The 71,934-nt window shown below is 44.2% G+C and overlaps 3 protein-coding genes across 10 annotated transcripts; 1 reads left to right on the top strand and 2 right to left on the bottom strand.

The window, feature by feature from the left end:
* The first annotated feature begins 18,848 nt into the window (after positions 1–18,848).
* LOC133901260 (GDSL esterase/lipase At2g04570-like) lies at positions 18,849–21,096 on the top strand. The gene is made up of 3 exons (XM_062342560.1): positions 18,849–19,397; positions 19,479–19,968; positions 20,693–21,096. The coding sequence occupies exons 1-3, from the start codon at positions 19,017–19,019 to the stop codon at positions 20,884–20,886; spliced, it is 1,065 nt and encodes a 354-aa protein (XP_062198544.1). The 5' UTR covers positions 18,849–19,016; the 3' UTR covers positions 20,887–21,096.
* A 23,460-nt stretch (positions 21,097–44,556) lies between these two features.
* LOC133901917 (uncharacterized) lies at positions 44,557–53,508 on the bottom strand. Of its 8 annotated transcripts, none has more exons than XR_009906798.1 (5): positions 52,283–53,225; positions 52,053–52,176; positions 51,787–51,920; positions 45,136–50,719; positions 44,557–44,993 (listed from the first exon to the last, which is right to left on the bottom strand). XR_009906798.1 is itself a non-coding variant. In XM_062343453.1 (4 exons), the coding sequence occupies exons 1-3, from the start codon at positions 53,388–53,390 to the stop codon at positions 51,216–51,218; spliced, it is 354 nt and encodes a 117-aa protein (XP_062199437.1). In that variant the 5' UTR covers positions 53,391–53,508; the 3' UTR covers positions 50,556–50,719; positions 51,207–51,215. The 8 variants fall into 8 exon arrangements, 3 of the variants coding, with proteins under 3 accessions (XP_062199437.1, XP_062199436.1, XP_062199438.1); XR_009906795.1 differs by adding an exon at positions 53,235–53,374 and having other exon boundaries at positions 44,632–44,993; positions 51,787–52,176; positions 52,283–52,872; XR_009906794.1 differs by having other exon boundaries at positions 44,632–44,993; positions 51,787–52,176; positions 52,283–52,872; positions 53,221–53,358.
* Positions 53,509–57,977: 4,469 nt separating this feature from the next.
* Positions 57,978–66,227, bottom strand: LOC133901518 (uncharacterized). The gene is made up of 5 exons (XM_062342868.1): positions 66,095–66,227; positions 65,901–66,021; positions 65,510–65,797; positions 62,491–62,575; positions 57,978–58,039 (listed from the first exon to the last, which is right to left on the bottom strand). The coding sequence occupies exons 1-5, from the start codon at positions 66,139–66,141 to the stop codon at positions 57,978–57,980; spliced, it is 603 nt and encodes a 200-aa protein (XP_062198852.1). The 5' UTR covers positions 66,142–66,227.
* Positions 66,228–71,934: the final 5,707 nt, after the last annotated feature.

Here is a 71,934-nt window from a genome sequence, read left to right as displayed (position 1 = left end):
TCACGTGACCGTAGTTCAGAGGAGCGATAAAACTTTTGGAAGCTCCTCAACCCATAGGCCTCTAGCCAGGCTTATGAGGCAGTGATTCAAGCCAGAGAGAATGTTGCCATTGGTGCGCTCGATGGCCCCGTTGGACTAAGGATGATGGATATTGCCGAAGGACAATTTGATGTCCAGTTTGGCACAGAATTCTTTAAAAGGTTCGGAGTCAAATTGCGATCCATTGTAGACTGTGAGCTATCACAGAACACCAAAGTGGCAGACTATGTTTTTCTAAAAGAAACTCTGGATATTCTACGATGTGATTGCTGTGGGGGGCTCGGCCTCGACCCATTTTGAGAAGTACACTAATGCTACTACTGCGTACCAAAGGTTGCCCTTAGCGCGAGGGAACGGTACGATGAGATCCATTCCCTAGTGTGCAAGAGGCCAAACGGAGGCGATTGGCTATAGGGAAGCTTGGGGTCGGTGGCTCCTATGTCCCATCCATTGGCATCCTTGGTAGTTTGGATGAGTTCCTCTACATCAGACATAACCATGGGCCAGTAGAGCCCCTAGCATAATGCTTTGCTAGCCAGGGAGCAGGGCGCTAGATGATTGCCGTAGAGTCCTTCATGAATTTCTCGAAGGAGGTCGGCCCCTTCTTGCTTGGTGACACAGCGGAGGAGGGGAGCATAGACCCCCGCTTTACAAGGGGTGTTGTCTACTAGGAGATAGCCCCTAGTGCGGTGTTCAATGTGACGGAGTGCGACAAGGTCGTCTGGCTCCTCTGCTCCATTTAAGAAGGAAAGGAGGGGGATCCTCGAGTTCGGGGCTCCGGTAGGAAGAACGGCGGCTATCGTCTCATCTAGGGTGTCAGCTGCTGGCCGGTGGAGGACCTCAAATTTGATCTTTACGACAATATCGTCAATGTAAGCCTCAACGTTGCAGCCTAATTGTTGCTCAAGAATCTTGTGTATCAAGCAGTAGAAGGTGGCTCCAGCTTTCTGGAGGCCAAAGGGCATCCGAATGTAATAGTATACCCTGAAAGGGGTGATGAAGCTATTCTTGCTCTCACCCTCCATAGCTATCCACACTTGGTGGTATCCGGAGTATGCGTCCAAGAAGCTCAACAACTCACCGCTGGTGATAGAATCTACCAGTTGGTCGATGCGAGGAAGAGGGTATGTATCTTGAGGGCATGCTTTGTTAAGTGGGGTAAAGTCGACGCACATGCACCATCTACCACTGTGTTTCTTGGCTAGGATGGGGTTCGAGAGCCACTTTGAGTGTATGACCTCTCAGACAACGCTATGAAGGTGATATGGCCTAAAGGCAATCATAGAGATGATTGTTTCACAGGTCTATGTTCATGTACTTCTGAATAATGTGTTATTCCAAGAATGACTATTGTTTACTTTGATTGGCAAGTATGTGACTTGTTCATGAAACTCTTTGTTTATATCATGATGTTATTCTTAGTCGATCCCTGGTCTCATATCATTGTGATGATACATAAGACCAGCACATGTATTGATTGATTATCTTGTTTCATGGATCATAAGTATAGAGATACCAGATCGATAATGTGGACGTTTATGTTGGAGAACATAATGTTTGATAGACCCACCTTGAGATATTACTAGGATTGTTATTATGATGTGCCATCAGTTGTTATCTCAAATAGTGTACCTGCTGGATCCTTAGACCTGAGATTGTCATTGATTCCCAGAATGTGTAGTGACATACTTTGAGGCTGCAAAACACTGTTCCATAACTGGGTAGTCATAAATGCAGTTTTTAGATTTATCATTAAACATGTCATGGGGTGTGACTGATCATGATGGAATTTGCCCCTCTTTGATAACAGGAGAGATATCTCTGGCCCCTCGAGGTAGTTGGAATGAGAAAGTGCAAGGCCATACCAATATGATTAAAGAGTTAATCATGATGAAACTACTTGATTGAGTGAATGGTCAAACTATCACAAGGGTGGCATGTATCTCACCTTGAGCTTGACTCGTATTGTGAGGCAAAGGGATCGGTGCATGTGTATATCAAAGTTCAGTCGATATGATCTTTTGTATATACTTGGGAGTTAACATGTTCTACTAGGGACCACTATTAATTTCGGTTTGGAAAGGGTTTCTGAGTCATAGCCATTTTTACATGAACCTAACGGGTCACACACTTAATGGGTTAGAACAAAACATGCGAATTGGATTCATATATGGGTTTGATTGGATTGTGATCCATGAGGTGTTAGAGTCCTAGAGGGCTTCCAACGTAGGAGCCTATTAGCAAGCTCTATATAAGGAGAGGCGTGGGGTGCGGCATGGTGAGGTTGAGCCACTCGAAAACCTTAGTCGTAGCTTTCCACATGATCTCTCAAAACCCTAGCCATGCGCGAGGTGCTAGCACATCAGCACTCGGTGTTTCTGCCTGGTACATGTGGATACCTTAGAGGCGCTGCTGCTACTATGGTGCTGATCTTCTCGGAGAGTTGATCGTGACATGTTCGGGACTTTTCACCTGCCATGACGCACTGGTCGACAGACCTGTTCGTCTGGTCGCAGAGCACAACAGGACCACTCGGATCTAGTCAGATAGCACGACACGACCACTCAGAACTAGTTGAGGCCATGATAGACCTGATCGAGAGCTGGTTGAGGAACTGGTCGAGGAGCACGACCACCTGCTCAGAGTTGGTCGGGCGTGACAACCTGCGCGGGGCTGGTCGCGGATCTGATCGAGAAGCTGTTCAAGGAGTTTGACTTGCCCGACGTTAGATCAGTCTACTCCAACTCTTCTTAAACTGCACTGCATGTTGAGTGGTAACGATCTATGATCTCCTACTAGCATGGTTTCTTGGGTGATTACGGTAGAAATTTTTTGTTTTTGGCTAGCGTAGCCTACCCGTTCCCCAACACGCTGGCCTTTAGCAGCTTCTAGACTTCCACCTTTGTAGCCTTCGCCTGCTCGAGGGAGAGTTTGCGGAGCCCCTGGTGCACCGGCTTGGCCTTCGGGTCAACTCGGAGGGCATGCTCTGATGCAGCGGCCAACCCTAGGGTGGTCTTGTAAGGACCAAGCAAAAATATCTAGGTTACCTAGTAGGGTGGTCAGGAGCTGGGCTTCCTACTCCGGGCTGAGGTCTGCCCAGATTTGGAAGATTCAGTTAGGCTGATCCAAACTTGTTGGAACAAATTTCACTTCCCCCTCTGGTTGTGGCTTTAGAGGGCTACGATGCCCTGGGTATGCCAAAGGGGGGTCTTCGGAGCTCTTTGTGGCCATGTTATGGATGTGGCGTCCATTGAGAGGGGCAGTGTGCTCATACTCAATGCACCTTGTAAAGTCTCGGTCATCGTGGACAGAGATTAGCCCTATGGTCCGGAAACCTTTAGGCAGAGGTAGTTGTGATGGGGAATAATTCCAAATTTGTTCAGAGTCTCCTAGCCCAGGATGGTGTTGTAAGCATAGGGTATGTCCACAATGTCAAAGATGATAACTTGGGTCTGCGCAGCAGGGCCCTCGCCGAATGTTACACCCTGAATTTTAGATTTCTCAAATTTCTAAAAAATTTCAAGATTACACTATAGATTAAATAATTAGAATAGGAAAAGTCCTATTTTCTAAATTCAAACTCAAATTTGAATTAGGATTATTATTTGTTTGAATGCATTCATGCTGACAATAGGCATTTAGGTTTTATTGTTTTTCTCTGGATCTTATTTGATTTTATGTGAGCTCATTTGGATTTTATTTGAATTCTTCTGAGTTATATTCTATTTCCAAAATATCAAAATGTTTTTATAACTTAAAAATATTTTATTAGCTTTTAAATGTTTTCAAAGGCTTGTTGGAGTTCCTTTTTCAGAAATTCCCAAAACAAATAAAAACCCTAAACCTAATCTCAGCCCACCTATCCTCTAATGCCCACCCTGGCCTGCCCTCCTTTCTGTAGCCCAACCGGCCCTCTCTCCACCTCTTCTCTTCCTCCCGTCTGGGCCCGACCACCCCGGCACGTCTCCACTCCTACCTGCTCCCTGGTTCATGCTCCCACGCACGTGCCTCAGCCTAGATGCCACCAGTCATAAGTCAGCCGAAAGCGCCTCGCCTCTTCCCGCCTTCATCACGCGCGGCTGCCATGTGGGTCTGGCGCCATCGTCTCCCTCCCAGACTTCTGCCACTGTATCCTTGTCCGCTGTTTCCCTCCTTCTTGACGTGTGTGCCCCGAACTCCTAGCGTGGCCGCATATATATAGCACTGATGCACCCCGGTCCTATCCCACAATAAACATGCCACCCTTATGCCCTAATCCGCCAAGTAGCTGAAACCTCAGGAGCCACCACCACCGCCATTGTTGAATCTCGGTGGAGCTCATCGTTCCACCATCCTGATCTACAATTGCCTCAACCAAGCCACATGGAAGCTTTCCCATCGATCGTTGAGTTCTCTGGTGCCTTCATCTTTGCTCCCCAGCCACCATAGCATCGCTGCCGCTGTGTTCCGTAACACCGCTACTACTAGAGGTCATCGCCAGGCCGTCTCTCTTCCTCCCCAAGCCATCTTGTGCCTTAGGTGAGTTCTCTGTTGCCTCCTCTTGCTCCTTTTCTGCTCGTTGTCACAATTCAAGGACCGAAGCTCCGTTCCTGCCAACTCCAGTAAGCCTCCACCGCATACCGAGCTCGATGCTGCCGTTGTTCCCCTACTGCTGATCGCCATCCTCCACAGTAGTCGGATCTTCTCTTAGCGGCCGAAATTAGATCGACAACTTACCTCTTCATCTCCCAATCAAAGACTGACACGTGTTCACTTTAATCCCAGTCAGCATGTCGGTCATGTCAGCTTCGCCACATCATCATCCATATCAACAAAGTAGCTAATGTGTCATCCTTATCACCTTGCCACATTAGCAGAGTCAGCCCAGTCAGCCTTAGAGTTTCATATAGGTCCCTGGATAGTTTAAATCTTAATTTTAGGTCCTTAATTTTATAATAAACACCCTAGACTTGTTAATAATTAAGCTAGGCCTTGAGTTTTTATAGAAAGCCCCTTAGACTTTCTAAATATTAGTTTAGGTCTTAAATTTTTATAGAACGACCTGGACTTTAAAAAATTAGATTTTACCCTAACTTTTTGCAGAAAAGCCCCTAAAACTTTAATCTCTCATATCTTTTTGGTTTTAGCACTGGTTTGAGTGATTCTTGTGCTCAATTTTCCTAAATTCATGATCTATCAAACCATGCAAGTTTTAGATATCAATTATCACATCTTTATTGTAGTTTCCCCTTAGTAACATCTAGATCCCTACAGCCTTATCCTTCCCCATAAAAACTTCAGTCAAATTTTGTTCTTCTTATCCAGCCCAATCGAAGATCCCAGTCTATCGTTCTTTTCCTTTTTGTGTTTGCAATTTGGAGTTTATTTGGCATTTATTCGATGTTGCTTTTGTTTTTTTGATAGAATCCACGATTAGTCAATAATGCTTCAAAATCTATTCGAGGGACTTCAAGACCAAGATTTAGACAACACTGAGCAGCATTGGGTAAAAGGCACATGTACTTCTTGGTCATCTTGAACCTATCTTTTTAAATGTTTTGTTTTACAAATTTGCATGCAATGTCAATTTGATGGGTAGTCACCTATGTTAGGTGCCCTAGTTCTTCCTTCACATCCCTTGAAACCTAGGTGGTAGTTAATCTGATGCTTTTTGGGTAGATTTGCTTAGCCATGCTGTCAGGATGTTGGGAAGTGTCATATACTTGACTAATGAACATATAACAATTATGGTTAATATGATGATGAATATTATATAGCAACATGGAACCTTAGGCCTTGAGCAAATAGGTGGTTGTGATGGTGATCATAGATATTTCTTTGGTTTAGTCTTTGATCAAGTGACCTAAATAAGGACCGGTTCGTGAAGCGACAACCCAAGAAGATCCGTACAAACATGAGACCGATATGGTTAGGCTTAGCCAATTAATTAGAGTTCTCCTAGTGTTGTGTGGGCCAGATTGGAGGCGTGGATGAGAGAAGTAATTTCTAGATCCCACAAGGCACAAGAGGGGGCTTCTAGGTAGGAGTTAGACTCGCGTAAACCCTGGCGGTGAAACCTAGAGTGATGGTGACACATTCTGGGAGGATTATTTGTAAAAGATTCGTAGTGAGCTCCTAGCCGCACACCCTATGTAGTGTGTAATGTGCCTGATAAGTATAGGCAACATGGAGACTTTTAGTCGCCTGCTTGAAAGTGATGTAATCACAACTCGTGGGAAAGTTGTACACCTCTACTGAGTGTAAAATCTGATATATCAATCATGCTCATAGTCATGAGAGACTTGGATCCTCACATGATTAGTTGGTGGCGGAATGGTTTTTGTTATGGTACTGGTGGTACTAGATGGTTATGGTTCACAAGGTGGTTAACTTAGTTGTTCGGCTATATGGACTACATTCACTAAATAATTGCTTAATGTTTAGTTTTTGAGTCATAGGAGGTTTTATTCCCTGTTCTTCGAAAACGTTAGAGCGATGTTGGTAGTGCGTGTTTGTGTTGTGTGCCCTGTTTGATTTGGTTGTTCTGTTTGAGTGCTAGAATGCATTGTGGGATGCTTTAGCATCTATTAACAGCGACATCCCTTATATATAGTTAATAGTATAGCTGGATTTTCTCCTTCTAGTCCGTTCTCTTCTTACCCCAACCTTCCGCCTCAATCCTGATCAGATGGTGAACACAAAGAAAGATCAGCTTGGTAAAGGTACCAACAACAACAACAATAACATCCAGTAGATGCCGCCTCAATTCAACAAGGAACAATTTTTGGAGACGTAGACTCAGATCCTTCACGGTATGGCTCAGAATATGGAAAGTCTGCTACAGATCTTTGAAGCTCTGGGTGCAGAAGATGAGCGTAGAAAGCAAGGCAACAACAAGAAGACGAAGAAAGCCTTTGAAGACCATCAAGCAAACAACAGTTCTTGGCCACATTCCACTCCTGAACAAGCACTTTGTTCTATCAACCAAGAAGTTTCACAGGTTGAGAGAAATTTTCCAGAGTACCCCCCACAAGGAAGGTGTGTTTTTGTTGTGAAGAAGAAAGATACTATGCCAATCGATGTCCCCTGAGGATCCTTGTACCTGATGATAAGAAGGTGTCTCCACTGTGGAGAACCTATGCACTGAGTCAAAAGATGTCCCATGAAGTACCCCGCACGGAACTGGATCAACCCCAAACCCCATATGAAGATCTCAGTTCAACATTTAGACCATCACAACTTTCAAGTTGTAACTCAAGATAGCCAAGATCGATGAGATCCCATCAAGCCCACAGAAGCTCAGTAGGCACCAAAAAAAAGAGTGATATATTCCATATCAAAGGCTACAAGTTTGTCAACTTCTCATGAACTGAAAATGCATGTCAAAGAACTCTACTCTTTTAAGGGGGGTTGACCCTCTAAATAATCTATTGGTTCTGGAATCTAAAGATTCAAAAATTGTTCTTAGAAGAGGCTAGTCAGCAAGAATGGAGTAGTAAGGTGTGCCAAAGGAGGGACAACACATAGAAATTGCACTCAAATTATAGAAGTAGCTGCCAAGAACAAGTACCCTTTACTCGGAATTAAGATAGGCCATATTAAATCTTCAAGGATAAGAAGGTCTGCTAGGCTAGTCAACAAGAATGGAGTAGTAAGGTGTGCAAAAGGAAGGATAGCACACAGAAACTGCACTCAGATCACAGAAGTAGCTGCCAAGAACAAGTACCCTTCCCTCGGAATTAAGATAGGCCTTATTAAATCTTCAAGGATAAGAAGGTCCGCCATGGTCAAATTAACAGATGAGAAGATCATTAAAACTGAAGGAGTTATCAGGAGTGCTAAAGTTACAGAATCTTAAGAGATAGTTCAAGAAGCACAAAGATGTATCAAGATCTTAAGGATCACTAATGGTGTTATGGAAAGAAGATAGATGTAGTAAAGTATGTGGCCCTATGTGATATATGTCAGGGAGTTAAAGCAATAGATCAGAGATGACTGCCACCATTGAAGATACCAATAATGGAATATTCGGAAAAATGTCACATACTCATGATAATCGATTAAGATTTCATGAAGACAGTTGAGAAAGTTGTCAAAGGCAAACTAAAAAGGTTTAGTCAGTACAATGAGGTTACTGCCAAGAAGAAAAAGCAATTTGGAAAGCAAGAAGAAAAATTGAAGACCACGTCCCCTTATCTCTTCTGCGATCCGCTCGAATCTCGAAGGTGAGATTCCATTAAGGGGTAGATTTGTCACACCCTAATTTTTAGATTTCTCAAATTTCTAAAATTTTCCAAGATTAGACTATCGATTAAAAAATTAGAATAGGAAAAATCCTATTTTCTAAATTCAAATTCAAATTTGAATTAGGATTATTATTTGTTTGAATGCATTCATACTGAAAATAGGCATTCAGTTTTATTGTTTTTCTTTGGATCTTATTGGATTTTATTTAAGCTCATTTGGATTTTATTTGAATTCTTCTGAATTATATTTTATTTCAAAAATATCAAAATATTTTCATAAGTTCAAAATATTTTGTTGGCTTATAAATGTTTTCAAAGGCTTGTTGGAGTTTTCTAGAATTTTTAGGCTTTATTTTGTATTTTATTTGAATTATATTTGCTTTGTTCCTTTTTCTAAAATTCGCAAAACAAATAAAAACCTTAAACCTAATCTCAGCCCACCTATCCTCTAAAGCCCACCCTGGCCTGCCATCCTTTCCCTCTCCCAGTCGGCCCTCTCTATCCACCTCTTCTCCTCCTCCCGCCTAGGCCCAGCCACCCCAGCCCATCTCCATGCCTGCCTACTCTCTGGGAGATGCTCCCGCGCACGTGCCTCAGCCCAGATGCCGCCAGTCGCAAGCCAGCCGAAGATGCCTCGTCTCTTCCCCCCTTCGCCACGCGTTGCCGCCGTGTGGGTCATGTGCTGTTGTCTCCCTCCCAGATTTCTGCTTCCATATCTGAGTCCATCGCTACCCTCCTTCTCGACGTGCGTGCCCTAGACTCCAAGCGCAGCCGCCTATATATAGCACTAATGCACCCCGGTCCTATCCCACCACAAACATGCTGCAAGTCGTCGAAACCTCAAGAGCCACCATCGCCATCATTATTGAATCTCGATGGAGCTTGTTGATCTACCACCCTGAGCTGCAATTGCCTACACCGAGCCACCTGGAAGCTTTCCCATCGACCGTTGAGTGCTCTGGTGCTTTCATCTTTGCTCCCCGGCCACCATAGCACCACCACCACCATGTTCCGTAATACCACAGTTGATAGAGCTCGTCGCTTGGCCGTCTCGTCTCCTCCCCAAGCAACCTTGTGCCTTAGGTGAGGTCTCTGTTACCTCCTCTTGCTCCTCCGACACTCACTGTCGCAATTCAAGTACCGGAGCTCGGTTCCAGCCAACTCTAGTGGGCCTTCGCTGCATACCGAATTGAGGCCTTGTCTTTGTGACTTGGTGACTCAATAGCCGTGACTGGGTTCCATTCGGGAGCATATCTTTGGTGGAGCTCTAACGTGGACTAGGGGTAGCATTCATGCCATTGATACCACGGGAAAAAAATCCTTGTGCTGAGTTTGCTCTCTCTACCTTATTTACGTTTTCGTATTTATTTACATGCAATTTATCTTGTTAGATAGGATGCAAGCACTTTGATCGGTAAAGTAGACACACTAGATAAACCTAGAACACATTTGGATAGAAATTAATATAGGTTTATCTTGTTTTGTTTTCATTGAGCCGAATATATTCTAAGTGTCCTAATTCACCCTCCCTCTCTCTTAGACGTCACCGATCCCTTCAATTGGTATCAGATCTAGAACTCACATCTAGCTCTTCAATTTGTGTTAGAGCTTTACACCTTTCACAAGGTTTCGCCAATTCAAGTGGCATTTGAGCTTAGTCTCCTTGTGATCGGTTAGGCTTCACCACCTAGTGAGGTGTGACGTCCAAGGTTGGGATGGATTCCTATAGTGCTCCACTTTTCGATAGCATAAACTTCCCCCGGTGGAAATTCTAATGACTTGTTATTTACAAGCCTGAGGGTTAGATGTTTGGAGAGTCACTGAGGAAGGGATGAGGCAATGCATCATTAACAAGGAGAGGCAATTAGATGCATTGGCAAAGAGTATCATTTTATCATCTATATGTGTTGATGCATTTAATCGTGTTTATTCTCTCACCAATACACATGATATTTGGACTAGTCTCATTGAAACACATGAAGGCACAAAGGATGTGTGCAATGATAAATATCATGTGCTTGTTACTAAGCTCAATGGCATCAAGCAACTATCCGATGAAAGTGCTAATGACATGTACTCACGTTTGAATATTCTTGTCAATGAGATCAATTGGTTAGGTTTGACGCCAATTGAAGATAATCAAGTGATGAGAAGGATACTTCAAGCTCTTCTTCCAAAGTACAAGTTGATAGTCTTCATCATCTAAGTCAACAATGACATCAAGAAGATGACTCCAAGTCAAGTGCTCGGCAACATCATCGCCATGAGATAACAATAAACATGGGGGTGGAAGCTTCTTCCTCATCCGACACAAAGAACCTTGCTCTCACAAGCAAGCAAGCTCAATGCCAACACATGAAGGCAAGGATGAGGAGACAAGAGAAAGAGTCAAGTTCAAGTGAAGATGATGGAGATGAAGATGAAGAGAGTTATGAAGAATATGAGCAAAGCACCTCAAGCAATGAAGAGATGGATCCCGAAGTCGCCAACCTCATCTCACAAGTGGAGAAGAACATCAATAAGATCAGTGCCAAGATTGATCACCCAATATCCATGAAGGACTTGGTTAACACTATTGATCATATTAAGAAGGAGAAGAAGAAGACTAAGAACAAAAGGGAGACAAGGGAAAGAGCCAAAGCATTCGCAAGTATATGAAGATGGGTGAGTGACAATGAAGAGTCAAGCTCAAGTGATGAGAACCTCACCATCCTCCCCTCCAAGAGAAACTCTTCCTCAAGGTCATCATCACAAAAGTCATCACACAAGTGCCTCATGGCCAAAGGTATGGATAGCGATGTAAGTGATGATGAATCTGATGAGGATTCTCCCTCCTATGATGAACTCCTTCATTTGATCAATGAGCAACAAAGGGCCCTTAAGAAACAATCTAAAGAGCTTAAAAAATTCAATGCACTTAATGACATTTATGCTACTTTTGTTTCTAATTATGAACAATTATTGTTGAAATTCAATTTGCTAAACAAGGAGCATGAAGAGCTTAAGGCTAAATTTGAGTGCATTGAATCTCAAACTAAGGACCATTTGAAGCAATATACCTCTCTATTTAATTTCAATCCTAAGGTAGATGCTTCTACTTCTTGTGATGATTTAATTGCTTTATCTAGCTCACCCTTTTGCAATGAGATTTGTGTTGGGAATATTGTTGTAGAATCATCTAACAATCTCATTGCACAAGAGAATGATGAGCTTACGAAGGAAGTGGAGAAGCTCATGAAGGACTTGGCTATACTAAAGGGCAAAGAACATGTTCAACCTCCACAACATAATCATGCTACCATAGTGAAAAAGCTTGCGGAGGGATCCACTGTGACATGCTTCAAATGCCATCAAGAAGGCCACAAATCCTTCCAATGCAAGTAAGCCAAGAAGGAGACAAAGGAGAAGAAGATGGAGAACCTCTCCAACAAGACCTCCAACCTCTACACCAAGCCCAACTATAAGAACAAAATCAAAAGCAACCACTACAAGCTCAAGAAGAATAATAATGGCAATGTGGTTGCACACATGGTTGGGAGAAAGGATTGGGGGTGGAACCGACCCATTTGGATGCCTAAGGAAGTCATCACCAATATGAAAGGCCCCCAATCAGTTTGGGTTCCAAAGAAGACTTGAAGCCTAAGGCGGCTATAGGTATTTGGAAGCTTGGCTTACAAGATGAAGAGATGATTCAGGCAAACAAGCCAAGTGTACAAGATGGGTGCATTGACGAACATTATGCTCATCACATACCCAAATCCCCATCCAAAGGTAAAAGAGGTAATGAACCTAGATGCAAAATCCTTTCATTTGATGTAGCTCATTTACCTCGTCTAGGATTGCATATGCATATTTCAATTTATTGTAGTACCTAGTATAGGTTTTTATATGGTAGGTTTCTTGTGTTTCTCTCTAACCCATGAACAACCTACATGGTTTATTAGTTATAGGTTATTTATATGGCACTAGTTTTACATTTGGTATCTTTCATGTGCCATGATCAAATGTATAGGATAAATCTCCATTGTTATCAATAACAAGTGCATATATCTCACAAGTATTTAAGACTTGTATGTACACATTTAGGGGAGTATATCTTATAGGTTATGATTTTGAGACTAACATGTGTTGCAAGTTACATATTTTGTAGTCATATGGAAAAAACTACTGTGAGCAACCGTCCAAACAGTATTCTAATTAATCATTAGGAGGATCATTGTTCACAATCACAACCTTAGTTATTAACAAAAATACCATCCGGTAGTCCCAGCACGTGTTTTGTGTCCAAGATCGGAACACATGCCTTTCCAACATGTACATCACAACATAGCTTAATAAAGAGCAAGTAATTAAAGTTAATACAAGTTCTTAAGCATGCAACTATTTGCAACAGTTTACATAAAGAGAAACTATGTAGTGGAAGATTAAAACCTTAACAACAATAAAAGGAGAGTGAAGCTATATGCCCTTAGACCCCACCCCAAAAGCTACGCCTCACTAGAGTAGGATGCACTACTCTTGCCCACCACCTGCACCGGTGGGCATGAAGTAGCCACACACCGCCTCACCCTCACCAACTGAACCTGAAAGAGTAGCGTGAGTACGAAGGTACTCGCAAGACTTAATCCATATAGGACACATATAAATAGCCAGACTCAAGGATCATGCAATGAGCTATTAGCAAGAGTAAGGCCATAGGTTAAGTAAAACATATGCGGTAAGCAACCTGGACACCTACGTGTGAGCATCTATACTTAACTGACATACTAGTGTACCCTGCAAACCACAACTTGAGCATGGATGTATAGGAACCATAGTATCCCATCAACAAAAACCATCGACCATTTCCATCATACCATAACCATATCCTACATTCGTAAACTCTATGACCGATGCAAATGAACAGAAGCATGCTCATGACTGAGAGCGCGGTATTTCGAAATGTTTTTACACCTTGCAGGGGGGTACAACTTTACCCACATGACTCGAGGACCATTCGACTTTTGCTACTTGCAAAAGTACACACAAGGGGGTACTCGTGTCAACCTTTCTGATATCTGGAACCACCACTTGGAATGTCCCTATGGCACCAGGGTTACCGCGAGCAAGTCTTGACCATGCTCCTGCTCCCCAACACCTTGCTTCTCATTTTCTTTTTCTCTTACGCGTCATAGAGCCGCAAGGCAAGTGTCAGCATGGCATATGATAATCGGCTTACCTTACCATTAGATCAACATTTGGTGATGCAATGCTTATGACATGAGCTTAGAGCATCAAGGATCACCTTAACTTGAATTATTATTAAACATTTAATAACTTATGTATTTAATTAAGCTTAACCCAAGCATAAATCAAATTAGAAATTTAACTATGTTTAACATGAGCATGAGTATTTCTAATGAATAGGGCACAAAATAATGAGATTAACATAATTGACCTCACCAAATTTGGGGTTACCAACAATTAATTATGGATTAATAAAACTTAAACCTTTTATTAACCAATGAAATTCCAGTACTATTATTCTCACACAAACCCAACAAAATTGGTTTCACTATTTTTAGAGCTATATTTTGTTTCTTATGCATTTTACAATGTTTCAGCCGAATTATTAGTTGTACACTAAATCCATTTCACGATTTTAAATTAATTGAATCAAATATAAAAAGGGCCTAATCCTTTTTTGCACTCAGCACCAGCTAGCCCCTGCGGCTGACAGTGGGGCCCCGCGGGTTGACCCGGGTCAAAATTGACCCGAGGCCGGCTGCACCGCTCACCGGCGGGCAAGCTGGCTCTACCTGGCCTTGCCAGCGGCAACGGCAGCAGAAATGGCTGGTCGAGAGCACCAGCGGCATTAGTACGCACATGTGGACACAATGGCCTATCTCTCGATCGAGGAGCCCGATGGTGGCACGACCGGCGATGAGCACAAGTGGGCGGTGGCACATGGTCGTGTGAGGAGGGACGCATCGGTGACGGGCCACACGTAAAAGAGCATGCGCAAAAGACTCCATTGGGGAGGGGGAAGCTCACCATTGTTTCGGATTGGACGGAGGAGCTACGGTCAGGTGGGTCAATGGTGAGCAGCGGATGGAGGCACTGGACTTGGAGAAGACGGCGGTGCAGCGTCGATTTCGACCGGGGAAAGGATGGGGCTCACGTGCGAAGGACTCAGGGGAGGCTCCACAACCTTCCTTCGTGCTCCTCATGGCTCAGTCTCGGTGGAATTCATTGGTGGCATGGTGGAAATGGCTAGCGGCGTGCTTGCTGTATTGTGGCGCTCTGCGTGTGACGGACGGAGTAGAGAGAGAGGAGTGAGGGAGAGAGCGAGAGGGGCTGAGGATAAGGGTGGCTGACTCTCTCTGTCTCTCTGGATGGTGCCCGTGCCGTGGTGCAGTGGCTGGCCTCAAAAGTCCACAAAGCCGGCTGCCCTCCGTAGTCAACAAAACAGGCCGTGAGAGGGGATGACGGGTGGGCACGGTGAACAGTGACCACCGAAGAAAATATCCCCACTGCTTCTTTAATCCAAAAGAAAACTTTCCCATGGTCCAAAAACTATGGGACAAATTTTGTGTGAAACTATAATTCACGTGCAATCCATTTTGAGTTGTTTGACCCCAATAGCCTGAGCCAACTTCCATTAAAAATTCTCCAAAGATGCTTGTTTTTCTAACTTGTGGTAATTTTTATGCCTTCAAACTAATTCCCAAAAAATTGGGAAAATTTGTTTATATTCTTCACATGGTAAGGTCTAATTTCTAAAATTGTTTCTAGCCCTATGTTTCATAGTAACTTTGTGAGATGCTTCACAATGCACCAATTCACATTGACTTTAACAATTTATGTTTAATTGAAATTGCATGTTAAAAATTGCTCAAAACAAATAAACATGATGCTAATGATGCTTAATGACATGCTTATGCAACTTGGGCAGTCACAAAACTCCCCCCCCCCCCCCGCTTAAAATAATCTCATCTCAAGATTCGGGTAGAGTGCGGGGAATCGAGAGTTCCCGAAACAGAATGATGATAGCATCACTGGACGACACGATGGTGCTGCAAGGGCATACTTCTCAGATCTCAGAAAACTCCCAGGTCTCTGAGGGCCATATTCACCTAGACAAGCAAATCCTTCAACAAGGACTCCACGAGAAAATAGAGGACATTGTGTGAGTGATGATGGGGTCATCATCCTATCTCATCTCAGTTCACTGACATGACAAAGTACAAGTCCCACTTATACTCACGAGAGAACAAAGGCGGGGAGGTCTCTTTGGGAACTTGATGGTGATTGTGTACATATATAAGAAAAACATGAATATAAGATTCCTACTAAACCACGGGTGGTGTGGGTGGAACGATGGAACTTTCATCTACTCAAAAGTGAATGCATCTCAACATCATGCAGGGTGTTTCATGAAGTTTATATTACTATAGCACCATTTAACCATGCTGTGAAGAATAGAAACTAATGCAACACTCGCAATTTGGAGAAAAACTCGTGATAATCGGCGCAAAGCCGATCCTCACGTTCCCACGTCGCTTCGCCTTTAGAGCGATTACTCCATTGAACCTTGAGAAACATAATTGACTTGCGCCACGTCTTCCGTTTGGCTTCATCAAGAATACGAATCGGATGTTCGCAATAGGAGAGATCCAGCTATAATTCTTGGTTTGCAATTTCAATTACTTCGGTTGGGACTCGAAGGTATTTCTTCAATTGAGAGACATGGAAGACAATGTGCACATCAGAGAGGGATGGAGGCAACTCCAACTGATAGGCCACCTCTCCACACCGAGCAATGATTTGAAATGGACCAACATAGCGAGGTGCTAGCTTCCCTCTGACTTGAAAGTGTCGAACCCCTTTGAGAGGTGATACCTTAAGATAGATGAAATCCCTAATCTCAAACACAAGGTCTTATCTGCGATGATCTGCATAGCTCTTTTGTTAGGACTGAGCTGTGAGGTGACACTTGCGAATCGTCAGAACATGCTCTTCTGCCTCCTTGACCAAATCTGGGCCGAGAAAAGCCCTTTCGCCGGATTCAAACCAATTCAACGGTGTTTGGCAGCATCGGCCATACAAGGCTTCAAATGGTGACATCTCAATGCTCGCTTGGTAATTGTTATTGTAAGAGAACTCCGCAAATGGCAAGCAGATTTCCCACTTCTTCCCATATGTGAGGATAGAAGCCCTCAACATATGTTCTAAGATTTGATTCACCCTCTTGGTTTGACCGTCGGTGATGAAGGGTATAAAGCACCGGACTAATTCTTGCAGAGAAGAATCCAAGCACAGAAGAACAAAGATCATCTCACCAGAAGGTCTGGTGCCTAGGGTTTCCTATATTCTAGAGGTATATCTCTATACCTAGGAATGAAATCCCTAAATGTATGAAACTGTCCATAGATACCTAGAATATCTCATAAATAGATAAGTTTATCTCTAATAATGATAAGAAAGGAGTCCATAAATAGTACAATTACCCCCCTCCCTATATATATGGAGCCAAGGGATCCTACAGTGCACAAACCATTTTAAAGTTCATTCAATCCTACATAAGCCTTGACCTCTCGAGCCTTCTGTACAACAAATCTGCATCAGCAACCCTCCATGACTATGCATAAGGAGTTCCTCGACTAGGTTTAGATCTATCCAGACTAACTAAGACCCCCTTGTAATCAGCCTCGGAGATAAACCTAAGACCAACAGGACGTAGGGCTATTATCCTAAGGGATACCTGAACCTGTATAAACTTCTATATGTGCCATGTGATTTGTCTGTAGGAAGTATCCCCTATATTATTCACAAGTTTGTAAGACCAGCGATTTACGAATCAATGATAGCTATATAATTTGTGGGCCGGTAGATAAGGACTTTTGTGTCCTCTATCTGTAGACAAGGAGGAATCTAGTCACTATATATACTCTAGTCTTGGTTTTAATTAGTCCAGTCCTAGAGGCACTGATCAATAGTGTGAAGAAAGCTCATGTTGGATATGATTAGGTCAGGCACAACTCAGAATTGTGGGACACAGAGATCATTTTGATGTTATGTGTGAAAAGTAATGCACCACTTATTAGAGTTCTAAATGTGATTTCACTCCCTGTTTTCAGGCTAAATTGGAAACTATGTTCACAACAGAAAAGGGAACAACCATTTGGTTCTAACCTATGATGTTCATCCATTAAATAAAACTTGACTAAAACTGGTGTTTTTAGAACAACACTATTTCAAATTGTGCATCCTGGTCTTTGGATAACCTTGAGAATTCAGTGATAATATTGAGAACATTCTTTGGATCATGTTGATTGATATATGGTTCTTGATGATTACCTTCATACTCATCCTTATAAGTCTCCTTGTAATAGAGGGACAAGATGTAGACCCGCCTATCAATTGGTCGGGAATGAAGAGTACGCCATGACAGATGCCATACCCATTGAAGGCGAAGTCCAGTACGATGTCTAGTACCAGAAGGAGTATTCGAAAAATCAAGCTTGAAGTCTAAGGAATAGACTGGGGTAGGATGGGTACGTTTTTGACCCGCCCATGTGGTGTGGAACTTGTATCTTCTAGCTAATACTAGTGCGTGTGTGTGTGTCTTAGTAGAGAATGGATGGTGTGGTGTGGAGACCCTTCTCCTCTTGCCATGGGTGCTACTTTATAGGAGTGGAGTACATAGAGAAAAGAAGAACAAAGAAAGAGAAAGCATGGCATCTATAGTCTTCTCCCTTGCTAGCTCTTGCTATTGGACACATTGCATAGGAAATCCCTGGCAAAGGATGCATGTGACATGATGCATGATTTATCTTCTCCCATTCTCCATTGCCGGTAGATGCTAGTCATGTTGCTATTTTTTAATGCCAGTGCATGGAGCCATTTTCTTTCTTGTCTTGCATACTTGTCCAAGGTGTATGTACATGGAGAAGGTAACTTTTACCATGTCAAGTGTCAACGTACAGCGGGATTATTTTTCCCGAACCCTACAGGAAATAAACTGATTCATATGAAATTCTTGTGTTTCAAAGGGCCTACACATAGTATGTGTGGTCTGGTTGCTTCTCAAACTATTTGAGACTTCGAAACCAAACGAGAATTGGAGCTCATCAATACCTGGCAGCGGAGCAACAGCTATATTACTCTCTTCAAAAAGATAAAGCGTATTTATTTTTTAAAAAATCATTAAAATTAAACTTTGAGCGTTAATTTCTCTTATAATATATTGTTAATTACCATAAAATCGACATCATATTAAAAATACTTTGAAATACAAATATATTTAAACAAATTTTATATATTAAACATAATTATAATTTAACTAATTATAGATCAAAACTTATAAAGTTTAACTTTTTCAAAACAAAATACGTCAAACATTTTTGAACGAATGGAGTATTATATTGCCCTTTCTATAAAGGCACTCGCGAGGGGCGATTAAATGCGATCTTAAGCGCCTCACATGCAGCTGAGCAGAAGCTTTCCCTCTCACCTCTCGCTCTCAGCCTGAGCAAACGAACGCGCACGGTGCAATTAGTACTTCATATTGTTGCCGCTGCAGGCAGGGCACTAATACGCTCATAAGTCAGTTAATCCGTCCTAACAAAACGCGCAACGACCTTATATATCTGGTACAGAAGAATGTGACACCTTAGTCGTCGTTTCATCACATACACCAAACACCAAACCAACTTGTTTGTAATCCTGGGGTATTTTTTTCCCTCTGGAAGTGGTGGACGGCCGGCAATAATGTCACTCCAGAGGTACTTGCCGTGGTTGATCTTCTTCTCTCTGGTGCATTTCTTGCTGCACGGAGGAGGATCCGCTGCCGGGAAGGTGCCGGCGATCATCGTGTTCGGCGACTCGTCGGTGGACACGGGCAACAACAACTTCATCCCGACCATCGCACGGAGCAACTTCTGGCCCTACGGTCGCGACTACACAGACGGCCTCCCCACGGGCCGCTTCTCCAACGGCCGCCTCGCCACCGACTTCATCTCCGAGGCCTTCGGCCTGCCACCCTCCATCCCGGCCTACCTCGACACCAGTTGCACCATCGACCAGCTCGCCTCCGGCGTCTCCTTCGCCTCGGCCGCCACGGGCCTCGACAATGCCACCGCTGGCATCCTAGTAAGTAGCTAATCTTTCTTCAACAAGTCCTCCATCTCCATATTTTCTGACTGTACAATGTACATGCAACTGTGCGTGCAGTCGGTTATCACGCTGAGCGAGCAGCTGGCCTACTTCAAGGAGTACATTGACCGTCTGAAGATCGCCAAGGGCGAGGTCGCGGCGAAGGAGATCATCGGTGAGGCGCTCTACATCTGGAGCATCGGCACTAACGACTTCATCGAGAACTACTACAACCTGCCGGAGCGGCGGCTGCAGTACACGGTGGGCGAGTACGAGGTTTACCTGCTGGGGCTCGCCGAGTCCGCCATCCGCCGCGTGCACTCGCTCGGCGGCCGCAAGATGGACTTCACGGGGCTGACGCCCATGGGCTGCCTCCCCGCCGAGCGGCTCGGCAACCGCGTCAAGCCCGGGGAGTGCAACGAGCAGTACAACGCCGTCTCAAGGACCTTCAACGCCAAGCTGCAGGGGCTCGTCGCCAAGCTCAACGGGGAGCTCCCAGGACTGCAGCTCGTCTTCGCCGACACGTACCAGCTCCTCGCCGCCGTCGTCAACAAGCCGGCCGACTACGGTGAGCACCCATGCACCGTGCACCACTCCATTGATTCGAGCTCACAAGATAGTCATGCAGGCGGTAGCCGCTGCATTCATGCTCTGCCATCGTTTCGATTAATGGTGCTCCGCAAAGAGAGGCATGGGCGCCACATGGCCTGTCTTGGCAACACGCAGCAGCGGTTGCAGAATTCAAAACAGTGCCCTCACCTCATTAAAAGTTACTGCTAGTGTTCTCTACACTTGCACACAGTTTTTCGGATGCCATGTTAGTTCGACTTGAATTGCCACGCCGAATGGATCTCGGGAATAAAAGCTGGAAATAACTTTCTGGGCTTCTTGTTATATTTAGCATCGATCTAGCGGCGCTAGGTTCCATGTTTAATGCTGCAATACACAAATTTTCAATCATATGAAATTATAGTGTCCTAATCATCCTAAACTTAAACTTTAACCTAAAATTGCAGTACTATGTGAGTTGTTGGATGCTGATTAATGCTTAAAAAGGTGACCTAAAGTAACATAACATCGATCACCTAAAAATTCTCATACCCGCTATTTGCAATTTTGAAATTAAAAGCATAACTCAGAACCTTCACTAGGATGTGAAATTATATAATTAAACATTAATTATAGAAAGTAGAAAAGAATGGCTAATTGAATTTTAACTAACCAACTCAGAATAGGTGCAGTGTAAAGAGATTATCTGATTTTAGTTAATTTTTTCCTTTTACGATGAGCAGGATTTGACAATGCAGTGCAAGGTTGCTGTGGGACCGGGCTTTTCGAGGCAGGCTACTTCTGCAGCCTGAGCACCTCATTTTTATGCCGAAACGCCAACAAGTACGTGTTCTTCGACGCGATCCATCCCACGGAGAAGTTGTACAAATTGCTGGCCGATACCGTCATCAACACCACGTTGCATGTATTCATGTGAAGTTAATCTTGGTCCTAATGTTGCAGACAGGGACGGGTTATATATGACTGGTAGAGTTCAATGTATATTGTAAACAGACATCACATCGATTGCATACACTCCGTTGAGAGTATATATGGTTGGTTATTGTAGAGTCCACATATGGACTGTAAATCTGGCCTTGTCAATTCTGTGATCTTGAATATATACATATCGATATACTTGGGGAAGCGTAGCAATTAAGGTTAATGAAAAAAACTAGTTGGTATTTTAAAAAAATATCTACGACAAGGAGATCCACTCTCTTCGATTCTGTTTAATATTATCGTAGACATGTTAACAGTCTTAATCAAGATGGCCAAAAGCGTCAGGCAAATTGTAGGTATTGTGCCCCCATCTGATAGATAAAGGCTTTCAATCCTTCAATACGTCGTCGACACAATCCTTTTTATAAACCATGATCTCGAAAAAGCAAAAAACTTAAAGCTTTTGTTTTACGCATTTGAACAACTATCTGGCCTAAAAATAAACTCTCACAAAAGCAAATTATTCTTCTTTGGCGAGGCAAGGGATCATGTTGATCAGTATATGGATATCTTTGGCTGCGTTAAGGGTGAGCTATTCCTGTGCTATCCAAGGATCTCAATATATTATCATAAGTTAAGAAATATAGACTAAAAAGCAGTAGAAGAACAATTAAAAAAAAGACTAAGCAGCTAGAAGGGTAAATACTTAACAACGGGTCTTCCCACATACATGTCTTTTTTCTTAATTCCAAAAGGAGTTCTAAAAAGGCTCAACTACTTAAGGTTTTACTGACAAAGTGATAGTTAAAAAAGAAATACTATTTAGCTGAATGGAAAGTTCTATGCCAACCCAAAGAACAAGGGGATTTAGAGATTCTGAACTAGACATCTAAAACACTGCACTCCTCTGCAAATAGTTATACAAACTTCTCACTAAAGAGGGGCTGTGGCAAGACCTCCTTCGAAACAAATATCTAGGATCTAAACTACGTATTCAAGTGGAGGCAAAACCAGGTGATTCACACTTTTGTCTGGCTTAATGATGGTAAAGCATATCCTATTCCGGTATGGCTTCTTTCATATTAAAGATGGATCGGAAATTGGATTTTGGAAAGACCGTTGGATGGGTAATTGTTAAGCGACCAATACCAAAAACTATATAGCATAGTTCGAAATAAACAAGACACGGTGGCTACTGTTTTACAAGCCTTTCCACCAAGAATCACCTTCAGAAGGGACATGATTAGCCCAAAACAAATTCTGTGGTATGATCTCCTTTCTCTCCTTACAAACATTAACTTGATCAAAGAACGAGATGAGTTTCGATGTAACTTAATCCAATCGGAAAGATTCTCTATCAACGTTATGTATAGAGCCATTTTTCATAGCGATTAACCAATCCAATACAAACATATGTAGAAACTAAGACTTCAACTAAAAATTAAAAAAAATCGGTGATTACGCAAAGGTATACTACTAATAAACGATAACCTAATTAAAATACAATGGCAATGCAATCAAAAGTGTTGCTTTTGTCACGAACAGGAGATAATTGAGCATTTCTTATTTACGTGTCGCTTTGTTCGTTCCGCATAGTTTATAGTCCAGGTGGCAACAAATCTTTAGGAACCACGAAATGCAGCAAACATGTTTGGAAATTAGCTATGTGGTCTTAGCAAAAATTTAAAAGCTAATATTCTGGTGGCAGCGGTTTCTTTTTGTTGGTCACTATGGTTATACAGGAACAATATTGTCTTTAAAAAAAACATACTTCTCCTTTAAAAATTATTTTTACTTGTACATATTTGCTCTGTTCGTGGTCGGTGACGTAACAATAGGAACATCATTAGTTCATTACATCTGGATGTGCACACTTGAAGCAAGCGGTTCAGAAGATCTTTACTCAATTTAGGTGGCGCTCTAATCTTCGTATTGATACTCCACCACCCTAATGGACTCATTAAAGACATGTTTTCTTTTTTTAGCTTTGTTTTTTCCCCTTCTGTTTGTCTGTGTGTATTCTTATGCAGAAATCAGATGTAAACTCTAGTGCATTGTATCATCTTAATGTGATTATAAGGATTAATAAAACTTCTTTTAAAAAAAATATGTGATATACTATTCGACTATTATTTGGACTGTAAGTTGCATATTCACATTCTTCAGGTGCACCGTACCACACCTCTTTGCGTCGTTCTTTTCTCCATCGTGGTACAAAGAACCGCTCCCTGATTGACCTTTCACCAGATAGAGTGCTCACCAATGATAGAGTGGTCACTCTACCTGCGGCGCTCGATTATTATTTTTTTTTATAAAAAGAATCTACCCTGATGCATTGATGTTTCTAAATTTTTATATGTGGCCTCTGATATGCAGTTTTGATAAGTAATTTTTATGCAATATGTCGGCAAGGGTTACATGAATGTAATGTCAGTATTATTTTTGGAGTTGAAATGATATATTGTGAGGGTACTTTATTGATAATTTAATTCATGTAAATAATCTTAACTTTTAAGAGATATTTTCGAAATCCAAATTTCAAAGAAGTTGTATTGCATGGTCCCTACAGTGTCATGGAAGTTAGTTTTGAAAAACAGATTAAAGCCGGAGGACTAGGTTAGGTTACAAATAAAACATGGTGAAAGAAATTAAAAAGCTCCATACATCACTTGTGCTTGTTATACAGATTACTACAGTTAATGCAGTATCTTTAGCAGCGGCAGTTTCCTTTCGCTTTTTTACTATCAGTGGAGTAATGCTTTACTTAAACCTTGGTCCATCCATCCAAACACACCCGTAACGCTCTAACCGAAGGCAAGAAAAGTAAGTACAGTATCATTAGCATCTGCTCGGTTCAAGATTTGCTAATTAGATTGTTCGACTGGTCTATCAGGCACATGGATGCGCTCTGAACTGATCGAGATTATTTATGTTGAAGTAAAGCTGAAGTTAATTGTTAGCTGTCAATTGGTATGCTATGCTGCACTGAACTGCTTTTGCTCGTCGATGGATCTGTCCGTCGAAAAAGAAAAAGGACTTAAAGGCCATAGGGGCCATATACATCAATAAAGGGGTGGAAAAGCAGCTTGGTTGTATACATTAACATTTTTTTCAGATAATGGAATAACAACCGCAATAACATCACTTAGGAATCTTTGAGACGTTCAGGTCTTAACATGTATAACAGAAGGGAAGAGATGGCGGCAACTGTTCCATACCTGCTGCAGTGTTTCAAAGCACAGAAGAGAGCAGCTATTGTTTGGTGACAGAAGCATGGATCGCTCACTGTCTCACTCTTTTCCAAAGCATGGCATCTAATAATAGCTAACCAACAATTTCAGGCATGCAAATTTGAATTGCTCAATCAAAACTAGCTGATCTACTGCACGCCATCAAAGCATCAAAAAAATCGTTGGACGGAAGAACGTCACAAACATATATAATTTCTTCCAAGGTATTCAAGTTATTGCAAATCTAAGAAGGTGTCAGCTTCTGGCAACTGGCATGTGACTATAGTTTTCTTTGTGCCCGTTGTGGCAAGCGGCCCTACATAACTGGCCAAAGTATCTTCAGTTCCTACTATCTTTGTGTCTCAAACTGAGATGATTTCAACAGCTGACCTGCAATGCAAGGTTTGTTTTCCTCGCTTTAAATTGTTAACTCGATGTTCCATTGGTGGCTTGTTTTAAGTACAGCTTAAGTTAGCGGTTACGCTGCCAATATGTACGTGTCTCTAAATTAGCTTTAACCACTAGTTTTTCTATAGACATGTTCGTCACAAAGGACTTAAAAGGCGAAATTTCTGTTTCACGAGCGCCCGCGACTTGGGAAGTCACGACCCACCCGATAGCCTAAGTGCGACCCACTCGGGGTTAAGGTTCGGGGTTCGAGAGACGGCGGCCCAAGTCGGCGGGCTTAGAGGAGGTTCAAGGGGCGACTGCAAGCAAGGCAAAGGTGGGGGGGGGGGGGGGATTGAGGCCAGGTGGTGGGGGCACCGTCGGCCGGGAAATGGAGGACCACCAGTGGGCAGCGTTGACGGTAGAGGCGTGAAAGCAATAGCCCAACAACGCTAGGTTTAGCATGGCAACAAGCGATGGTGGTGGATCCAGCAGCGAGGAGCTGTTGGAGACGGTGGAGGAGGGCAGGGCGGGGGCAAGCACGCCGAGGATCACCAGAGGTGAGGAAGAAGAAGGGATGGGTGATGGGGAGCACGTCGCGGGAGCCAGAGGTGGAGGCTAGCACATCGAGGGAATCGGAGCTAGAGACGAAGGCGGAAGCGACAGCGAAGGCTTGTCGTTTAGCTGTCGGAATTCACGCGTGTGCTGGGAAGTCACGCACGTGAATTATCAAGCCCCCTTAAAAGGCCACAGGAACCATATCTGTTAATGAAGGGGCGGAAAAGCTTGGTTGTACAACTACAATAGCAACAGAAAATAATTGTTTAAGAGGTTCAAGCTTCTTCTAACCAAAGGCAACAAAGTACTCATCGTCGCGAGACTAGAGCAGATGTTCCATACCTGCTGCACTGTTGCAAAATTAGTACAGCAGAGCAGCTACCGTTTGGTAACAGAAGCATCGATCGTTGACTGTCTGACTCTTTTTCAAAGCATGGCATCAAGGAAGAGCTAACCAACAAATTCAGGCATGCATCGAAGAGCCGCCTCCCTTAATTCAGTTCAAGATGATTGCACCATGTGCCGAGAAAAAGACGCTGTACATATTATGTTCCTGCACTTAAAACTAAGGCATATATTTTAAAATATCCAATATAAAGATTCATAAACATACCTATAACTAATGTATAGTAGAAAGTATGACAGCAGGTACATCGAAACATCAGTCTTTTGAAACTAAAGGGCGTAATATAATGAACATGCAGAAAATGAAAAAATCAGTTAAAAATGCATATCGTCATTCATAACAGTACAGACCGGCTGATGCACGGAAACTTTAGTAAAGCAACTCCCACACTTATTGCAAATAAAGAGGGTGCTTTATTAATTACTCAAAGTTGGATTATAATCATGAGCAACAGTTGCTCGATGCACGCCGATGATCGGTCACGCCATACTATACTATGAGATAGATGTTTCGCTAACTGAGCGAACTTATTTCCTACCAAATTCTACTTCCTCTTTATATGCTTCACAATGACCTTAGGAAGCCATCTTGCCACTTCCAATGCCTCCTAGACCACAAAGAAGGAAGATTGCCTCTGGTTCTTCCCTGATGATAGATATTGAAGCAACTCCTACATGATTCTGTGTATTCCAGCAAATCATAAGCCGAATAAGTTTCCACAAAGTATAATTATATAAAAGCTTTAAATTAATATTCTTACGAATCGGTAACTTTTGGGAAATGCAACTGTATAAGAATTTGTAGTTTAGATAGATCTTCGTTGGACCTGCCTAATAATACTGTCTTCAGCTTGCCATCACAGTTCACAATGTTCATATTCGTTGGGTTCTCAGATCAGGATAATTTCATATAAACACCTTGAAACAATCACATATAGACATCTGTCGAAGTTATATGTGAGACGAAGATAATTGCAAGAGCCTTGAAAGGTAATTTCAAATTGAAAAGCCTTCACTATCATTCACTCACACTCAACTTAAATAGATAACTGAGAGATCTCAGCAGCTCAATATATATTACAGCGTGCCAGAAGTTTTACTTCAACAATGTTGGAATACCGGCGCATTTAGAAACAAAGGGAATGATTTGGTGGTATTGTAGAATTGCATGTCAGAGTGGTCCTAAATATCAGTTCTGGACACATTTCTGGGTGTAAAAACGTCTAAACGGGTACAAACATGGAACCACAACTACTTTCTCTGCTCTAAATTAAATGAAAGTGGTGACAATAATGGTGCCACCCCATTGTCTCATAAGATGGAGGATCTGGAAAGAGATAGAATATTTTGTTCTGTATCTGGTTATCCAGTCCTCAGCCAGAATGAATCTGCTGCTCAACCTTAAAAGACAAATAGTAAACCAGTAACAATATCAAGTGAAAAAAAAAACTCACACTGAGACACTGAGCTAGTGAGCTAAGGCTCCACCATCTGCATGGCATTCAGACAAACCAAGTCGAAATCATTATCCACATTCCACCGTGATGCATATGAACATTTTAGACTTTGAGTCAGCATCTCTAATTTTTTACCCATATAATGGCACAATGGGAAAAAAAAAACCCTGAACTGCCAACAATATTTCCTGCCGCACTAATCAATTTCTAGATCAAAATATCTGAGTTTAACTGCTCCAAAAATATGAAAATTACTTTTTTTCTATAATTTAATATTTTGAACCCTCATCGAGTCATCCAACAAACTTTTAAGTCAGCGAATCAGACTAGCTGTTGATGAGCACAAGCATTTTCCTCTATATCCGCTCATAAAAGAGGGGAGCTTGGCTGCACAACTACAACTTAGTAATTCTTTCAGAGATTCGGTGTCTTATTGTGATAGAACCTTCGTAGGTTGTAGCGATGGATCACCTTAGGTCAGGGCTTATACCCTCGGTGACCTAGCGCCGTGGTGGTGATTTGATTGAACCAGCAGGAGAGAGAGAGAGAGAGAGAGCCGAGATAGATAGAGATAAACGTAAATAGATTTTTTTCTTTCTTATTTCTTGAAATGATGCCTAGCGCCGACTACTTATAGCTGGCCAGTCCTAAGCCAATACGAATCCTAAACCTAACCAAATACAAATCCTAATCCAACTAGCAAACAAACCAAATCTGAAACAAACTTATCCTAACCTAATCCTAACTAGTTTGAAGTCTCTGGACTTATCTCTTCTATTCTATCTAATCTTATCTATGTCGACCATAACATCACTCCCTCCCTCGGCAAACAACTCGTCCTCGAGCTGAAACGCAGGGTAGCTGAGCTTGAATACAGCCATCAGCCAATGTCATTTGGCCCGTTGTCGTCGTCGTCGTAGTCAGTCACCTCAATGTAGAAAAGGTGATGACAATGGTGGCCACGCACACACTACTCATTGCAGTTCTAATACAGCCCTTGCTTCCGCCGTTCAGCCAGTTCGATCAGGGACCGACGACGGAGGAGTCATGGAAGTGAAGGCGTCATGGTTGCACAGGTGCTTGGTGCCAGCACTCCAGATGGATTTGGCACCATCGGGAGTGGCATCGACGGGCAGCCTGTTGTGTGTGCTTGTGATTGCTCTGTCACAGCTGAACCATCCGTAGCCTGGGTGCGACGCTCATATGCGGGCACCAGAATCATAGCCACCTGGAGGTCCGTCGGGTCCTAAAGCTCGATGTCGATGTTAACACGATCTAGCAACCTTGCAATAAATAGTTGTACCTGTTGTGTCGCAGAGAGAGGATCTGCGAAACAAGGGAGTGCCTAGAATTTCTCAAGGTAGACCTCGATGGTGGCAGGAAAAGGCAGGAGCGCCAATTTGCCCATGCTTCATAGTGGTGGTCCAAAGTGATGGTGGCACAACTCCTTGAAACATACCTAGAAAGACGTGTTGTTATCGTATTCCAGCATGTAATACCAATGTTGGGATGCCGGTGAGGTGATAGGCTGCCAACCACATCTTGTCACCCTCCAGTGTTCTTTGGCCACTGAAGAAGTGTTTTTCGCAGCGATTAAGCCACCCAAGCGGATCCTCCTTGCTATCAAAGACTGGAAACTCTAGTTTATGAAGGCGGGGAACAACATTGTGGCCACCTGCAGAAGCTTGATCCATGGCAGGACTGATCTGTGGCACATAAGGAAATTGAATGGGTGGGAAAGTGGTCAGGGATGGGTGATGGCGAATGTGGAAATTGGATCTGTTGGGTGGATGTGGTGGGAGGCAATGGAGGAGGTGGCCGTGGGAAAGGTAGGATGCCTGAATTGTTGACAGATGGGAGGGTTGCCGCTAGTGAAGTAGCCGTTGCACTGGTTGACGTACCACTTTGTAGCGCAGCCAACTAACTTGCAACATCCAACGAATGTTTATCCACCACCGAGAGCGATGAAGATATGGTGACCACCTGCTGAACCACCTCGCCAAGCTACTTCTGTATGTCAGCCACCATCTTGGCAATGGCCTCCACGGCCTGCAAGCTAGTACTTCCCCATCATCGAAACCTGGCATCTCTGATACCAAATTGATAGAACCTAACCTTTGTTGGTTGTAGCGATGGATGACCTTAAGTGATGATCTGATTGAACCAGTAGAGGAGAATAGAGGGTCGAAGAGAGAGAGAGAAAACCAAGAGGGATAGAGAGAGCAGAGAGGGATAGAGAGAGAGAGCCAAGATAGATGGAGATAAACGTAAATAGATTTCTTTCATTCTTATTTCTGGAAACGATGCCTACTGCTGACTACTTATAGCCGGCCAATCCTAACCCAATACAAATCCTAAACCTAACCGAATACAAATCCTAATCCAACTGGCTAACAAACTGAATCTGAAACAAACTTATCCTAACTGAATCCTAAATAGTTTGAAGTCTCTTGACTTATCTCTTCAATTCTATCTAATCTTATCTCTGCCGACCATAACATCTTGCGTGTCTCTTAATAAAAGGCAACGAAGTACTCATTGTTGCTCCATGACAGCAAATGTTACATACCTGTTATACTGTTGCAAGTACAACAAAACAGATATAGAACTGTAGAAGCCAGCCACTGTCCGACTTTGTTCCAAAGCATGACTTCTCTGGCCAACAATTCTAGGCATCTACTGAAGGACTGTTCAGTTGAAGTCTTTGCACTATGTATGAAGAAAAAGACTTTGAGAACATCATGTTTCTTCAGTTAAGTTTAAGAAAAGCTATTGATATATCAAATAGGTCAAAGAGATAAGAAAAACAAAATAGTCACAAAACTATATCATTCATTCATTACACTACAGATCAGCTGATGCCCGGGAATTCTTTAGGGCCATATGTCCTTAAATAGAGCGAGTTATAAATGTAAACATTTCTCCTCCTAGTTACACCTTGCTAACATCTTAATGCTCAAGTTACTAATGTCTTATTTGATGCTATGAGTATAGATGTGGTTGAATCTATCATGCCGCTTGAAGATGTTCATCTCATTTAGACTACTCTCAAAAAAAGATATGACAAGCCCAAATGTGATGGAGAAGAACTCCTTTTGGAGACGTCATTTGAGGAATGCTCTTGTCGAATATCTAACTATGAGGTATATGCGCAAGGAGTACATCATATACAGATAAGGTATATAAGACGTATATTTGGCAGCTCCAGATATCACGGAACCGAATCAGCGGTACCTAATACATCTGGAATCAAGGAAGTACATACCGAGAAGGATTAGATTGGTTACCCAAATTGATACAACCTGTATTCAAAACAGATATATCTACTTGGACGTCAAGTAAGACAACTCCCTATCGACTATGGCTGGATAGGAGTCGGTACCTCACCTCTATAAGCGGAAAGGCTGGGGAGGAAAACAACGAACAAGGAACTACGAGTAACACGAAAGGCAACAACAAAGAAGTTACTCGACGACTTCAGCCCTATGACAGATTAGATCCAATCAACTCCTTGTAATAGTCTTAGCCACCTTACTTGTACTCGAGATCATCAATACAAGGCAGCAACATCCCCACAGGACGTAGGATATTACTCCAATCGGACGTTCGAACCTGTATACATCGTTTTGTCTCGCTTCGTGATTAATCCCTACTCTCGAAAGTACCCAGTAAATTTACGTACATATTGTCGGGAACTAATGTTCGACAGTTGGCGCGCCAGGTAGGGGTCCTCTTCTGTTTTGTAGGATTAATCATGTCTCAGACTCACTCTTGCATCGGATTTTCTGACACCAGCTTCTACGACTACTTCAAGTTGACGGAGGATGTCTTTGAGTCACCTTCCTTCGACTCGAAAATCATCTTCGAAACTATGGTTTTCCGTTGGGACGATCAAGATGGACTGATTCACACCAGTACCCTCGAGTCCATACCATTGGATGCGTACCACGAGGTGGGACGTCTCAAGTGGGATCCCACGGAGCCTAATGTTCTCCACTGCATGGACACCAACAGCGACGAGGGTCGCGACGATGACTCTAACGCTAGCCAAAACAGCCGAACAGATTGATTCGTGTTTATGGCTAGAGGCGACGACCCCTCATCGGCTAACCCAATGGCAGTAGATCCAAACGCCGTGGTCGATAACGGCACGGAAATACTTCGAGATCCAGTGACGGCAGTCGTTGCCGACGGTACTGGCGCCGAGTTACCACACAAAACATCTGCATCTGGAGCCGTACGTGCACCCGACATGGCCCTCCACCGGCGGACCACGGGAAGGCAAATGCCTCCTGGCCTCTCCCGACGACTTCCAGTGGGTGTACCTACGCCCACGATAGCCCACGGCTCTCCCTCATCTTTGTATACATTCTCTTCGGATTAAATGTATGCTTAGAATTTTAAAATTTTATCAAATATAATCATCTAGTGAGATTTTCATCAATTACAAAAATGAGGGAGATTGAAAGTACATCTAGCCCCTATGTGTGATTTTGGTCATTAATGATAATACTTATAGACTAAGTATATTGTTGAGAATTTTTAGCATGATGTTTCATAAATGATGCATGAAGGAGAGATGCATCAAGATGAGCAAGCTCTAGGTGATGCTCGGATAAGTGATGACAATACCTATAAACTAACAATGATGTTAAAAAATTGTTATTAGGTTATTCCATAGAAGATGCATAAGTGATGAAGCATGGGTTAATTGAGAATTGCCATGAGTTCAAAAAATTGCATCAAAGATATTGAGATGTTCGTGATGCTCATAAGAGGAAAGAAAAACTCATAGAAGATTGGCAATAAGCATGAATGCTAAAGTTACTTATGGATATCAAGTAACTAAAAGCATGCCATTGTTAATAGAGTTTTATGGACTAACCCATGTGCTTTGTGCTTAAGAACAAGTTAGGTTAGGATTCATAAAAAGGTATAAGTTGAATTAAAGTCATATATGCCAAGAGTGAAGAACAAGATTGGACTTCATATATGATAAATGAATTTATTGAAGATGTCAGATACAAAATAGTTTTCTATAGCAAGACGGTGAAGGACAAGAAAGACTCGACTGCGATGAACCATCTGGAGATGAAGGGCAAATAAATGACTTGGCACCGAAGGACCAAGGCGATGATAAAGAGCGAGTAAAGGCTTTGTGCCAATGGACCATGTGAGGCCATAGAAAGCTATTAGTGACTCGCATCAATCATATGAAGAATGAAGAAGAGGTTGAGTGAAGATTATATAGAAGTTGGCAACCCTCAAAGTTTAAAAGAAAGAAGTGATACTTGAAAGTATTCAAAGGCTCAAATTGGTTCAAACGAGTTTAACATTTAAATTTGAGTATAGGTATGTCGTACTATTAAGAGGGATGCAACATAGTGTTCCTAACTTGATCTAATGTGTTTGAGGCCATGAATTCTGTTGGAATGTGTAGCCCTCTGAATAAGCTTTCTATAGAGTCTGAAATCGTCAAAATCGAACTTCGGGATCAAAAGATATCGCCGTGTTTAGAGGGTCAGCTGTGCTGAACTCGAACACTCCGGGCTGACCCGATACTCTGGGTTGGCCGGAGTCTTCAGATTTAGCTTCGAGCCAGGTGGTTTGTTAGGGCCTGAGTGTTTCACCCGGATACTCCAGGTTGACCCAGATACTCCGGGTTCTGGTGTTCTATCTAGAGTCTCCGGAATGAGCTCCGACCAGGGTTCTTGGTTAAGCGTTCTAGTGCCAACAAGGAGTCTTCCGATTAACCCAGATACTCTGGGTCAGTACAAAAGCTATATAACAGCTAATTTTTAGGGTTAGGTATATACTCTCGCACCCACATTCTTTGTTGCTACTGCTTGAGCATGAAAGAAAACCTTCAAGAGCCAAAAGAACTATCTCCCACTCTAATCTAGTGTGTGATTTGAGAAGAAAAGTGAGTTTAGTTGAGATATTGCAAGTTTAAGTGTAAGTGAACGTATCTCCCATCTTGAGCACTTGAGTTCATTGACAAGAAGTTCATTGTCGCGTTTGTTACTCTTGGAGCTTTGAGCTCCTATGCGGCTAGGTATCGCCAACGAACACCTAAGGTTGTGGTGTGCCATGGGAAATTTGTGAAGGCTTCGATTCCGCCTCCAGAAGGAAAGAAATCAAGAGTAAAAATGCAAGCTTAAGTGTGACTGAGCTTGGAGAGGAAAAAAAGTTGAGAGACACCCAACTCAAGAGTGACCGAGCTCCTCAACGAAGACGTAGAAACCTCTAGAGGTGTTCGAACTTCAGGAAACAAATCTTGTGCCTCCTCTCTTGTTTCCTTGTTCTTATGTTCTGACTCAATATTTTTGCATATTGTTCTATCTACTTGTTAGTGTGAAATTGATTGTAGGTACTCCGTGGATCTACTTTGAATCATCACTTGAAACACACGACTTTATTTTGTTTGAGCTAGAACTCTTTAGACGCACTTTAATTTCAGTCAAGTTCTTTCTGTACTGAACCCAGAATATCCGAGTCAACCCGGATACTTCGGGTACTGTACAATCAGATCTGAACACGGAGTATCCGGGTCAACCCGGAGTTTCCGATGAACAATGTTTTCTGGGTTTTTCAATTAGAGTTTTCTTCCATATATCTTGCTAGAATTGAATAATTTTTGTCACCCTAGGATTGCAACTTTTACACCTATTTAGGGTGATTGTGTACTAGTTGAGCCTAACATAGTTAGATTTTTCACTTGTGAAAAATCTGTTAGTTTATTTTTCGCTGCAAGTTTATACCGACGAGAAAAGAGCATATTTTTTTTGTGAAAACACCTATTCACCCCATCTAGGTGACATCATTGTCCTTTCACAAGGTCAGGGCGCCATTGCCTTCTTCAGCCAGCAAGCGATCGTTCGTCATGCCAGCCTTGCCACCTACGAATGTGAACTCACCGGCCTCGTCCAAGCCATTCACACTGGCATCTGTATTTATGGAGCCATCACTTTGTGGTACACACCGACCACTATATCCTTAAGTTCTTACTTGATCAGCACTTGTCAACAATTCCATAGCATCACTGGGTCAGCAAGCTTCTCAGCTACGACTTCTCCGTCGAGTACGTGACTGGCCGCTCCAACGTAGTGGTTGACGCCTTCTCCCATCGCGACACGAAGGCCACACCGTCCTTGTACACCATATCTATCGTCCACTTCATCTTCGATGACCTTCAGCACGAAGTGGACTAGGACGACGCCATGCATGCCCGCCGCGACACCCTCCTCGTCAACCTGGCTCCGGGTCCTTGGTCTGTTACCGACGGCCTGATCAAGTTCGGCGGCCTCATCCTAGTCCCGGCCACCGCTCCGTCACTCCAAGCCATCCTGGCAGCAGCTCATGACATGGGTCACGAGGGTGTACAGAAGATACTCCATCGTCTGCGTGCCAACTTTCACGTCCCCAACGCACACGCCGTTCTCGATTACGTGCGTGCATGCTCTACGTGCCAACGTAACAAGGCCGAACAGCTGCATTCGACCGGCCTACTCCAACAATTGGGCGTTCCCACATCCGTGTGGGCCGACATCGCCATGAATTTTGTCGAGGGCCTCCCGCACATTCACGGCAAGTCAGCCATCCTCACGGTCATTGACCGCTTCTCCAAGATGGCACATTTCATACCCTTGAGCCACTCGTACACCGCACACTCAGTGGTCCAGGCTTTCATACCCTTGAGCCACCTCCATCGTGAGCGATCGTGACCCGATCTTCACCAGCAACTTTTGGGAAGAGTTGTTCTGTATGGCTGACATCAAGCTTCACTGTAGCTTAGCCTATCACCCATAGTCAGATGGATAGTCGGATGTCATCAGCAAGATCATCATCATGTATATGCGCTGTCTTACAGGAGATCGGCCCCGCAAGTAGCTTCGGTGGCTGTCATGGGCGGAATTTGCATCCCCCGTTGTTTCACGGCTACCAAGACGGTGCTTCCTAGCTCCCGACGGTCAACCAACTCCTTCACACCCGCGATGAATTCCTGACCGAAGTGAAGGACCAACTGGAACAAGCTCAGCAACATCACAAGCGTCACTATGACAACAACCATTGCGACATGACGTTCAACATCAGGGACTGGGTGTAGCTGCGCCTTCTCCATCGCCATGCCACATCCATTTTTACTCAAGGCCAGAGCAAGTTGGGTCCATGCTTCTAAGGGCCCTTCCAGATCATGCAGCACATCGGTCAAGTCGCCTACAAGCTCCAGCTACCCCCCTCAGCCCGCATGCATGATGTTTTTCACATCGGTCTCCTCAAGAACTTCCACGGCCCTGAACCATCGACAAGCATCCCACCCCTAACACCCACTGTCCATGGCAAAATCTACCCTCAACCGGCCAAAGTGCTCAAATCCCGTCGCGCTCGAGGATGCCTTCAGCTCCTCGTTCAATGGGAAGACAAGGCAGCTGCAGATCCTTCCTGGGTGGACCATGAAGACTTCGTCCGTCGCTATCTGTCCTTCCAGCTCGAGGATGAGTTGTTTTCGAAGGCCCGTAGAGATGTCATGTGCGGCCGCACCTACAGCTGCTGGCGCTACCAGGGAAGTACAACAACCTCCTGATCTCAAGGGATCAACTTCTAGTTTTAGCCCAGGCCGAATCATCTCTTACCTTTTGCTACGAATATTAGTTTCCCTTCAATCAAGATATGTATTTCCTTAATTAGAATTTCCTTTCAATTACTTTCCTATTGTAAGAGGACTCTCTTGTTTAAAAAGGAGACAAGAGATCAATAGAAAGCAAGCAAGAATTACCCTACCTACATATCTCTCTCGTCCTCTTTCTCTCTTGCTTCAACACGGTGCCAGGACGCCGGGCGCCAAGCTGCTCTCGGCCTCCTACCCACCACTCCTACGCTCTCCGGTCAACACCAGAGAACCCACTCATAGAGGCTCGTGACAATGCGGCTTTACCTAAATGCTCTTTAATATTTGACAGTGGCAGCTGACTGACGGTGGGCCCTGATACAGTGGCAGACTGCCAGCAGCTTCTTGTTCTTTTAGTTTCCTTATTCTTTGATCCGCTTGGTTGTGTCCCAATCGCATCGACTGTTGATCTAACTATGGTTTGTAAACAGAAGTGGATCCTAGGCTATTTTTATCTGTTGTGTGAATTATCTATATGAACATATAGACAGGAAGGTAGCAAGAATGAGTTACTTGGTCAGTTTTATACACACCAGTCTAGCCAGTGCCCATCTATATCAATAGCCACCCAATGCACTGGTGCAAAACCCAAAAGTTCGGTCACGAGGGCACAAAAGTATTTTTCACTAATAACAGATAATAGTTGGCCCATGTGGCAAAAATAATATAAGTGTAATGAAAATGGCGAAAATGAAAGAACAAAACTTTTAGTGGAAAAATAAAGAACACGTTCATGTTTAGTGGCAAAATGAAGTTTGCATTCTAAGTAAACAAATTGACACAATCACATATGGACAATTATCAATAAAATAGTACAAAAGAAAACAATTTATGGACAAAGCCACAGAGCTTACAAGGCAATTTCAAACTGAGAAGAGCTGCAATATCAGCCACTCGCACTCAACTTAAATAGATAATCGATAAATCTCTGTGACCCAATACAGGTTACAGCATGCTAGAAGTTTTCCACCAATAATTTTGAAACAGTGGCGCATTTAGAAACAAAGGAAATCATTCAGTGGTATAGCAGAATTACAAGCCAGAGTGTCACTAACAATCATTTTTCGGCAAATTTCTGGTGTAAATAAGTCTAAACTGGTTTCACATGGAAACATAACTACTTTCACAGCTCCAATTAAATCAAAGTGGTGACAAAAATGGTGCCACCACCACCATTGTCATATCACATGGAGGATCTGGAAAGAGACAGAACGCCTGGTTCGATATCGTAGCCATCTAGTCAACCAAATAGAAACGTATGCTCAACGTCAAAGAGAAAAAATAGACATGTAGCAATATGACAGATGACCAGGCGGCAGGCCTCCAGGGGAAGGAATATGAAGGAAAATTCTCCCATACTGAGCTAACATTCCATAACCCATACGCCAAAGATTCTCATCCTAACCAAGTTTAGGTTGTAACTAGAAAAATGGAGCGCTATTAGCGCACTATATTGATCCATCATTGAAAAAATAATTGTTGGGGATGATCTCTCGCCCTCCCCCTTCGTAGGATAACTCGAAGTCTACCGGAGGCTACGCGTTCGGGTGATTACAGGGGTGTTTCAGGGAGTGCAGGCTAAGATCACGAAGTACGTTCGGTCAAAGACCAGAGGTGTGCCCACGGTCCCACCTACCCATGTCGATGAAGGCGATAGCGGGTCTTCGGTCGGAAGCCGAAGACTACACCGGCAGTTTTGCTGACCGGAATGGGCGAAGGTAGCAGCGCGTCTTCGAATTGGGACCGAAGATCGACTCATGGCGCCGAAGGGGGGAAGCGAAGCCCATGGTGAACCTCTGGCTGATAGCTAAGAAGCCTTCGGCGGAATCTCGAGGTCCACCGAAGACCGTGACTGGACGTCGGGACCCACTTAAACTGCCCGGGGCAGAGTTGTAATTATGTAAATACGCTTGATTGTACCATAATGCCCCCGAATATTCCAAGAATGTAGCAGGTAAGGGGGCAAAAACTGTAAACCCCGCGTGGAGTGGTTGAGTACGGGCTATAAATAGGGCCATACTGTATCCAAGATGAGCGGAATCAATAGAGACAATTTACCCCAAACAAGTGTCACACCTAGAACCCTTCGACTTTCCCTATAAGTGAAGGTTCTCCTTGTTCGGGACATCGGTTCCAACAGTTGGCGCTGTCCGCGGGGATCGAGCAGACCGACGCCATGCCACCCAAGAAGAAGACGAAGCCAACTGGTGCATTGGAGGCGTTGCCAGAACCTTCGGCTGCGGCCGGGGCTTCGGTCGAAAGACCCCCTTCCACGCTCCCAGGGTCAAGCAATGCTTCGGCCGGAGGAGCTTCGGGTGGGCGCGAACAGCACTACGGTGTTGATGTAGCGCCACTAGGAAGCAATGAGGACAGGCACGGAGAGGCCGTCAAGTAAATGCGGCACCAGTGGGGGTCGCGAAAACAAGCAATCGCGCACACTATAAGCCTTCTGCACAAGAAGGAGGGAAGGTGCGAGACGAAGAGTGGGAAGACCAGGATTACCTCGCAGAGTATGAAGACGAAGACGAAACACAGGAGGAAAGAACAGCCAGGCTAGAAGCCGAAGAGCTGGAAAGGCAGATTGCGTAGAAAAAATGCATGTTAGACAGCCTGGCAGCAAGCCGAAAAGCTGCGGAATATCGCAGACGGGCAGAGGAAGCTAGGAAGACATTGGAGAAAATGCAAGAGGAAATCGATATGCTGCATCGTGCGGAGGAAACAGCTCACAAAGTGACGCCGTCCGAAGACACGGCACGACCTCCGCAGGACCTTCAGCAGCGATCATCCACGGGAGACCCAGAATCCCTGTTATCCATTGGTCTGCATAACCAACCGTGGCCCTCGGGCTTCAAGATGCCCAAAGTAGTAATGTTCGACGGAGAGTCAGATCCAAGGGAATTTGTAATGAGTTTCGAAGCAATAATCGAATTCATCGGAGGAGACGGTGCAACACAGGCGAAGGCCTTCGTGTTAGCTGTAAAAAGGATAGCAAGATCGTGGTACTCTGCGTTGCCTCCGGGATCCATATACTCATGGGAGCAATTGCGTAATGCCCTGTACAGCAACTTTCAGGGAAATCGAGCAGACAAGATCACCGCGAGTGACCTCTTCGCGCTGAAGCAACAACCAATAGAAACATTGCAGAGCTACATGTGCCGCTTCGTGCACATATGCTATCAAGCGAAGGGGCTGAGCGAAGACACAATCATCGACGCGGCAATATAGGGCATCAGAGGGGGACTCTTAGCAAGAAAGCTTACAAGAAAAAGGCCAGGGAGTGTACAAGAGCTGCTCAATAAGATGGAAGAATATGCAAGATCCGAGCTCGACCATCTTCGGAGGAAAAATGAAATGGTAGCCTCCAAAGTAGTAAAAACGAATACATCGGCCAGGGAGGCAGGCACTGGCCACCCTAGAGACAGATTGCGGCACGCGAGGAAAGCGGAAGCATCTGACTATACAACAAGGCAAAAAGAGATCAATCAGATAAACTCCAGCCCCTTTGAAGCTTCTCAAGTGGCAAGCGAAGCTCAGAGTGGGGCTACTCGGGGAGGCCGAACTGGCAGAGGAAGGGGCCGAGGAGGCCGAGGTGGACGAGTTCCGCAGGACCCAGCCACGTTTTACTGTGAGTTACATGGTGAAGGAGCCGACCACAGAACTAAGCAGTGCCCGCAGGTCATGGCCATGAAAGAGAGCTTAGCAAAGCAATCCTTCGATCAAGCAAGAACCATACACCACGTCGCACAATTCAGGCGAGGCGAAGTGTGGAAAAACTCCAACCCGGGCACGACGTTTTCCAACCAGTGGCAACCGATGCTCGCGCCACAACAATATGCCCCTACAGCCTCGACTCAACTGGATCAAACGAGGCAATTGACCCTCCAAGGGGAGCTACCTCTGCCTCCACCAAGGCCTGCGATCGAAGCACCACCAGAGAGCAGTAAAGTCCGTGAACACAGTAAATCGTGGATACAATGTGGTGTTAGCGATCTCAGGAGGATCTAATCAGGAGACAGAATCTAAGAGGCAGCGGAAAGAATACGTGCGAAGCGTCAACCATGTTGGTTTAGGGCCAACTTACATTCACTCAAGATGGTCCAATGTGCCCATTACATTCTCGCAAGATGACATGAGGGTTTAGATTACCCGCACACGGATGCCTTCGTGATCATAGCAAAAATTTCGGGAAACAAAGTGCATAGAATCTTTATAGATGGAGGAAGCTCCGCGGATATCATCTTTGCGAATGCCTTCGACAAAATGGGTCTATGTCGAAGCGACCTAGACCAGGCTAGATCCCCATTGCTATGCTTTGGCAGGAATACAATCAATGCTCTGGGAAAGATAACAATCCCAGTGTCATTTGGTGAAGGGACAAATTTTCGGACGGAGGATATTAACTTCAATGTGGTCGACATCAACTATCCATATAATGCGATACTCGGTCGGGGAGTCCTGAACACATTCTGAGCAATACAGCACCACTTGTATCTGTGCATGAAGATGTCTGGTCCTGGAGGCGTCGTAACGGTACTTGGAGACAAGCAAGTGGCCCAAAGAATCAAAGTGGGAATCACTCCAGGACGGCGAAATGTCCATATGGTGATGGAACCTTCGGCGGATCGAGAGGAGAGCGAGATCCGGCCAAAGATAAACAAGGTAGCAAAGGCTGTACCGGAGGGGGAAACCAGAATAGTGCCGCTACATCAAGAAAAACCAGATAAAAAAATCACCATAGGGGCGGAGGCCCTAGAGGAGGACCAGCAAGAACTGATAATGTTTCTTCGTAGCAACGAGGATGTCTTCGCTTGGTCTCCAAATGTAAATCATTCAGCACAGTTTAAATGTAGATCCTCGTGCAAAGCCAAGGAAGCAAAAGTTTAGAAAAGCTTCGAGTGAAATGGAAGAAGCAGCGAAGGCTGATGTAAAGAAGCTACTCGATGTTGGCGTAATACGTAAAGTGTTGCACTCAAAGTGGCTAGCCAACCCAGTATTAGTTAAGAAAAGCAACAGTAAGTGGAGAATGTGCGTAGACTTCACGAACTTAAACAGGGCTTGTCCGAAGGATGATTTCCTATTACCTAGAGTCGATCAGTGGTTGGTTGTGAAATGTTAAGTTTCCTAGATGCATACTCGGGGTATCATCAGGTCTGGATGGCAAAGGAAGATGTGGAGAAGACAAGTTTCAGAACCTCCTTCGGCATATACTGCTTTGTGAGGATGCCCTTCGGCCTCCGAAATGCTAGCGCAACCTTCACCAGGTTGGTGCAAACAGTGCTAAGCTCACAGATAGGGCAAAATTTCCTAGCATACGTTGACGACATAGTGGTCAAGAGTTCCAGAAGAAGCCAACATCTCGAAGATCTGCGTGAAACCTTTGGAAGTTTGGGAAGGGCGGGACTAAAGTTGATTCCAGAAAAATGCGCCTTCGGAGTACAGTCCGGAGGGCTATTAGGGTTCTTAGTGTCGAAGAGAGGCATCGAAGTGGAACCCCAAAAGGTCCAGGTAATGATAGACATGAAACCTCCACAGAGCAGAAAGCAAGAACAGCGCTTGGCAGGCAGGTTGGCGGCACTAAATCGATGCATTGCAAAATCTGCAGAACGAAGTCTACCTTTCTTCAAAACATTGAAAGGCCTTTGATGAATTGAAGAACTATCTGACGAAGCTCACAGCCCTTTCCGGTCCCGATCCCGACGCAGATTTGTTGTTGTACATAGCAGCATCCCCTTCGGCAGTAAGCGTGGTACTTGTGCAGGAGAGGCACGAAAACAAGCTACAGCAATTCCCAATATACTACGTGTCAGAAGCTCTTGCAGGGCCGAAGAGATTCTACACCGAAATGGAAAATGTAGCATACGCACTGGTCATGGCATCTCACAAGCTTCGTCATTACTTCACAACTCACAAGATCATAGTACCAACCTCCCTACCCCTTCGCGACATGTTTGAAAACCGAGAAGCTACAGGAAGGATGGCGAAATAGGCAGCGGAAGTCGCCCCACTCATGATAGTTTTTGTGGAAAAAACGGCGATGAAATCCCAAGCGTTAGCAGACTTCGTAGTAGAATGGACAACGCTTGCAGAAGCCCCAGCAGAAGAACCGTCAGAACCGGTCTAGATCGCATATTGCGATGGGGCGTGGGGGGCTACAGGAGCAGGCGCGGCGGCGGTATTATGCTGTCAGACTAGAATTTCGATCTACAAACAATATCGCGGAGTACGAAGCCGTCCTCCTTGGCTTTCGCAAGGCAAAAGCTTTAGGTGCCCAAAGGGTGCTGGTTAAAACAGACTCAAAAGTAATAGCAAGCTAGATCGACAAGACGTTTCAGGCAAAAGAACTAGAGCTTGTTAAGTACAAGACAGCAATCCGAAGCATGGAAAAGTACTTCCTGGGGTTCACGGTCAAGAGTATATCGAGAAATGACAACTTTGAAGGAAACAAGCTCGCCAAAGCCACCGCACAAAATCTGCCTATACCACCAGATGTATTCTACCAAAAGTTGACCATGCCAGCCGTCGACGACCCTTCGCGGACAGCACGTTCCATTGCTATGATTGAAAGCGAAGATTGGCACTCTCCAATAATGGCTTACCTTCGTGGTTATTACAAGCCTGAAGATAATGTTGAAGCGAAGCGTATGGCCCAAAGAGCTAGAAATTACAAAATTGAGGGAAACAATTTGTACAAGGCCGGAGTCTGTGCACCTTGGTTGCAGTGCATATCTCAGGAAGAAGGGCAGAATTTGCTAAAAGAAATTCACAGTGGACTGTATGGCTCGCATGTGGGTACACGAGCCTTAGTTGGAAAGGTATACAGACATGGATTCTTTTGACCGAAGGCAATCAGTGATGCAGATTACATAGTCCGAAGTTGTATATAGTGTCAATTCTGGGCGAAGGGGTCAAGCAGGCCTTCAGCGAACACACAACTAATCCCACCAGTTTGGCCGTTAACACGGTAGGGAATTGACATTGTCGGCCAACTCCCAGCCGCTCCAGGAAACTTGCGGTATGCTGTCGTTGCGGTCGAGTACTTCTCCAAGTGGGTGGAGGCAATGCCGCTCGTAAACATAACATCAAAAAATATCCAAAAATTCTTGTGGCAGAACGTCATATGCCGTTTCGGAGTCCTGCGCAAAGTGATGGTAGACAACGACACCCAATTTGACAATGCAGGATTCAGGCACTTCTGCGAAGGCATGGAGATCAAAGTCCATTTCGGGTTTGTATATCACCCACAGTCAAATGGAGCCGTCGAAAGAGCAAACAGTATCGTCTTCGCTGGTGTTGCGAAGCGACTACAAGGCCTAGCGAAAGGAAAATGGGTCGAAGAGCTGCCCAAGGTCTTATGGTCTATAAGAACAATGGTAACAAGACCAACCGGTTTCACACCGTTTCGCCTGCTCTTCGGAGAGGAGGCAATGACCCCGGAAGAATGCAAGAACAAATCATTTAGGGTCATAAACGAATCAAAGCAAGGCGAAGAGTTAACATCAAAAGATGCCCTCGAGGAAGTGAGATTGTAGGCCGCTGAAAATTTGAACAAGTACTAGGAGGAGACAAGTGGAGAGACAAGAAAATATCCTTAAAGAACTTCATCCCTGGAGATTTGGTGTTGCGAAGACTTGGCAATGCCTCATCATTGGGAAAACTACAGAGCAAATGGGACAGTCCTTTCTTAGTCAAAAGGTCGTTAAAACCCGACTCGTATCACTTGGCTACTCTGGAGGGCGAGGAGCTCCCGCATACTTGGAATGTGGATAACCTTCGCAAATTCTATGCGCAATAGCGGTGAAGGTCTTCGCACCCCTGGGCGAAGAATCCGTGCCAAGGCGAAGTTTATGTAACTTTCTTTTTATGTAATTTTTCTTTTTATGTAATCAAAATGAACGGGAACTGCACTCTTTTCCTCACAGGGGGACCCCTTCGTTAGGGCGTGAGGTTTTTAATGAGGCAAGCACCCTTGTAAACATCGATATAATGGAAATACCCCCAGAAAAGAACACTTTGTTTGAGTATGAATAACTCGTCGTCGAAGGATGCCAGCCTTTCAGAACAAGGTGGCACACCAATCGACGAGGGGTGCGCCGGAAATAGACGGCACAACTTGAGGTGCGAAGTGTGAAGAAAAGACAACGTACCCTTTCAACCTAAAAAAACCCGAAGTGTCACTCGGCCCGAAAGAAAGCGGCGCACCTCGTGAAAAAGTCGGGGGCTAAGAGTACCTGCCCCCGCACCGAAGGAAAAACAAACCTTTGGAAGAAAAATCAGAAGTGTCGCTCGACCCGAAAGAAGGCGGCACACTTCTCGCTAAAAAGTCGAGGGCTAAGAGTGCTTGCCCCCGCACCAAAGGAAAATCAAACCTTCGAAAGAAAAGCCAAAGTGCCGCTAGACCTGAACGAAGGTGGCGCACTTTTCGCTAAAAAGTCAGGACCTAAGAATGCCTGCCCTCGCAATAAATAATAAAGTTCCATCAGCCGAAGGTGCCTACGACAAAAAGTCGGGGGGACAGCATTCTCGGAACAGCACTTCTTTCGCAGCCGAAGGTACCTACGGCAAAAAGTCGCGGGGGGGGGGGGGGGGGGACGTCGTTCTCAGATCTTAAACATTCATCACCGCCGAAGTGTCACGCCAAATAAATTATTGGAATGACACTCAAGAAAACATTTCGCAGAGCGTACTTGGTTTCCATAGCTAAAGTCGGGTGAACGGCGTTCGCCGAGGCAGACTTTGCTCAAGTTATTGCGAGGTGTTCCTAACACCTGAAAGCATCGCGAAACGTCTATCAAAGTCACACTTCAAGCGCGGTGCTTCCGAAGTAACAACTCAAATGCCCAAAAAATAACAATAACTATAAAAAGCACTTTTTATTCCGCAAAGCGATCAATGTCAGGATCAATAAAATCCCTATTCCACCGACTAAAACCAAATTGAAAGGCTATGCCTTGACTAGCATGAAAAGGCATAGACGAAGCCGACGGAGATGCATGAAGGGGGCCCTCACCTTCGGTGTGTTGAACCAGCTGCGAAGAGGGCCCACAGCAGTAGCAAAGCTGAGGCTGGCGAGGCGGGAGTCCGTCGTCGTCTTCGGGCTCGACCTTCGGTTCAATGAGCGTAGGTGAAGGTTTGACGTCTCCGCGGGCAATTCGGCGCGAGTTGCGCTCAGCTCTGCGGGTAACCAAAGCCGAAGGGCTAAAAGATTTCCAAAATGCTTTGGTCCTATTATTCATCGCATCGTATGCTCTACACTTCGCTTCCCAATACCGCTCGAACTCAATATCTGGATGGTGGCAGTGAAAGGAGTCCCAGCAAGACCAAGACTAAAAAAATTATCCCTCATCATAGTAATGGGAACAGCCTCTTCGGCTACCTGCGCAGTGTCTGAAGGGGGGACCTGCGCAGGGAGCGCAAAAAGTCAAGAACATTTCGCAACAAATAAAAATAGTATATATTACATCATTAATATATGTTACATCGTCCCAGGTTACAACAAAATTTCAATAAACAACGTGACACTTAGCGCTTATTAGTCATACCTTCCCAGTCTCTTCAGCCGTCGCGGTCGTAGCCTTAGCCAAAGGATCGTCCGTCGCCTTCGCCTGCAAGAGAAATATTTCTTCAAAGCGCACACGATTAGAAAAATTAAACAAAACTGGTAGTATGAAGAAACGTACTGGTTGGTGATTCATCTCTGCCTCCCGGAGCGTGAGATCCCGACCGTGTCTGCACCAATAATTGATAGTGAACGATCGGGCAGTGGCCTTCGACCCTCGACACGGCCGAAGTAGACATGTTCGTTGGGTATCGGAAGGTGTGCTTCTGGAGTGCAGTGTGATGGTCCCAGCCTGTCATCTCAATTGATTGGACAAGGCTTCGGGCTGAGACCATCGCGCAGAAGTCGCCATATAACTGAGCTGCTGGGAGAAGGCTCCAGCTGGTTTCATTAATCCAACTTATAAGACCGCCCAGCCCGACAATATCGAGTGCTGGGGGCGTGGCCGAAGCACTGATTCCTTCAAAGGTGCTGCTGATGGCTTCGCATGCGGCGACGGCCTTCGGCTCCAGCTCCCAAAGCGCAGTTAAGGCATCTTCGGACAGAGCCCTCATCTCGTTCAGCTCTTCTTGTAACCGCTGTGCTTTAGCGGTGTCTGCGGTGCAAAGCACTGGCAGGTCAGAGACTTACGCTTCGGATAATTGCAAGTTTTGGCGCAAGCACTTGACCTCCTCTTCAGCGCCCTGTTTCTCCGAGCATAGGGCGCTAGGTTCCTTCTCGAGTTGCTTCAAGCGTGACTCGTCTTCCCTTGCTCTACGCGCAAGTTCGTGTTTGAGTCCTTCGGCTCTTTCAGCACGCTTTTGCAGCATATCTATTTGCACCTCCGCGTTTCGGGCGCGGGCTTTGTAATTTTCCGCCTGTCTGCGTTGAGCCCGCGAGATGAGCATAGCCTGGGATGCCGCGCAAATATGAGAGCGAGTAATAAAATGACAAGGAAATACAAACATAATAGAACACACTAATATACCTTCATAATTGCCATGTCGGAGGCGTCGAGAAGTTCGGCGACAGGCTTACGGGCGAGTGAAATCTCAAGCTCGGGCAGGACAAAGGTACTAAAAATCTTCTTCGCATCATTGACCTCCCCAGAGCTTGGTTCAAAGGAAAAAACCTTGAACGCCTCAGGCTCGATGGCCTTCGCGTCAATCAGCCCGCCGTGGCTCATCAGCCCTTTCCCACCATGGTGAGGCGCACTGGGAGTCGATTCCTCAGTACCAGAGGATGAGCTCAAGGACGATGAGGGTGAAGAGTAGGCTGCAGCTTCAGTATTGTCACCCCCTTCGACCTCGGCTTCCCTGGCAGTAGTCTCGACGATAGTTCGTGTCTCTGCAAGGTCCTCCTCGTCATCGCATAGGATTAGCGTGGGAAGGTCCACGCAAGAGCAGAACCCCAATTTCAGAGAGGGACGGGATTCCTGGGTGCCCTCCGGCACCTCTTGCCTTAAAGGCACGGCGCGTGGTGCAACCGCACCCTCTGGAGATGCCTCTTCGCGAGCGTCCTCGGTGGCAACCTCGCGCGGCCTTTTCCGAAGGGTCAATGCCTTCTTCTTCCGGCCTCCTCGCGGCGAGTGTTCGGGCTGTCTTCGCTTTTTCGAGGCGCCAGTGGGAACCTCTTCACTGATGACTTCCGCCAGGGAGCCCTCTCCAAGACCCTGCAAGAGCGCACTAATCTTCAACCTCTCTCAGTAGGAAAGGCCCCTGTATTCCAAGACTCGATTGAGCCTTCGGCCAAGACCTTGTTCAGCACACAACTGGGCTTCGCCCAGCGTAAACTTCCGAACAAGCATTGTAGCTTTTGTTTCGACTTCAAACACCGACAAGTCTGGCGAAGATCAGGAAACGTAAGCAAATGACAGCGAAGTTAAATCCAGAAACATTAATAATAGTAAATGAATGTGTACCCGTGAAGCCGTGCACGGAAGGATGGGGACGGCAGAGCCCCTCAGGCCCTTTCTCCCCAAACTTCGGGATGCTCCAGTCCCGGCTAAAGGGACACACTCCGACGGCTATAAACTCCTCTACGAGGTCCCGAGTGGATAAATACTTTGCACACCTGGCGAAGGCCTCGAGAGCAGTCCGCTGGGACGCTTTCAATTGCACGTCCGGAGCACGATTCCCCTTCACCTCCTCGCATTTCAAAACAAGAAATTCCTGTTGATCTACTTTGTGGTAGAACCACCACTGCATCTAGTCCTTCGGCCATTTATTTTTGTACACGATGGCAGGCGTGGACAACCCAGCGCGGTAAGCGAAGTTTAGGCACCCATAATGCGCCTCGCTCTGGACCCTCCGGGCGAACACTGGCTTTGGCTGATGATGAAGCCCGTGAGCAGCAGCGAAGGCCCTGACCGATGCTTTTGCTCCCTCAGACCGAGCAGACCAGGCAAATAGCCCCAGCCTCACAATGGCGTTGTGTGTAAGCTGGTGCAGGTACACTTCGAATAATTTCAGCACCTTGGCAACCATGTCATCGCAGGGCAAGTGAAGGCCTGCTCGAAAATAGTCAATGAAAACAACAGCTTCGTCGTTAGAAGGCTCCGGTGTCTCCTGGTTCCCGGGGAGCCTAACTTTTGAGACGTCGCTGATCAATCCCTCTTTCACGAGACTGACCAGCACTTCATCATCCACCTTCGACTGCCCAATCCAATATGTCTTTGGGCGAGTAGACCTAGCCTTCGGCGCGAGCTGACCTGAAAAGTCTTGGACGGGGAAAGACTCGGTGGAGAGAGTGAGGAGCTTCATATGAGAGCAGTAGCTCGAGCAGTGGCGCGCGGTAAAAAGAAACAATTGTGGACCAGTATTTATAGCAAAGAGGGTGGCGGTTAAAACGAGGCGCGTCGGAATTCAAATCGAAGTGGGAAATGACGTCTCGGTATACATCGAAGGCATTTAATGCATGTGAACGAAATAGTTACTCAGGGGCAGCATGGTCATACCAAAAAAAAACTTCATCCGGCAATTTCCCGAAGTGCATCCGCCCCCGTAAACCTTTGACGGGCCGAAGGGGACGGCATTGAGACACATCTTGAAGTCTACAAGTTCGGCCCATTGAAGATGAACCTTACCCGTAGGGGGCTACTGTTGGGGATGATCTCTCGCCCTCCCCCTTCGTAGGATACTAGAAGTCTACCGGAGGCTACGCATTCGGGTGATTACAAGGGTGTTTCAGGGAGTGCAGGCGAAGATCACGAAGTACCTTCGGTCAAAGACCAAAGGTGTGCCTGCGGTCCCAGCTACCCGTGTCGATGAAGGCGACAGCGGGCCTTCGGTCGGAAGCCGAAGACTACACCAGCAGTTTTGCTAACCGGAATGGGCGAAGGTAGCAGCGCGTCTTCGGACTGGGACCGAAGATCGACTCATGGCGCTGAAGTGGGGAAGCGAAGCCCGTGGTGAACTCCGGCTGATAGCTGAGAAGCCTTCGGCGGAATCTCGGGGTCTACCGAAGACCGTGACTGGACGTCAGGGCCTACTTTAACTGCCCGGGGTAGAGTTGTAATTATGTAAATACGCTTGATTGTACCATAGTGCCCCCGAATATTCCAAGAATGTAGCAGGTAAGGGGAAAAAAACTGTAAACCCTGCATGGAGTGGTTGAGTACGGGTTATAAATAGAGCTATACTATATTCGAGACAAGCAGAATCAATAGAGACAATTTACCCCAAAAAAGTGTCACACGTAGGGACATCTGTTCCAACAATAATGACATTAGGGAACATCATACAACCAAGACAATAGTGAGCAGGTAGAGTAAGAACAGGAGTTCCCTAATGTTCCCTAATAATGACATTAGGGAACATCATAAACATGAATGGTAAGTTCATATTGTAGTACGTGAAATAATATGGTCATATTATAGGCAGGTGTAGTGATGTTCCAAGTAATGAAATAGCAATGATATATTTATAATTCAGAAACATAGCAGTGATTCCTTCTATGTGGCTGAGTTGGCGTCGTTATCATCTTCATGACTTTGATTGATATTTGTCAGATTGATATTTTTTTTATAATCTCAATGAAAAATATTTATGTATAGTATGTTACCTCTTTGTTTGGAGCATTGTCCATGATGGGGAGATAGAATTTTTGGTAGAAGATATGGTGGTATCTTCTCATCTTCAGTTTGTTCAAGGGTGGTGAATTTAAAACGGGAATCATTGTCATATTCAAATACAAGCATATCTATGTGGGCTAACTCATGTGCTTGAACAAATGATTTTTATTCAGAATGTAGGATTAAAGTGTCTATGTTCTTTGATATTTGCACTTGGAAAATACGGCCGCCATGTGGATGAAGTTCAATAATCCTTGGCACAGTACCATTAAAGTCCTTTGTAAATGCAAATGGAATAACCTATAGAAATAGATTTAGTATGCACAATTTGTGTTGTAGGTTGTAGTTGGACTAAACAAATATAATAACCTGTGTGAGTAAAAATGTAGTCTAATGTATTTTCAAAAGTAATAATATTTAAAAAGGTAGCTGAATATATATGCCAAAGTGCCATACTAATGCAGGATCATGATTACTCATGAATCTATATCATTGCATTGAATGACTCTAACAATCATAGATGTGATAAAATACGTACTGTTCCAACCGAAGGTGTTTCTCTTTAGATTCTTGTGTTAGTAAAAAATGACCACCAGTTTGTTCTTTAGTCTAAGCAACATGGTAGAAAAGGAAATAAAAAAATAAGTAAAATGGTAGTGAAGATGTTCATGCTGTGATTGAAATAAAACATGATGGAACACAGTTTAATTAAGCATTTTGTAATCTGAATCATCGAAGGAGAAACTATTACAGATAGATAATCTTGTAAATCTACTGGCTTACATTTTTTAAATGAGATCTAAAGGAAAATAGTAAGAATAGCTGTAGCGATTGCGACTATATGCTTCTATAACAGTCTAATGTTAAGTATTATAATATTTCAGATAAATGACAACATTTTTTTGAATCTTTTTATGGAGTTTACCCTTTTGAGCTCTAGACTAATATCCACATGTTTAATTAACAGAAAAATAAGATGTTACAGGGACATGTGGATAATATTTACCTGTATAGGCAGTGAAAAAAACTATATAGTTGACTGATCCACAAAACAAATAGATTATGCAAGTGGAAGTCTTAGTTAAAGTAAAGATGGTACTCAACTATATTATTTGATAGTGCATTCACATGAAGTAAAGATAATATTATAGAAAAGATAAGGAGATGTTATTTTTAGGAACTGTTGCCAAGTTCGGTATTTGTAGAATGAAAGTGTATATAGAAATGTAAGAAACATTTCCAAGATTAATTTTGATCGATAGCAAAAGGCAGGAGTTTTCACTTCTTATGGTAGGAAAGAAAAACCAATTGAAACTTCAACGCCAAGATAGAATTACATGCTAACATCATAATTGTATATTCAAACTCTTCCAAATTTCTCATCTTGTTGTCTCACGTGAGTTCTGTAATTTTGCATCCATATTCAAACAGAGCAATGAACCCAAAGCTCAGTCCATGTGATGAAGCCAACCAAGATAGCCAGGAGTGTCCTTGTATGTACCATTACTCAAACAAGCTGCAAGTTTTGAAGGCATTTTTATTCAGTATATCTTGCTTCAGCTTCTGTTAACACTCTATTTCATGAAAAAGGAATACATAATTGTTAAATTCAGACCACTGACACTAACATTATCAAAATTCGTAACAAAGAAAGGGTCTTGTATTCTGTATATTTTGGGCTCTTCTGATAGATAGGTGCAGGGATTTGTTTCCTGAGAGGGAAAAATATCAAGTTCAGGAACAAACATCAAGTTTTGATTCGTAATATGCAAGCCCTGTTTCGTTGAAAACAGTATCAACAAACTTTTTGCTATTAAGCATTGTCTCTTAGGCTAGAAGATCCTCTTTTCCCCTGAATCTTGAAAAGACAGGATTTTTTAAGAGAGCTTAATTTGCCTTTTGGTTGAAAATTTTGGCGCCTGACAATGCATATTGCTTACAAGTACTCATCTGTCTTATTATCAGGGAAGCTGTACAGACTAAGGAACCATAGGAGAACATACTTAGCCTCTTTATCCACATATGACTCTTTCAACCCTTCGAAAAGGTGGGGGTTTCCTGATATATATGTAAACCCTGATACATAATTTGCATAAACAGTCAACTGCACAGCGTCAATCAGAAATTGCTGATGAATCTTCTATTAAGGGAGGTGTTTCAGCTGTTAGTGGCAAGGCAAGTCAAGATTATCTGATTTTGCTCATTATCATTCGCTAAAGTAGTGTTAAAACTATTAGCAAATGTTTATTGTCCTGACAATAAACCCATCTATAGGCTTTATGTGCCATCTATGTTAGAAAATCGTGATTCTATTATGCAACTTATTGTTTACGGTATCTCATGATGAATTGAATATGATATAAATCAATAGTTAGACAGTTTTATGCCTACTACTCTTAGGTAACATTATAACTTTATGAGTAGCCAGAAGGCCCACAATAAACTCAAGGTAGGTTGTATAGACAGCCTTCATCAGACAATTTCCCCACAAATTGAAATTATATGAATAGCGGAGGTTTGCTTTTTTCAACCAAGATATGACATATTTTCAGTAGGCTCGCGAGAGAATATATTGAATCATACCTTGCATCTGAGTTGTTTTCTTGTAGATTGTTACTTCCTCCTCGGCAGAAACTTTTTCTTTGGATTATTTCGAGGGTCTGCCCCAGAATGCCTGAACTGAACATGCATCTCAGTGACTCACTGGAAACATAGTGCTGACAGAAACCAACACAAGCTTTACATCCATTAGCTCATATGCTGGTAGTTACTTGAGTTCTGTAAGATCATATTCTACCAGACTAATGACAACGTAGATAATTGAATAAGATTTACTACGCCCAACCAACCAGATAGCGGCCTCTGCCCCGTCCGACAAACCGCATCCGGAGGCTAGCGTGAGCTCGTCAGCGGGACAGGGTGCACGAGCCACTATGAGCAGGGGCGAAGAAACAGCCACGACGACCGCGCGGCCTGATCATCGGCAGACTAATGCATTACACAGCGAGCTATTAAGGAAAAAAAACCATATAGATCAAAATAAAATCTTTATATTGATCTATGGTTTATTCAATCGTACCTTCGATCCTTGTTTTCTTGCGGCAGAGAGTGAAAGTGAGAGAGGGAGGGAGTGAAGTCCGGGTGGGGAACACGGGATCTCCGGCGGCGACACCTTCACAGATCTACTGGCTGGCTCGAGGCACAACTCGAGCTGCGACGGAAAAGAAAGACCCAATCCTTCGATCCGAGTTGTTTTCTTGCGGCACAGATAGGGAGAGAGAGAGAGAAAGAAAGAGTGTGTGTGTGTGTGTGTGTGAGAGAGAGAGAGAGAGAGAGAGAGGAAACCGGCCTGGGGAAGAGGGGATCTCCGGCGCCGGTTGCACGATCGTCCGACTGACCCACGCTGGAGGCGCAAGTGGAGCGGTGGTGGTTGGGTCTCCAAAAGCTGGAGGCACGACGTTGACGCCAGGTGGCTCCGGTGCGGGCGGCTCTGACGCGGATGGCGGCAACTCCAGCGCGGGCGGCTCCGACTCAGGTGCAATCGATGGGACGGTAGCCGGATCCGGCGCGCGTGACAGGATGGGGTCGGGGCGACTCCGCTGCGGGCGCGCTCGCCGGGATCGTGAGAGCAGAGGGTGAAGGGGAACCAAGCCGATGTTCGCGAGAGCTCTGGAAAGCAAGTAAGTTGGGGAATGAACAATCCAACCATCCATTGCTCAATCCGACGGACCATAATTTCTTGCTGACGTGGGTAGCTCTGGAGGCCGAGAATGCGACGAAGTGTAGACTATGTATATATACATATGAAGTTATATCAATGAACATTTTTACTAAGCATCCTCTATTATTTACCCATCTGACGTCAAAAGGGACAAAAACTCCTGAATTACCAACATTAGTTCCTGTCATACTGATCTATTCCTGAAAACGTGCCAACTTTCACCGCCACAGATAATAATAATAATGGCAAATACTCTGTTAGAGATTTATTGGGAGAACATACGGATCAAAGCATACATGACAAGTAGTACCTGGAGGTTGTTGTCCTTGATGTGCGACCAGACGCGGAGGAAGGAGAGGTGCGACATCAGGGACCGGCAACCGGCGAACTCCCGCAGCGCGGTCGGCAGGTCCACCAGGCCAGCGACCTTCTTCGGGCACTCCACCGCCGCCCGCCGTAGCACCATCTCCCTCTCGGCCTCTCCCTGTATCCCCAGAGCAGCGAAGAGCCGACGAGAGGCGGCGCCGTGCGTTCGCCCAGGGCTAGCGAGACGGTTTCTTGCTCTCCCGTAAATCAGGCCGGAAATTCCCCTTCCGCGCGTCGTACGTCAGCCTTACACGGCCGGCTGAGCTGGGCATGGAAATTTGAGATACGGTCCGGCCCATTCGTAGTGTACAAAGCTTGTGGGGATGGTTGAGACTGCTGTCAAGTAGCTGATAGAATCCTAAAAAAGATCTTATATATTCTTGTATAATTCACCGGTTGTTACAGATTTAGATAATTTTCACCATTTCTTTGTGGTTAACCAAACAATTACCATACAAAGTTGGACCATATTTTCCTTCTAAAAATATTATCAATCACATATTATTGCCTTCCATAACGTCTTCTTCCATATTATCAATCTTCCCTACTCCAAAGATCATCAACTACAATGAGGTACCTGTTTTGCAAAATAAAAAGGATGCAAGGGAATTAATACAAAATCAGTGAATGATTCTAAAGTATGAACCGCGGAAATTGCAAAAATTCAGCAAGTAAATTAGGCGTACCTCTTCTCCTCCTTTAATTATCTGAGCCTCCAGATGAATTGGACATTTCCCTAGCTTCACAAGGGCCCATCGCCAAGCTGCGAGAGTATGTCCTTGGGAGTGGATCACAGTGGTGGACAAGATTCACGTTACCGACCGGACCGAGCTCCGGCGGTAACCGAAATCTCGCGGTAACCGCGGTTATCGGTCAAAAATTAAAAAAATTCGGAGAAAATTCATTCGGCAAAATTTGAATTTTTGCGAAAAAATCATGTTTTTGCCCTCTCGGTAACCGCTCGGTTTTGGTCGGTTACCGAGCGATTTGGGTCGATTACCGAGCGATTTTCTCGCATTTTTTATTTGGTCAGTTACCGAGCGATTTGGGTCGGTAACCGCTCAGTTTTCTCGATTTATCGAGCGGTTTTATCGAATTTCAGCGCAGTTCAACAAAAAACCTAAAAAAGGGCTCAATCTTGTAAAATCAATAACTAATTCATCTGAGCTTCAAATCAAGTGAAACAAATTTTGTTGGCTTCCTTGTAACATGATCTACATGATAAAAGTATTTATACTCATAAAAAAGTTCAAAATTTTCTGTGACAAATTTTAATGGTTAAACCAAGTTAAATGCATAGTTTACTCTTTGCTAATCCAAAAATCAAGAAACTAATTTTTTTAGTCTTCTTACATGATCCTATATATTTTAAAAATACATGAACTCATGAATTAGTTATTGTAACATGCATGATTGTGTAAATGTGTTGCGACTAGATTAATTCATAACTGACCCATCACACCTCAAAAATTAGTGAAACCACTTTCATTAGCTTATTTATACTATGATTTACGTAAAAAAAAATAATAGTAGACATGAAAAAGTTAATTACAGTGCTGTTTCTTAACATATTCACTTTATGCTTGTGAACTTTGTAAAAATCATAGAGAATTTAATAAAACTCTAAATAAAGTGAAATTAATTTTAAAGATTCTCTTAAAATACGTTTTATACAAGAAAAATATGTGTTTGCATGTTACACTTTTCCTTAACGTGAGTTAATAACTGAGCCGCACGCTTCAATTTTTTTTCATTTTTTTCAAACTTTCTTCCTATAGAATATGATGCAAACGATATTATTTTTGAAATTTTTTTTCACAGAAGGTCTTAGAATTGTGTCTAGTTTTTTTAAGAATTTTTTTGAATATTTTTATTTTTTCGAATTTTTTGAATTCAAATTTCGGTTACCGTTCGGTTTCTGAAACCGGACCGGACCGAGAAGGTCGGTAACCGCGATTTTTGGGTGGTTACCGACGGTTTTTTGAACCCTGGTGGTGGATCGCGAAGCGCATATTGTCAAGGAGGAAGATGACGTCACGGCGGCGGACGCCGTAGAGTAGCGCGCAAAAGCTTCCCCGGCAGCACGTCCACTACATCAGACAACACGCCCACCGTGATGTCGATCTCCCCAGCCGGCCCTGCTCTGCTCCGGATCTAGATGAGTGGGTGTCGCCGTGCCGCCGCCGGGGTTGATGGCGTGGACTTGCAGCTAAGTTTTCGTCGCGGTGGTGGTGGTGGTGGGATGCGTGTACTATTTTCCCTATTTTCATCAGCATTTTGTAACTGTTTTTGTAAGTCACCGCGGGAGATTTTACAATGTTTACGAGTTACATGTGGTACCTCACTTAGAATAAAAAGGAATAAAAATATTGTAGATGAGGGTAGCAAATCTATATCTTATGGTTCTTTTGCAAAAATCGCTTTGAGATACTGTCACACTCGGTTTTAAGATCAAACCGAAAGTAAACTACATGCATATCAGGATCAAGTAGCATACACATAGTGATGTCATAAGCGAGTAGTAGATACAATATCTATTATTACAATATTACTTTATTACATCAACGACCTAAGCGTCTAAAAGAAAATTACAAAGCAACGAAAAAAACTCAACACAACGTCCAACTTTATATGCAATCGATCTAGAAGTTGTCCGCCTATAACTTAGCTCCATCTTCTGAAAAATCCTTGTAGTCTTCGCCTTCTGAGCAACAACAAGATTATGGGAGAGAGCAATCATGAGAATATGGAATACTCATCAAGTGTGAGAAAGTATGAAATAAGGGCTAAAAGTCCAAATAGGTTTAACTCATGAGTTTATTTGCATAAATATCATTTTGTAACAAACTTTTATAAAGACAACCTATTTACTAGGTGAAATATTCTTTAAGACTTGAGATAAAGTTCCAACCATCTTGCTCCACAACCGAGATTCCAACCATCTCAAATAAAGCTAAATCGAATCACAATTCCCACCACTGTGATTCACCAAATCTAACTCAAAACCAACTCGGAATCACCCGACTAATCATCTGAGGAGTCCATACTGCTCATGACTGTGAACACTGCTGATATATCATATTTCACTCCGCAGAGGTCATACACTTTACCCACAAGACATGTCTTCATGTTTTGTTGAGCACCCGTAGGCCATGGTGCACGCTAGGAATCTACTGCAAAGCCTTTCCATCGCCTCTCTTAACACATGTCGACCTGCTGAGGTTCCACTATCGTAGGAGTACACCCTCCATTCTAAAAGCCCCCTCTTGCGCCTTACGGATCCAAGAAGTACACACTTCCATCCTCGTACCACCAAATGGTGTTCATCATATTGAGGGAATAACAAATTACTCAGCTAGGCCTGTCTCATAGCAAGCTTATGGTTGTACTACTTTATTGTGGTCACTTAACAAACCGGTTCTTGGGCACGACCGCCATCATCAAAAACATGGTAATAACCAATTATCCGATAAAGCTAACTATTCTTCCTAGAACACATCCACAGGACTACCAACATGCCAAAGTTGCCTAAACCTTTCTTTCCAAGTCTAATCATCATGATTCACATTATGAATGAAAAACATCATTTGCATATGCTACCCATGTGTAATTAACACTAAGCATAATCTTCCCAAAACATGATAACCACTATAGCTACAAGGAATGTTGGAGGTAAACTAGTAAACTTTAACCGTAGGATATCACATTTGATCAACATGCAATTTGTAAAACAAATAGGCACAAAATGTTCAACGACACTTGCTTTCTCCGAAGTGCTGCTCGAAGTCACTGAAATCTTGATCTTAAATGTTATCGAACGCCTTCGGAACAAACTCCTCTACATGTGAACAAAATAAGCAACAATAAGCACTAAACAAAGCAAACACAATAAACACAAGCGGTATTGAATCGGGTGGGTGCAACGGTAAAAAAAGAAAGTGGGAAAATGGTGGGGAAGGGAAGAAGATGATAAGCGGGGCCCACACAACAGAGAGACACAGAGAGAAGGAGAGAGATCAAAGAGGGAGGGAAAAATTGAAGCGCCCCGGTTTATCCCCGGTGCTTAAAACTAATATTATAACAGTCTCTAGATCAGTCGCTGGTAAATAAGAGTCTTACTGCAAAAGGGCACACCTTGCTCACACACTCACCAAGGAAACACACCCAACCCATGCTAGTTGTTGTGACCGAACCATAGTTCATCTGTGACCAAACCGTAGTTCGTTCATGACCATGGACACGGCTATTCGAATAGTTTAACCTCTGCAGAGTGGTACACTTTACCCACAAGCTGAGTTTGATAACATACCAGTATCGTGGCAGTACGACTCAACAAAGCCATTACCCACCACAACATCATCTCACTAGCCGCCCATGAGAGCTAACCAGGGGTTTATGACCTTTAACTAGGCCTCCAACCAGGTCGCCAATCCTGCACCGCCTGCACCTGCTCCATGGTTTCTCGTTGCACACCTACCTCCGGACAACAGCAGACTAGCTAGAGCGATTTAGGCTAAGTCCTGCTCATACATGGTCGAGTGGTTGTACTGTAGAGACTATGTAGGATGGCACATCAATTTGGTCCTTAAACAAGCTAAGGCAAATATCTCCACATGAAGCCTGCCACACGGTCATCACTCCTCATGAAGTCTGCCATATAGGCAACACACTTCAACTCCTAAGGATCCTACTCGAAGTCTTGAACTCTCGGCTCCTCCTCCTCCTCCTCCTCGACGAACTCCCCGGATTCTAAAGCACGGCATACAAACAACACAAATAAATACAAATAAAATATAAATAAATTTGAAATAAATATGAAAATGGTAAGAATAAATAGGATTTGAATATAGATTAATATTGGTGGAGAATCATCGAAATCGGAGTTGAAACGGGGGAGTTATGGGCTTTGGAAGTTTGTTAGGAATTTAATTTGAGAAAAAGAAAATAGGGGAATATTCCCTGGGATACTCCTTAGAAAATTCAGATTTTTGGAAAATAGAGAAATGGTATTGCGTATCACTGTTCACTAGGCTTCGTTATTCGGGCTGGTGGGTTGGCCTATGCTATGCTGGGCTCGGTAGGTTGCTGGGCCGTGATGACCTCGTCCGACCCAGGGACATTGACGCCCGACCGAGCAGGTACTGAGTGGCACTGCCGCTCGGTCGCCGGCTTATGGCGGCGAGCTTACCGGGAGCTCACCGGAGAAGGCTTTTCGGCCATCATCTTCGACGGAGAAGGCACGAGAAGGGAGAGGGGAGTGAGGGGAGTCCATTTTTGTAGAGACTCGAGTGAGAGAGGGGGCGGGACTGGCTGGCGACGAGCCACCATGGGAGCGGGTCGGTGAGCTCGTGGAGAAGCGAGATGGAGGCCAGGGAGGGGAAGGTGGGTGCAAGGGAAGATAGAGGGGGCTGAAGTGGTGCTCTAGGCGGTGCAATGGTGGTGGAATTAGGCCAGTGAGGGAGATCGACGGGGAGGGCTCAGTGCTCGGCTATGAAAGAGAGAGAGAGAGAGAGTAGTGCGAGAGATATAGAGACGAGGGGGAGTGGTGCTTGCCTCAGTTGGCTTGGTGAGTGGTGGTTGGGAGTAGAGCGAGTGGATGATCGGCTTTTATAGAGGGGCGGAGAAGCGATAGTTGTCGGTGGTAAGGGTCCACGGCAATGACGCGTGTGCGGTACAGCGTGAGGCTTTGTCAAAGAGAGTTAAAGAGCGATGGTGTAGCACTGCAGACTTCTCGCAGCGTGCGGTGAGGAAGTCCGGCTTGACAACCAAAGCAGCGATGGCTTTCTTCGCTCACCCTGTTCGTGTTGGCGGGTCTCTGAGCCGTGGTCGCCGTGTGTGGCGGCAGTGGAAGAGGGGTAGCGACCGGTAGGGTGAACAGGTGACCTCGGTGGTGGTACAGGGTGGCATTGGAGTGGTTGGTGGTTGACAGTTGGCAGGGTGGCGGCATTGCGATGACGCGTGCACGAGGAAGAAGAAAGAAGCAGCCGGGCCGGCTGGGCGAGCGGGCCGAAAGAGAGGAAAAGAAGGCCAGGGGTTTGAGCTAGGCTGGTGAAAGAAGATGGGCCGGTCGGGAAAAAGGAAAAGAGGAGGGGAAAAAGGATGGGCTAGCTGGGAAGGGGATTGAGCCTAGAAGAGAGAGAGGGAGAGAAATAGATTTGAAAATTTTGTTTGGATTGGCTTTGAAATTAATTTCTTTTGTAAAGATTTTTGAAATTCAAATTTTTGCTAAAACTGGGATGTTACAAAAGCATGCGTGACAACTGCTACATGGTGCCTCCGATCTCGACGAGCGATGAGGTAGCCACGGCTGGGTGGTCAACGCCCCCACTGCCACTACATACCCCGCCGACGAAGGGGACGACGGGAGGTCGAGTTCAAGGGTGAGCACGCGGACACCTTCGATTTTGTTCCCGTTCATGCGTGCGACGAGCTGCGCGGCAACGTCACCTGCATGTGCTCTCTCCAGCTAGTAGTATCTATCCCTCTTTTCACCATATTTAATTGTTTCAAGAGAATTAAATATAAGATATGTTTTAATTTTTTCATAAATAAAATTAGCTTCCCATTTGATTTTTGTTTGGATTCTAGATCTGGTGGTAGAGAAATATTTTGGTTCGACATGTTCCTGCTCACAATTTGATTCGTCATGTATGCTGCATCACATATCAAAATTTCAGAGTTTAGAAAAATTCAAGAATTTCATAGAGAAGCAAGTAATTTATTAGGATGGGTAATTTTGGATTCGGCGCGAGGAGGCAGCGGTCAAGAGCGGAAGCAATGGGCACCTGCCGTGCTGTTTGGTATGACGAGAGCAGTGGCAAGGTGTTAGCCGCATCTAATTCTCGAGGCTCCTGACAAAGGTGTCATTCGAAGTGAACAAGGAGTATTCTATGGTGGCAGAAGGAAATTCTATAGGACCGGGTCCTTTGAAAAACCTCCTCTCCTAACGTGACATCATTCTTCTCTCTCCTGCATGCGCCAACCGTTAGATCAGGAGAAGGACAGTATGGATCAGGGTCTCACGGAGATCTTTCTGCAAAGGGTCCTATAGAATTTCCTTCCCACGGTGGCCTACTTCTACTGCAACATCATCTACATGACCCCAAAATTCAGATCTTTGGTGAATTGCTTGAATGCACTCACTTGCTTTTGATTACCCTTGAAATTAATGGGTGGAAGAATTGTGCTTTCATTGATTCATTGCACATATAGTACTTGCTTGAACGACACATATTAGGAACTGTGTTCATTCTTTTCTTAATTTGCTCGACTGAATCATCACCTTTGTTATGCTTCCGATGTAGAGGTGTGAAGCAACTGAGTCCCAGATGGCCTGAGTGCCGCATGTGGTGGAGGTCCTGGAGGACCATTGAAAGTTGAACTTGATGATTGCAATGAGAATGGAGTGAGATGAATTCGTGTTGACAGTCTTACTCATCAAGGTACGTGGTAATTCGATGGCGGATATGTTTGTTAAGTATAAGCTCTATAGAATGATCTTTTTCAGCTTCAGAAGATAAGTGTTGATGAAAATTTTGCATCTGGTGGTGGAAAGATGTATTACATCATAGACAGCCACTAGAAAATTGTGTGCCATTGACACGCTATATGGCCCCTCGTCGAGGCAGAAGTATGTAATAAGTTAAATTGAATGGAATCATGCACTGGTAACAATCAATGAGCATGTGGTCTCCAGAACCACAGCAAACTAAGAGTCTGATATTTATCATGGAGAGAAGCATGGTCACAGATAGAAATCAACCTAACTGTGGTATCAAAAAATATTATTCAGAAACATAGGAAAAAAATCCAAAATTAAACAACATACTCGATCATATTTGCTGAAATAGATAACATGTCATCGTATTTATAAATTTAGCTTCCGTATTCAGCATCTCATTTACCAAAAATAGAATGACTACCACACAAAAGAGTCAAGACCGGGCTCCCTAATAGAATGTTTAACCAATCCATTCCAGATCGATCGAATTGTTACGGAAGTTGTAACATGGGAAAAGCACAGAAAACACGACTTATTTGAATAACCCGGTGACCTACCAATTGTAGAAGTAGGATTTTTGGAAAGCAGTAAGCACTTAAATAATACAATTCGAGTGTACCAGATTCTTTATCATTTCGAGGAAAAGGTTCGGGAGGAAAGGGAAACAACAAAGGGATCCGAATCGAACCTAAATGGGAATGACATGAAAAATCTTTTTTCAAAACCTATCATTAAGGGTGTGACAACAATATACGAGAGGAATAAAAAAAACTCGTGATTGGTGTGGAGGGGAAGATCTGCTTATGAAATTGTTCAAGAAAGAGTCGTCTCATTTCCTTGCTTCTTCATTCTTTCGAATTCATTCACTTCGATGGCTAGCGCTACGCTAGCTTTGCATGATTAGCTCCAATAGAACAGGTACTACATTTCCTTAGTTGGATCCGCTCTTTCTCTCTCATGCAGTTGTTGCTTCCGGCTATTTATTCAGTCATTAATCAGCATTGATCTGGGTAGTTAGTCAGTCTCTCTCTTTTTTCCCGTCCTTCTCTATCTATGTAATTCCTAATTAAGGGAGTTCACTTTCCAATATCTAAATGTTCATGCAAAGCAACAAACGAAATGCAAGAACTATCACGCAGAAGTCACACAATATGCTACTTAAGGGAGTTCACTTTCCAATATCTAGTGGTAGGATAGGGGACAGAGCTTAGCCTGATGTTGGAAGTTAGAACTCAGAAAGGTTGTCCTGTGACTACCTTTGAAGTATTTGGGTAGGACATCAGGCTAAAAAGCCCAATTCCAAGCAAGCAACCTCTGGTGCACGGGTTGGTGAACAAATGGGTTTTGAGAAATAGAGAACATTGACTCGATTGAACAAAGGTGGCACCGGAAAACGCGATACTAGGTTAATTTTATACAACTCATCACGTGTTTCTTTTCCACCACAATATATTCGGAGTATACTATCATTCTGCTTATCCTGCTATATATCTATTATATGAGCTGGATGTGATACTGCATGGTCTTCAAGATTATATAGTATACTCCAAATAGTTCATTTCAATCTGATAAAATAGATGCATAATGTTTTTTTGTTTGTGATATCACGTTATAATAATTATCATAATTATGAGCTATATGAGCTACTGATGAAATAGGCAACCAATAAAGATATTGCTAATCGGCAAATTGTACTTACCAACAGGAGCAATGTAGCTTATTTTTTCCATAGAACCAGGAGGAAGGGCAACATGGTGTTGCATCAGTGTAATTTCAAATACAGTCTGCATGATAGTTGCCAATATAAAGTTGTGTACACTAATAATGGACGTTGATGGATGGCAGAATCAGAAAGCTTCATCAAGATATTAAATTATAAAAAGTAAAACTGATATCTTTCTAACAAACATACACATATCATTCATAGTTGTGCTGCTGCTATGTGCATGTAAATATATAAAGACACTTTTACATACATAAAGTACTCTTCATAGTTCATTTCAATCTGATAAAAATATCAATACTATATTGCTTCTCAGTACCGAATATGGCACTGTTCACTATTTTCGGCACCTGAGCTGTCGAATATGATATTCGGCACCTCAGATATCAAATATGATGAAAGTGCCATATTCGGCACTTTAGGTACCGAATACAGTCAGCCCTCCGTCCATAAATAGTAGTTGTGTTACATTGATTAAATTTCGTTTCTACTCTCCTTCAAAACGGTGGTCTTCTGTTACTCTAAAAATTTTAAAACTTTTTTGTACGTGTTCCATAATCCATGTGCAACCGATTTTAATTAGAGTCACCAAAAAATCCTTTATATATTTTAAACTAAAATTCTCTAAAGAAGCTACTTTTGTAACTCCTAACAATTGTTATTGCCTCAAATAAATTCCCAAAAATCTGAAAAAAATCACTAATATTCTTTTTATGTGACAGACTAATTTCTAAAATTATTTTCAGCCCCAGGTTATATGATGAAAAAGTAAGTTCCTTTGTAATGCTCCATTTATATGCATTATTATCATTTCATGTGATATTCTTCTTTTAATTCAATTTGAATTCAAACAAAATTCAACTATCTCATTATTTTTATCCTGTTGACATGCTAACATTTTAAGTACATTTCTGAAGAATGATGGATAAACTGGCGCATCTCTTGAACGGTGCAAGAAATAGTAACTACTATTATACTAAAAATAGTAGTTAAATTGTATTTACAGTGACATAGTTACTAGTGCTTGCACAGTGAGATAGTTAAATTGTATTTACAGTGAGATAGTGAAAAATAGTAGTTACTACTATTCGCACCTCATGTGCCAAATTTGGTGAACAGTGCCATATTCGGCACCTTAAGTACCGAATACGGCACTATTTACTATTTTCGGTAAATAAAGTGTCGAATACGGATGATAAATTTATAAATACAATGACACATAGGTTGTTTAATTTCAGCAAATATAGTCAAATATGTTGTTTAATTTTAGATTTTTGCCGAAGCATAGGTGAGAGATCGTAATCGTACTTTCTACGTGTTCCACTAGGTCACCTTGGTTCCAACTTGACTCATTTTCCAGCTCTCACATTTATTCAGTGACCGAACTCTGCTCTCTTATATTATAGAACTCTATAAACTTATGATGTTTTTATTTGGTGTCTTGTATCTACAAATAGAAACAAAAACACGAACATGAATATAGAGAGAAGAAACTTCGACCCACAGTTTTAGCCAATATTCGACGCGCGTTCCGCAACTGATCAGGTGCTTTGACAACATTAAGCTCGGTACTGACCTTTGGTGAGAAAATGACGGTACAAATGCATGTGCATTTTTACCGCATATCTTGGAATGAGTGACAAAGATAAGTGATACATAGAATAGTTTCATAAATAAATTACTCTACCATTTCTTGCATAATCTACCTTACAATAGTAAACTGGTTATTGAAACATAAGATAAACTTATTATTAACATGAAAGTGTTAAATTTTTATTAATGACATTTTTATAGATTACATCCAACACTACCGGATTTCGAGACTTTGCCGTGTGCCTAAGGCACACGGCAAAGGCCTAAAAACACTCGGCAACGTGTTTGCCGAGTGTAACACTCGGCATACCACTGTCGGCATACATAGTGCCGGCAAACCACTGTTTGCCGAGTGTTTTATATCGGGCACTCGGCAAACATATTTGCCGAGAGCCAAATACGACACTCGGCAAAAAAAAAGTGACCTAACTGTGCCAAGTCGTTAACGGCCTCTTTGCCGAGTGTCTCAGGGATACACTCGGCAAACACGAGGACACTTTGCCGAGTGTCCGTGGAATACACTCGGCAAATCACGGCACGTTTGCCGAGTGTATTGGAGGGTCCTCGGCAAAGTGAGCACAGAATAGCGCCCAAATAGCACAGTTTGGCGACACGTGCCACTCTTTGCCGAGTGTATTGGAGCACACTCGGCAAACTGGCATCCAAAATGCCAGATTGAACAGCCTTGCGACACGTGCCACTCTTTCCGGACCCGTCACCTGCATCCGTGGCTTTCCCCGTCGCCTTTTTGTATAGCGACGTTAACTTCCTCATACCGCCCACCATGCTATGAGAACGAGTAAACCAATTAGTACGGATGTTACAACTTGATGTAAATAAATGAAGCATACTAAAAAAAACATGCTATGAGAAAGAATAAATCATACAGTTATTAGAAATAATCATCATCATCGGGATCAGCTGGATCATAAGTCTCATCATCACTATCACGCGTGTTGAAATAATCATCCTGATGCTCGGGAGGAGGAATGGCGTCATCACTGTCATTGCCTAAATGTAACCGCTCAAATAATTCCAAGTCCCTCGCATTCTCAACCTCGTCTTCTTCGTCCTTGTCAGCACCAGTTTCATTGTCTACTTCCATGCCCTGAGCTTCCGTCAAGTCGATCTCAAAATTCCCTGCGAGCCCATCTTCTTGAAAGAATTCTCCATCATATGTGTTAGGGTCTATGTTGTAATCTTCATTGTTTGGGACTGGTAGTTTACCGTGTGGCGGTACCTTGTACACAACATCCCAACCCTTAAGACGCTCAACGGTTTTGCACGGGTACGAGAGATAATAAACTTGCGTGGCCTGTTGAGCCACAATATAGACATCGTCTCCTGGTAAGACGGTTGATTGTCGAATTTCGACTAGCCCAAGATTAGGAGTCCGTCTCACTACTTCTGGATCGAACCAATGGCATTTGAATATGACGGGATTCAGAGGTTTGCTCCCATCAAAATTCAGTTCGTATATTTCTTCAATTCTTCTGTAGTACTCAGCCCCATCTAAGCCTGGAGTAAAAACTCCGGTATTTGTTGTTCTACGATTGGGCCGACTCTGCTCGTGGCTTGCTGTGTGGAAGCGATATCCATTCACGTCGTAAGCCTTAAATGACCTGACCCTATAGGCACAACCATCAGCAACTTGTCTCAAGTCGGCACTCATAGACTCGTCGGTTGTTCCCTACAAGTTTAAGCGGGATAGCTTGGTGTATTAGTCTCATGTAAGAAATGAAATCAAGTTAGAAATGAAATCAAGTTGGTGTAATAGCCAAGTTAGAAAGTACTTTCTGTTTGAACCAAGAAATGAAATCGGGCATGTCATTTCCCACACCATCTCTAAGAAGGGCCGAAGCTTCCTCGAGGGTAGGTTCCCTTGATTCATGCCAGAATTGCTCATTGAATTCCCTATAGCAATGAGAAGAAGCGGAGTTGGACACAAACTTGTGACTAGTTGAGAAATAATGTATTGAGCACTTACTGCATGTACGGCTCCACTTCGGATAGGTTGGTCAAGACATACAACATAATAGTGCGCCACTCTTCATGTTGCAAGGTCTTGTTAGTCGCACCACTTGCACTGCCAAGTTGCCCTCTAAAGATGCTAAGCTTTGATTCATCTTTGGGGTTTCCAGCATTGTAACGAGGGGGTGGATTATGCACACTGGGAAGATTGTCAGCATAGTATTTTATTGTGAAGTTTGACACCTCCTCCAGGATGTATGCCTCGGCTATGGATGCTTCATTTTTGCATTTATTTTTACATTTATTTCGAAGAATCTTTTGGAATCTCTCAATTGAGTAGCACCAACGGCCCTGCACGGGCCCCCCCATTCGTGCCTCATACGGGAGGTGCAAAATCATATGTTGCATCAGATTAAAGAAGCCGGGTGGAAAGATCTTCTCCAACTTGCAGAGCAACACAGGCGCCAGTCTTTCCATGTCTGCTACCACGGTATGAGATAACTCTTTAGCACAAAGCTGGCGGAAGAAATTGCTCAACTCCGCAAGCACTAGCCAAACATCCTCGGGGACATAGCCTCGAATCATCACCGGCAGTAGCCACTCAAGCCATATGTGATAGTCATGACTCTTGAGCCTGTTGATTCGCAAAGTAGCTAAATTCACTCCCCTCTTCAGATTCGCTGCATACCCATCAGGGAACATCAAGGTTTGGAACCACTCAAGTACTTCCCTCCTTTGGGCCCTTGTAAGAACGAAATTGGCCTTTGGCTTCGTCCACGATTTCCCGCCTCTGGGAGGAGCCATGTCTAGCTTTGGTCTATTGCATAATCTCGTTTGATCGACTCTAGCCTTAACGTTATCCTTCGTCTTCTCAGGAATGTCCATGATTGTGCCAAAAATGGCCTCAGCGACATTCTTTTCAGTGTCCATTACATCAATGTTATGTGGAAGAAGGAGATCATCGAAGTAGGGGAGATTCCACAAGCATGGCTTGTGAGTCCAGGCGTGTTGCTCACCATATCCCAGAAATCCATCTCCTTGGGCATTGGCCTCGAGAGTGTCTAACTGAGCACGAACCGCGGCACCGGTCATCTTAGGTGGTGCTGAGCCTTCGGCAACTACATCTTTCGTAAAGTTCTGCACGTCTTGTCTGAATGGATGGTCAAGAGGAAGGAATTGTCGATGCTTGTCGAAGGAAGAATATTTGCCACCCTTTGTCAACCAAATGAACTTCAGAGCCGCCCTACATACTGGGCATGGGAACTTCCCATGCACACACCAGCTACAGAATATCCCATACGCCGGTAGGTCATGCAGGGAGTACTGGTACCAAACATGCATTTTGAAGTTTGTCTTTGTAGCTCGGTCGTATGTCCAAACCCCATCCTCCCAAGCACGGACCAAATCATCCATCAGTGGCTCCATGTACACACTCATATTCTTCCCCGGGTATTCAGGCCCCGGAATTATCAGCGACAGGAATATGTTCTGTCGTTGAAAGATGACGCCGGGGGGGAGATTGAGGGGAATAACAAACATGGGCCAACAGCTGTATGAGGCACAAGTCATACCATATGGATTGAACCCATCAGTTGCGAGCGTAATTCGTACATTACGAGCCTCTAGAGCTTTTTCACGATGAATCAGATCGAACCTCTTCTATGCTTCACCATCCGATGGATGTACCGGCTTGTCATGATTGTATCGACACCCATCTTTGTGTCATGTCATCTGTTTAGCAGATTCCATAGTCATATACAACCGTTGGATTCTCGGTACGAATGGAAGATACCGAAGGATCTTCACGGGGATTGCGAGCTGCCTCTTCTGACCATCACCAGAGTCTACCTCAAGATACCTAGAGGAATTGCACTTCACACAGTACTTTGCTTCCGCGTGTTCTTTCCTAAATAAGATGCATCCCTTTGGACAAGCATGTATCTGCTCATATGGCATCTTAAGTGCACGGAGGACTTTCTTCGACTCGTACATGCTCTTTGGCAGAATGTGACCTTCCGGGAGAAGGCTACCAACAACTGTCAGCATTGCATCGAAGGTTTCTTGGCTGCAGCTAAACTGGGACTTGATAGCCATTAGGCGTCCGATGGCATCCAGTTGAGAAACCTTGGAATGCCCGTGAAGGGGTTGCTGCGCCATAGACAACATATCATAAAAGGCCTTTGCGGTTGACTCCGGCACTTCCTCCATACGTGCTTCATTAAAATGTGCGTCATGGAAGTCATCTAGCATGTCTCCAACCCTGACATCATAGTCGTTGGTGCGTTGACGCACCACCTCCTCTCTGGCACGTTCGAACTCACCATGGTAGGTCCACCGGGTATAGTGTGGCATAACCCATTCTTACAAAGGTGTTGACCCATGACCTCCTTTGTTTGTTGACGCGCGTTTGCACAAATACTGCATGGGCACCAAGTTCCATGAGGTCCCTTAGGCCTAGCAAATGCTAATTCCAAGAACGCATCGGTCTTCTGGATCCATTCATCAGTCAAAAAACCCTGACTAGAGCGGCCAGTGTACATCCACTCACGATCATCCATCCTCTAACATATTGGGAAACATACACATATAATATTTTTTATTCAGCAAGTAATATAAAAATCAATTTCATCTACCTATACAATTAATTATTTCCATCAAATATTTGTGTTTTACCATAAGAGGGAATCAGCATGCATCAAACTATCTAATAGGTAAAGATAGGTCCTAATCCCACCCGACGATGTGTAGATTGGGCCGTTTCCATGCTCTACTCCGATCCGAGACAGAATTTCGGCAGCACCTCCCCGTTGTTCTCCAAATACACGTCTCGAAAACAAAGCCAAGAGAATGTGTATCCAGAGAACAACGGGGAGACGCTGCCGAAACTCTGTCTCGGATCGGAGTAGAGCATTGAAACGAACCCAATCTACACATCCTCGGGCTGTCCAAAAAATGTGGACAATTCGAAACAGTTACGGTTATAGATATGCAAAGACTTGCATATTTATAACCATAACTCTTTCAAATGGGAGACGCATAGGTTACGCGACATGCACATCCTAAAGCCTAAATTAGCCAAAATTCAAAATTTCGACGGCACCTCCTTTGTAATAAATAGCAAAACCGGTATAACAATACAGGCATACCAACACAACAACACAGGCATGACAAATATGGATGATACAACCATCTAAAGACTAATTAGAGGACAACCCAGACTGAAATATGAATCAACTTTCACAACCCATTCCCCGGATAGTATTGCCACGAGGACCCCATATGATCTACTTCATGTGCTACCAACAACACATGCTCACAATTACATGAGTCACATATGAAGTCCTCATGGCAATACTCTCCAGAGGAGGGAGGATCACATGTTTTCAACGGCGCATGGCGTGTGGCGGTACCTTATACCCGGGCGTCGGAGGGGGGCGGCGCGGGGTGGCGTTGGCCGGCGCAGGGGAGGCGGTGTCGGGCAGCGCGCGGCAGCGGCGGCGGAGGGCCAAGGCGGCGGCGGAGGTGGGGCGGGGGCGCTGCCAGCGGCGGCTGCGGCGGGCCGAGGCGGCGAAGGGGCGGCGGCGGGCCGAGGCGGCGCTGGCGGCGGATAGGCGCGGGGGCGCTGGCAGCGGAGGGGCGCGGCGGCGGAGGGGGGGCGGCGGGCCGAGGCGGTGGAGGGGCGCGGCGGCGGAGGGGGGGCGGCGGGCCGAGGCGATGGAGGGGCGCGGCGGCGGAGGGGGGGCGGCGGGCCGAGGCGGTGGAGGGGCGCGGCGGCGAAGGGGCGGCGGCGGGCCGAGGTGGCGCTGGCGGCGGATGGGCGCTGGCGGCGGAGGGGTGCGGCGGCGGAGGGGGGGCGGCGGCGCTGGCGGCGGAGGGGCGCGGGCTGAGGCGGCGGTGCTGGCGGCGGCGGTGGCGGGCCGAGGCGGCGGTGCTGGCGGCGGCGGCAGGAGGGGAGTCGCGCGTGGGACAGTTTTCGATCTGTCCCCGCGCGCGGGGTGGGGAAACCCTATATTCGCTGCATTGCCGAGTGTCTGCTTTGCCGAGTGTCAAATCTAGAACACTCGGCAAACAACTGGTTTGCCGAGTGTGAGAGCAAGACACTCGGCAAACAACTGGTTTGCCGAGTGGAAAACAAAGACACTCGGCAAACAACTGGTTTGCCGAGTGGAAAACAAAGACACTCGGCACATATTCACTTAATGAATTAGAAATAGCAAACGGACCCAAAAAAATGCCAACTTTTAACATCGAATACGCTATATTGTATGTTGAGTGTAGAAAAAGTTTCAAGGTCAAACGACGATTCAAACATCACTTCGGGTTCAAACCTGATCCGTTCCCTCTCGAAACCACGATTCTTCCTCAGAGATGCTTCGGTTTCTAAGCATCGTACGTGACAACTTTTGCGAAACCTTCTCAATTTTTTTTATCTCAGCCTCTACGTATCATATCATGACACTATGGCAAGTCTCATGTTTTTCTGACTTCGTTTGCTTTTTTTAGAATTTAAAAACCAATAAGCTACTTGTTGCTGGTCGAGTGTTGCCGCCCAGATGTTTCAAATTTCTTTTCATTTCTTGGGTAAGGCCTAAAATAGACTCAACAACATGAATATGATTTTTCTACCCATTTTTGTTTATTATTTCATGTACTTGCAGATCAAATTTGACTTATATCCATTAAAAGCCTAGAAATACACTTAATGAATTAAAAATAGCAAACGGACCCAGAAAAATACCAAGTTTTAACATCGAATATGCTATATTGTATGTTGAGTGTAGAAAAAGTTTCAAGGTCAAACGACGATTCAAATGTCACTTCGGGTTCAAATCTGATCCGTTTCCTCTCGAAACCACGATTCTTCCTCGGAGATGCTTCGGTTTCTAAGCATCGTACGTGATAACTTTTGCGAAACCTTCTCAATTTTTTATCTCAACCTCTACGTATCATATCATGACACTATGGCAAGTCTCATATTTTTCTACCCATTTTTGTTCGTTATTTTATGTACTTGCAGATCAAATTTGACTTATATCCATCAAATAATTTCTTATGAAAAAGAGTTGTCCATAAAGTTAGATTTCGATGGAACATAGCAAACATGTTATCCATCCAAGAATCGCCAAATAAAGTCGCTTTTTTGTTCCACCACTTCTCACTATGCTACCAGCTACCTCCTCTGATGCACTTAACGATGAACCAAACAAAACCCATAGATCAGAAGGGCAGCTTGGTGTGTCAAGCTGATATGCTTTTGCTTCTTCCACTTGGCAAGCATTGAAAATTCCTTCTTTGTCTGGATGACAGCTGGAATGATAGTATATAGCAGAGAAATTCCTTTTTTAAGGCAAGGAAGAAGAATTGTCATTCTCTTTCAGAGCACAACTGATTCCAAGGGCCGCTCCCAGGAGTCCACATCTGCTGCATCTCAATCTTGAAGCACGACTGAATTCTAACTCCAAGTTCATAACAATATCATCCTTAAACCATACTGTAGTAGTACCGGAATCGATATGTGGCGGCCTTTGGTTGGTTGTTATTACGAGAAAGAAAAGAGAACAAAAGGAAACCAAAAAGAAAATAAAGAAAAAAAATAGTTTGCCGAGTGCTTCATATCGGGCACTCGGCAAACATTTATGACGACACTCGGCAAAGGGGCGACTCGCCGTCAGCCGCCAAACGGAGGGACACGTGGCGCGTTGTTTGCCGAGTGCCTGAATTCGCCGAGTGTTTTTTCTCTATTTTGCCAAGTGCTGTTGTTTGCCTAGTGTTTGTTGAGGTATTTACCGAGTGCTTAGTTGTTTGCCGAGTGCTTTAGTCGGGCACTCAGCGTAGGTGGTTGTTTGCCGAGTGCCC

Source organism: Phragmites australis, chromosome 20, assembly GCF_958298935.1.
Source record: "Phragmites australis chromosome 20, lpPhrAust1.1, whole genome shotgun sequence".
In the NCBI taxonomy this organism is placed as follows: Eukaryota; Viridiplantae; Streptophyta; class Magnoliopsida; order Poales; family Poaceae; genus Phragmites; species Phragmites australis.
The sequence above is the reverse complement of the archived record's forward strand: the minus strand, read 5'-3'. Positions and strand labels throughout refer to the sequence as shown.

Bases quoted from the DNA above. Each gene is read 5' to 3' on its own strand.
- LOC133901260 (XM_062342560.1), top strand. From the start codon at position 19,017: ATGTCACTCCAGAGGTACTTGCCGTGGTTGATCTTCTTCTCTCTGGTG. The intron at 19,398-19,478 runs GTAAGTAGCTAA...CTGTGCGTGCAG, and splicing joins ATGCCACCGCTGGCATCCTA to TCGGTTATCACGCTGAGCGA. The intron at 19,969-20,692 runs GTGAGCACCCAT...TACGATGAGCAG, and splicing joins CAACAAGCCGGCCGACTACG to GATTTGACAATGCAGTGCAA.
- LOC133901917 (XM_062343452.1), bottom strand. From the start codon at position 53,390: ATGGTGCTACGGCGGGCGGCGGTGGAGTGCCCGAAGAAGGTCGCTGGC. The intron at 51,921-53,234 runs GTACTACTTGTC...GGTTTCTGTCAG, and splicing joins TCAAGGACAACAACCTCCAG to CACTATGTTTCCAGTGAGTC. The intron at 50,916-51,786 runs GTATGATTCAAT...TTTCCCTCTCAG, and splicing joins GAAAACAACTCAGATGCAAG to GAAACAAATCCCTGCACCTA.
- LOC133901518 (XM_062342868.1), bottom strand. From the start codon at position 66,141: ATGTTGTATGTCTTGACCAACCTATCCGAAGTGGAGCCGTACATGCA. The intron at 65,798-65,900 runs GTACTTTCTAAC...TTAAACTTGTAG, and splicing joins TTTCTTGGTTCAAACAGAAA to GGAACAACCGACGAGTCTAT. The intron at 62,576-65,509 runs GTGAGACGGACT...ACTATCATGCAG, and splicing joins ATTGGTTCGATCCAGAAGTA to ACTGTATTTGAAATTACACT.